At 37.8% G+C, this 72,089-nt stretch overlaps 2 protein-coding genes across 3 annotated transcripts; one reads left to right on the top strand and one right to left on the bottom strand.

Annotated features, from left to right (window-relative positions):
* Window positions 1-17,790: 17,790 nt before the first annotated feature.
* Window positions 17,791-31,553, top strand: POU1F1 (POU class 1 homeobox 1; the record flags this gene model as incomplete). 2 transcript variants are annotated; one of them, XM_084800798.1, is made up of 6 exons in its annotated part: window positions 17,791-17,932; window positions 20,733-20,804; window positions 26,475-26,699; window positions 28,575-28,739; window positions 29,877-29,937; window positions 30,760-31,553. In XM_084800798.1, 6 exons carry the CDS (start codon window positions 17,791-17,793, stop codon window positions 30,968-30,970), a joined length of 876 nt encoding a protein of 291 aa, XP_084656924.1. In that variant the 3' UTR covers window positions 30,971-31,553. The 2 variants fall into 2 exon arrangements, with proteins under 2 accessions (XP_084656924.1, XP_084656923.1); XM_084800797.1 differs by having other exon boundaries at window positions 20,655-20,804.
* Window positions 31,554-35,107: 3,554 nt separating this feature from the next.
* CHMP2B (charged multivesicular body protein 2B) lies at window positions 35,108-65,601 on the bottom strand. The gene is made up of 6 exons (XM_084801714.1): window positions 65,296-65,601; window positions 51,694-51,785; window positions 44,213-44,407; window positions 42,816-42,918; window positions 36,954-37,060; window positions 35,108-36,797 (listed from the first exon to the last, which is right to left on the bottom strand). The coding sequence occupies exons 1-6, from the start codon at window positions 65,327-65,329 to the stop codon at window positions 36,687-36,689; spliced, it is 642 nt and encodes a 213-aa protein (XP_084657840.1). The 5' UTR covers window positions 65,330-65,601; the 3' UTR covers window positions 35,108-36,686.
* Between the last annotated feature and the right edge of the window lie 6,488 nt (window positions 65,602-72,089).

Below are 72,089 nucleotides of genomic sequence, written 5' to 3'. Positions count from 1 at the left end.
CCTGGTAGTTAGGTAGGTCTCTCGAACAAAGCATGATTTTTCTTCTGCTGAACACAACTTTGTAGGTGTAATTTAAGATCTATTTTTATTTTGGTTTCTTATATCTCCTTTTCTCTTCTCCACCTCAAACCTTTCTAACACCCCAACACCAGGTAGGAGAGAAAGAAGGTTAGAGGGGAGAAGGGGCATAGTTTTCCTTAGCTATTTCCTGCTGTTTAGGGTCATTGGGTTCTTCGGGGGCAATACCGATCTCCATTTTAGGATATCTCCAACTTTTTTTTTCTTCACACTGCATCAACAGCAACAAAGAGCAGCAAGAGGGAGCGCCAGCATCTTCTTTCTTGGATCCTTGAGTCTCTCTCTGCATCTGGCACTTATTTCCATCGACAAAGACCACGCCTCTGCATGAAGTAATTCCCAGCTGACAAAGATCATGCATCCTCTCATGAAGCAATTGGCAGCTATGGACAAACTGGAGCGGCCCCATATCCCACACCTGGGAGTAAAACAAAAACATGTTTATATAATTGAGTTTACAAAGAAACCAAAACTTCCTGTACACAGATTATATCTAAATAGACAACTGTTGAATACCACCAGAGATGAATGCCACTAATGCATCCTTAGGGGGTATCTTATCAGGTTGATTTTTTGTTGTTATTGTTGTTCAAGACATACGTTTACATTTTTTGATTTTCCTATGTCAAAGGGTCCTGTTTGGTGTTAATATTCTTTTACAATGTTTTCATTTTAAATGTGTAAAATTTTATATACCTATGAGGTACAATTTGATAACTTATTATAGCCATACAATATGTCATGACTAAGAGATCATGTTCTATCTCAGTATCACATTGTTTCTTCTCTTCTAGTTTTTCATAAAAAAAATATGGTGTGTGTGTGTATGTGTGTATGTGTGTATGTGTGTGTGTGTGTGTGTGTGTGTGTGTTCATGTGCACACGCACACACATGTGGTGTTGTTGAAAATTTGAGTTGACTTACTCTTCTGTGGTACACTGGAGCATATTCTGTTTATTTATTTTATTTTTCATACAGTTAGCCACCCTTCCCATTTCTAGCCTTACTCTTGCTAGGCTAGTGCTTGAGTTCTCTGCTTTCATCAGGCCCTGTGTTTAATATTCTCAAGTAAGGATGTTCTGTTTGTATCTGCCAATCAGCTTTTTTATTTTCTTTGTCAGTAACAGTCATAAAAAATAGTCAGTTATTGTATGTACCTATCAGTCAAATTGAAAGATTGATGAAATTCCATGAAAAATAGCACTGTCAATGAGTTTGATGCTCTTTTAGTTTATTAATCAAAATGTCAGATGAGCCAAATGGAAGAATTGCTGAGAGACAAAAATGAAAGAATGAAGGCTATTAAGTATATTATGTAATGAATGTATAAATGAATAGCACACACATTCTTATATCCTAAACTCTAATAAAAACAATAAATTAAAAAGAAACAATCAAGTAACATTTTTCAACTGTTACTGTGTTACTTAATCTTTCAAGGTTATGTAAAGGTATTCACACTCACAAGTAACTGGTGAAAGAATAAATAAATGTAATATATAACAACTGTCTCCAATTCTTAGCTGATTCTAGTTTTAGAATAATTTATTTTCATTTTTAAAAAATTCAATGTTAGAAGTGTGTTTGAAAATGTAATCATAATTATGTACATTTGTATTTAGCATTGGATTCAATCAGATTAAAATCATATTAAATATTCAAGAAGTTGTTGTTAACAAAGCAACGTACCTATGTTGATATACTTTAAACACCATAAGACTGTAAAATATGAAAATATGATGATACAATTGTATGTTGACATCTTTCAGCAACCAGATTACATGCATTTCATGAATTAATTATGCATTTTAAAAGTTGTTCTTAGTGCTTTTGCCTGTTGTGGTCACTGCTTTCTTACATTGCAAAAATCCTTTTAGAAATGAGACTTTGAAATAGGAGAAGGTACCACAGGACAGGGAAGAGAAATAAAAATCAAATAACAAAGAAGTCTATGGTTTCAATTGATTGTTTCCAGCTATGAACGATCTTAAGCTTTGACCAGGTCTCTAACTTTCTAATCCTGAAAAACTTACCAAAAAAGCATGGTGTTAAGTTATAACATTAGTTAGAATCTAATGATGCAATTCTATCTTTTGTTTCTTTATCCATTATCTTCTTTTTAATCCTCAAGGTTTGCTTGCTAATAATAACATGTAACACATTGTGTACTATAAACACAGGCCCCATTATGTGATCTATGTATCACCTATCATATATATTAAATATAAAGAAAAATCAAACACTAGGAAAACTTACAAAGACAGAGAGTAGAAAAAGAACTAAACCAAAATTAAGTTTAAAGAAGTGACTAGGCATTTTAAAGTTAAAGAAAATAAGGGAAACAGGTGAATGGGACTAACTAGAATCAAGAAATGAAAACCAAGAAAAGGCAGAGAGCCAGGATGGACCCTTGAGCTCACTGGACTTTTCTAACAGAGGCTGGAGCAGGTCCTGTCCACAAGTGCTAGGGCTAACACCGAGCGAAGTCTTCTGGGCTTTCATGAGGGCATGTCAAAGCAAGACAGAGTGTGGCTCTGAGATGTTAGAAAATATAGGAGTGCCTTGTTCAAGCTTTTGTAAGCCAAGGTCCAGTAAGGCTTATTTGAAGAAAAAAGAACCCTCAGTGGGCTTTCCTAGGTTTGGTCAAGAACAGAACCCATAGGTACCTACCTCATGTTAGGAGTGGAACACACCTGGATAAGCGTAGTGACTAGAAATCATAGTCATGATTCTTCAAAAGTACAGGGCAAATAGAGTAGGAAGTGATGTGAGGAATCCTTGGTTGTAGCTTCTAAATTAAAACTCAGATTCTAAGTCCAGTTAATAAAACTGAAGAAACATACATGCTTTTCTAAAAAAAAATTAAAAGATAAAAACTTTAGATGATATTAAGACAAAAAGAAAACTCAGTCCCCACTGTAGCCACAGGTACGTCTTCATAGTAGCCAGACACTTTTTTATTTAGTTTTCATTTGTTCTATGGGTGATTTTTCATTGCCTTCTTCACAATGTGCAAGTTCTCCCAGCCCCTGAGACACAGGCAGCCTCACCAAGACTGCAAGCATGCAAATTAAATACTCTGGCCATCAAAAACTGGATACCCAGCAAAAACATACACGATTGTTTGCTTAACCTACTTGGAATTCTCTATCATCTTATGTAAATATGTATCATATTATGTAGATGCAAAAGGCACATTTATGGTGGGCCATAATTTAGTTTGCTGAGAGCCCTCTTCCAGTTTGTCCAGTTCACACCTGTTGCCCCGAACAGATTTTTATAGCACACAGTCCCTTCTAAATATTGTCTGTCCACGTTACACGTATTAAAAGAGCACCCTAATCAAAGAGGATTATTTTTGATAAAAAGAGAAATAGTGATGAACATGAAATAATGATCCATCAATGGAAAAATTACTAGCAGGGAAGTGAGCTCAGGGCAGCCATGTTGGCTTTCATAAAGGAAAATTCCCAGTATTGACTTTAGTGTCAGAAATGAAATCACTTTACGCACTGTGGTCCTACACTCGTTCTGTTTGAATGCTGAGCTCCTAATGAAAGAGCTGGCTTTCATTCTTGCCAAAAAGTGTTTATATCATGTAAAACAAATCATATTTAATTCATTTAAAGGGAAAACATATTTTGCAAAAAGTTGTTTTTCATCATACATCTTGGTTACCTCTGTGTTCTTTAATTGTATCTTCTTTGTATTTATGTCTCTGTTAATACTTATTATGTAGCTCCTTAAATTGGCTTGATTGATTTCTCTCTAAAGAGATTACATTCCCATGAAATTATTCATTTCATTTTCAGGGATAATCTTTTAGGCTTTAACACTAAATATTATTGATGAAGGTGCAGAAGGCCTTGTTCCGTGCTATGGTTACAGGAAGTGGCGGTGTGTGTAACATAACACCAGAAACAATGGTTGAAAATCAGCACATGCTCATGTCCGTCTCACGATTTTATTTTTTGGGTCAGGATCCATCAGCAGATAAAAAGACAGAGAGTAAGTAATGGGAAAACTTATTACTTCGAAGAAAAAGGCAAGTGGATTAATTGCTGTGGAGAGGGCTCCATGTCATAAGACATAGCAAGATTGTATGATATTGATTTTCTTTTTGCTTTGGAAGAAGTATTAAAAATGTTTAGCCAATTCTTCTTCACTTCTATGTCCTAGAGGACATAAGTGGATAATTGTAGCATTTGGACATTGCTTCCGTGGCAGTGGAAAAGGCAGGCGGTGTGAACAGAAAGGAAGCAGTGCTCTGCTTCACGCGGCCTGAACCCATTGTGCATCTTTTACTCTTGGTCTAGCATGGACCATGAGCTCCTTAAAATGCCTTCTCATTTTCTCACTTGGTGTTAAATGACTATCAGTCATGTCGCGAAATAAGTTTGAAGCCTCAGTGTCCATATGAAAAGTGAGGGAAAACCTCTTATTCTACTCATCCTTAGACATGGCAGTGCCTCCAAAATGATGAAATGGATCTCCCTAGCTGTAAGAGTATTCCTGAGGAATGGTTATAAAGGACCCTGAATTCAGACCAAGACCATATCTCACACATCTCTGTATTGTCCACAGACTTCAGAGCAACCTGTATGGCATATTTGTTTAGTATCTAACCTGTTTGGTTTGTTTCTTTCTTTCATGAGAAAGTGTTCCACTATGACATGCAGGCCGGCTTCCCTAGAACCTGCTCTGTATCCCAGGCTGGCCTTGAAGTCACATCCTTCCTCCCTCAACCTCCTATGTGCTGGGGTATCTAGTATAAGACAAATAACTCAAATAACTTTTGAAACAGTCTGTTTTCATTTCTTTTTCTAAAATCTCTTCTCTTGACAGATATTCCGCATGTACGATCACTTAGTTAATAGTCTCCTATGATCACACTTCTATTTTGCTCCCATTTCTTACTAATATAATATTTTTATGGAAATGCCTATATGTGGTAATTTTTGACATCTCTAAATATTTTCTTTAATTCCTAAGGAAAGAAAGTTACATTATTTGGAGACTTTCACACCAATTGATTATGATCTAAGTTGACCTATATAAAACTTAAACAGATTTATATTTCTATATAGTTAAGGGCATATTGTTTCAGTATAATAGATGATCAATCACACTATTATTTTTTAATTAATTAATTTATGTATTTACTTTATATCTCAATCATAGACCCCTCCACCCTCTCCTCCCAGTCCCACCCTCTTTCCCCTATCTCTTTTCCCCTACCCCTCAGAAAAGGGGAGCCACCCTTCTACCAATCAAGTGGCACATCAAGTGGCATCAGAACTGAGTGAATCTTCTCCCATGGTGGCCTGGCAAGGCAGCCCCACCAGGGGGAAGTGATCGAAAACCAGGGCACAGAGTCCATGTCAAAGACAGCTCCTGCACCCCTTACTAGGGGACTTACATGAAGACCAAGGTGCCATGTGGTACATATGTGTAGGGGTCCTCATACTTTTATTTTTCTTCTATCTCTTTGAGAATTAGTGAGATAGAAAATTGCTCCAGATGTTTAATGAGTGTTTATATTTTTTCTGCATACTCTATTCACTGCTTCTCCATGAAAACACTACCAAGGTCCCTTGTGTAACAGGCTGTATTTGTAAGCATGCACTTTTCAAGTGTATAGAGTAGTTGGGACATCTACACTAATTGTCCTGTTGTGCACCATCATCTCTGGTTCCCACACTCTTTCTGCCTTCCTTTCTGTGCAGTTCTTTGGTTTGATGGGGGATATTATGTGTTCCATTCTCTCTCTCTCTCTCTCTCTCTCTGTGTGTGTGTGTGTGTGTGTGTGTGTGTGTGTGTGTATTTATTCTTATCTGCTGGAGGAGGAAGCCTCTCTAATGATGATTGGATGAGGTACCTATATATGTGTGGAGCAGAGTATTGTTAGGTGTCATTTTATTGTCCCCCCCCACAACCTTTCTCAGATCAGCAGTATTTGATTTAACCCTGGGTTTCTGGTCTATATAGTCTGGTTCTTGGTCACCCAGTCAGTGTTGGGTATGAGAACCATCAGACATCGTGGGTTACTCACACAAGCTCTGTTATCGTCGTCCTAGCGCATGTTGCATGCAGGACAAACTGTAGATCAAAGGTTGTGTGGCTATGCTGGTCTTTACATTCCTATTTTGGTAGTCTGAAAAGTACCTTCCTGCATCAAAGACATCAGAACATGGGAGTGAAGGTTCCATGTTGGCACCAGCTCGGACTCTCCATGTTTACCAAGGTTTAACATGCTAACATACGTTTTAAGCCACATGTATAGTTTGTTATATATTAAGAAGTTATGCTCAAAGTTAGCGCTTAGCTGGTGGCACTATTTTGAGAGGTTTTGGAAACTTCAGTTGGAAGTGACTCACTAAAGGGAGTAAGTAGATCACCAGAGACATTCTTGGGGTCTGTATCTTGTCCTGTGCTCTTCCCTGTATCTCTTGCTGCTTCCTCTCTTCCACTAAGTGAACAACCCTGGTCACCTTGCCTCAGGTCCAAAGTACCGGAGTTGACTCATTGGAGGGTGAAAACTCTGAGATCATAAGCTGGATGTATAGATAAATGTCATAGTCAGATGTCATAATGCTATTATTAAATGAGAATTTTTTGCATCAATTTAAAAACAGTTGTACAATAAAAAGATCCTCTGGAGGAATCTCCATACCTGATCTCAAGCTGTACTATAAAGCAACAGTAATTAAAACAGCATGGTACTAGCACAGCAACAGGCTGGTTGATCAGTGGAATCGAATCGAAGACCCAGATATGAATCCACACACATATGGTCACTTGATTTTTGACAAAGAAGCCAAATCCATTCAATGGAAAAAGGATAGCATCTTCAACAAATGGTGCTGGTCTAACTGGATGTCTATGTGTAAAAAAAATGTAACTGGACCCATAAAAACAGTTGTTCCCACACTAAATGTTGCACTGAGACTGCATAAATAATTTTGGATTATGGAAGAAATACTCTAGTGCCTCATATTTGACCATGTCCCCTGGAGGGGGAGACCTGGTGGCACTCAGAGAAAGGATAGCAGACTACCAAGAAGAGACTTGATACCCTATGAGCATATACAGGGGGAGGTAATCCCCCTCAGGAACAGTCATAGGGGAGGGGAATAAGGGGAAAATGGGAGGGAGGGAAGAATGGATGGATACAAGGGATGGGATAACCATTGAGTGTAACAAGAATAAATTAATAATAAATAAATAAATAAAATATTAAAAACTATGTTATTTCAAAATATTTTTTAAAAACCATTTCACATGATGTTTTTAGGTTAAAATTTTTGCCTACTGTGACCTATAGTTTGGACAGATGACCTTTAATGGTTGCTGGACATGGCTTTGAATATGTTGATGAAATCAGTTCGTTTGCAAGATGTTTCATAGGAAAATGAAACCTTAAACTACCAACCGTGTTTGAACAGATGATGTTTTCTGCCTCGTGTGTCCATATTCATTAATTAGAAGTATGTACTCAAAGTTCAGGTCTGAATATAAATGAAATGAGTTTTCTGGATACTTACATGGTAATCTCCATTTGATCATCATTTCTCAACACTTTTATGCTGTTCTTCAATATAAAAGGAGCCATTAAAATATTAAAAAGTCCCCATGAACTCTCATGAACTTCTGTTCTGGTTACTAGTCATTTTCAAATTAGAAATCTGCAGTTGATTTTACAAACTTGCATCTTTGCCTAATTCTAGGGCTCGGTCTCTTTCTGTTTTTATAACTATTTCCCTCTGGATTATAGAGAACAAGTGCAAATCAAATATATACAGGGAAAATATTTTAAGAGGACATGGACAAGAATCTTGGTCATGTTGTACTTGCGTGTATTTTTCTTTATATCTTGTGGACCTGTCTTTATTCACTAGATTCTCCATTGACCCTTTAGACCCTTGATGTATCTAACCTTCCCAATATTTCAATTCCTTTCTCCTAATCTTTTGGCTCCTTTTTTTTTTTTTCATTTCAGCCTCTATTCTGTTGAAACCCTTGGAAATAAGTAGAGTATAAGATATACTACATGTGCTTATCAAAGGGTAGAATTATTTTTACAAAATCATGATAGTTGGACTTTATGTTCTGTAAGTAGTGTTATTTCAATCATGAATCATTTTCAACGTCTGATTCACTGATTCGGGTCTCCATCAGGAAAGTTACTGTCATAATCAGTATAGCATATGATGTATCTCAAAACAATCTTAGTTCTCAGGGTGACATAATTAAATAATTTGGGCAAGATTTAATTTCCATTTCATTATATGACTTCATAAAAACTCACTTTTAGGGAGTTGCTGTGTAGTTCAGTGGTAGAGTGACTGCCTCACAAGAACGAGGCCTTACTTAGGTTCAGTTCTAAGTATCCAGCTAAATTCATTAAACAAACATTTCACTTTTTAACGTTCATTTACCTGTAGTGTTCCCTTTTTTTTTCAGTTAATTGTATTGCATGCGTTTTTCTAGGCCAGTAAGTCATCTAACACAGGCTAACTGTCCTTATTTAAAACTCACAGTTAATCTAGGCTGAATTTTAAAATCTCAGGCAAGCACTTTGTTTACAGCCTGCATGTTCTCTGAGAACCAGGAGGAGAAGAGCGTTGGCCCTAAAGTTAGATCCTTTCTCTCATGGAACAACAATTACATTTATTTTCAAGATCAGCTTGCTCTTAGACAGGACAAATTCTACAGAACTGTCAGACAAATTCTAATTGTATTTACCTTTTACTGAATCTTTAAAATTTCACAATTGAATGCTGAGGCCCCCACTAAGAGTCATGCAATTCTCTTTGTTTTACTGAGAGCTCTAAGATCTAGACAGCAAGTAATCTCACACATGGACACACTTTCACACACACATATGTTCATGCATACAAATACACACCAATAAACATGCATAGTATTGCTAGTGTTTAAGGCATCAGGAATTATTTTCTTACATGTTGTCTTATTCTGTTCTCTCCATTTCCCTTTGCAAGGGCAAACATATCCTACTTGTTAGCATGAACTCTAACCTCAACAATATGGTTGCCTAAACAAGACCTAAAAAATGGCAACACCAGTTGGCATACAAACATGGTTGAGCGAATTCTCAGGGGTCTTATCTCCTAGAAAAAGTACAGATAATTGATATTTGCTGGGAGAGGGAATATCAACCATCCTCAGGAACAAACTATCTGACAGACTGGCCAATCCTAAGAGTGGTGTGTGTGTGTGTGTGTGTGTGTGTGTGTGTGTGTGTGTGTAACAATTGTAACTAAAGAATAAGAAGCCATGTGTTTGTAAAGGAATGAAGGGAGGGGGAAAAAAGGAGAATTATGGAAACACAGTACTCATATGCAAAATAATAAAAAAAAATAAATGAAATTAACGTGAATTAAAGCTAACCACCACTAACTTGTATACTCATTACAATTTAAGTGTTTGGAGAAATATAGACTTTCAAAACATGTATAATTCAAAACATTTGGAAGTATTTGGATATTTCCTCATTTAACATATAACAGGAATATCTACCTTTTAATAAGCAACATATCTACCTGTATTGTCACATATTTATGGGACAGACATCAGCATGTCTCTTGGAGACCACTAGAATTACATTAAATGTAGAGATCCTGGAAAGTAGTAAGATACTAAAAAGCACACAGCAGGATGAGTCCCAGAGTAGATGTTGACTAAGTCCTGAAGACTCTGACACTGAATTCAGAAAACACTGTGTCATTATTGCTAAAAATCTTGTTCTAACAGCAGGCCACTGGAAAGTGATACATGCCTTATCCCAGTGACATCACTAGCAATAATTTTGTATAACAGGATGCCTCTGGTATATTTCACTACACGTAGTTATGCTTCCACTTTTTCTTTCAACATTGACCAAATCACATAATTTTCTTCTTGTTTGAACCATACATTGACTTAATATTCAGTCATGTGCCTCTTTCTCACTGATTCGGCATAATGTGGATTTGTAAAAGTTTAAATAGTTGGATCTGTACTCCAGACACTAAGAATAAAGTCTTGCCTATAAGTAGTGACACTTCGCACGGCATTCCTCAATGGAAATAGAAAAAAAAAAAAAAGAACAGATTATACTTTAACATGATAGTAAAGATAAAACAGAATGAACAAGAAAGTTAGCAAAACCCATGAAGGTGACCAGAAAAGCTACAGAGAGAGAGTTTGAGAGTGGCCTCAATGCAGACCATGGTGTGAGCTTGTTTGCTGGCAGCCCTCTAAGGTTTTACCATGGTCTGAGCTTATGGGAAATCTTGCCTTCACTTTTATGGCAATGTCACAGCAATTATTGTATATTACGCAGAAACCTTAGAGTGTGTCTTCCACTTCTACAATAAAAAGCATTGCCTGAACTTTCTTACTTAACATTTTCCAGGCACTCTTAAAAACAAGACAAGACACTGGGGCTATCCCACAGAATCAGATGTAGCCTTTGATCTCTTTCAGAGGAAATGAAACGCCTTCCCCCTCCCCCTTTGCACCCCTGTACCTCAGCACCCTTTACAGCCCCCGTGTTAGATTTTCTCGTGTCCTGAACTAAGCCATTGCCAGATGATTCTAATTAAATAATCTCGTTTCAGTAAGCAGGAGAACACTCTGCGTCTTTCATCTTTAAAGAAGCCTAAATGGAAAGGGAGTCAGGCTCATGAAGGGGGCAGGCTAACTCGGAACAGTATCAACTCACTTGCTGCACTCTGCGTTCATGTCTTGCCACACCATATGATATCCTTGTGTTACCCAGTAAGACTACTAAGAAGATAATCACTTGTTCCTTTTATTTTCCTTAACATTATGAGTTTAGAGAATAAAAGCCTTACTCCTCATTGAAGCCAAATAGTAAATACATCACTTCTGAAGGATTTATAGACTCTAAAATGTACCTCTATGTCTCCTACATTAATGCTCGGTAGTGGAACAGAACAAAGAAGTTCCCCCAATTAAATTAACTCAGGCACGGCAGTGTGTTGTTTGGACAAGTCTGGATCAATTTAAGTGAGTGAGACAAATGATAAATCTATGCACCAGCTATAGTACAGCAGGGATATGGCCCTTGTGGGTAAGCATTACTCCTAAGTCTGTGTCTCACCTTGACATTTATTTTCTGTAAGTTACAAGCTTACCCTTTAGACAGCATTATGGGAACATTCATCTCCAGCACCATTGTGAAACCTTGACATTATCTCTTCCCTAGGCAATAAAAAAGCTTGATTTCAAGATGTGAAAGAACGTATGCAAAAATAAACCATATAATATGTATATTCATTGCTGTTTTCATAATCAGTAAACAGCCAAGAATGACATACAAGACTGATATGTGTTTAAATAATGAGCGCTTCCAATGCAACATAGTCCCCTTTCAAGCCATATGGCTGTGGAATCTTTTCCTCTAAAAACTGCATAGAGTAAAATTCATCATCTTTTCCAAAGCTATGAGTTGTGTGAATACTGCATTTTACTGCCACTTAGGCTAACTGAATACATTAATTTAGATTAAGATTCATATGCATACCAAATGGGAATCCTACGTTTTCATTACTTCTTCTTCACCATTTTTTTTTGAAATATTTAAACTACCCACAAATAATTGCTAGCATCAACACAGCATCTCATAGAACTGAACTAGTCTACATTTCTGTCTATTCCCCACAAGAAATAGTCTCCATGTTAGTCATGTGACATAGTTCCCATGAAATAGCACTCATATAGTGAGTCAGGTGCTGAAAAAGATACACAAATATGCCATACTTTACACAATTCACTTTGTAAGCTTAAGGTCAAGAGAGTGTGTAAGAGAGAGACAGAGACATAGAGAGATGGAGAGATGGAGAGAGAGAGAGAGAGAGAGAGAGAGAGAGAGAGAGAGAGAGAGTATATTTGGGTGCAGATCAATCTAGCTTCTTTAGATTTAATAAAAAATAGTAATATACTCCCTTAGAATTTAAAAGACTGTAATTCCTAACCCAGCATTACCACGTACTGGATGACTTTTGACAAGAACTCAATCTCCTGTGCCTCATTTACTCAGACGGTAGAATAACATCTACCTCACAAGATTAATGTGAAAACAAATAAGATGAAACATATTAAGACACAGATTATACGAGTATAAATTATTATTATGAAGCTTTACTGATTAGTAATTGTTGACAACTACTGAACATTGATTACAAACCAGTTTTAGATATTAACTATGATCTCATTAATAGTTGAGAAACCCTGAAAAACTGAAATCTATCTATTCTTTGTCCATCATTATATGAAAGCACTGGTAAGGCTCCAATGAACTTTGGTTCCAGAATCTAGTAATATATTAAGCGGTTTTGATAACTACAAAATCATGAGAATGCATGGGAAGATTAAATTGAATTAATCTGTAATCCCAGGAACTGTGAGAAGATTGTGATTTCAAAACCAGTTTGAGCAACAAAAAAAAAAACAAGCAAGAAAAAAAATAGACCATACAAAATTGAAACAAACATTTTAACTATATTGAACAGGGATTAATTGATTTGAATATTATTTTTTAACAGAATTATTTCTAAACTTACACTTATAAAAATGTTATCCACCTTTCAAAACTTAGTACGTTTTAATCTATCTATCTATCTATCTATCTATCTATCTATCTATCTATCTATCTACCATCTACTTGAGGCATAGGTGATCAAACCGAGGGCCTTTTTTATGCTACAGAAGGTGTGTACCATCACGTTACATCCTCAGCATTGCTAATTTAGATGACACTAGTTAAAGCTGAGCTACAACTTTTGTTATTATTTAAGTTATATAATTATTTTGGTTCCCAAAACCAAACTAGATCATAAATGAGGTCTAGAACACATGTATTGAATGTCAAGAAGTCTCAGTGAAGTACTCCAGGCTGACCTCAGACTCCTAATCCTCTTGCCTGTTGCTCCAAAATTGTTATGATTGCAGGTGGGGGCCACCATGTTGGGCTTCGAAAAGGAACATAAAATATTTATGTGTATATTTACCTTTATTTTCTCTGTATGAGTATTTTCCTGTATGAATATATGTATATAATGTGTTTGCCTCCTGCCTGAAATGATCAAAAGAGGGTGTTGAGTCCCTTGGAACTGACGTTACATGTGTTTGTTAGCTGGCACGTGGTTTCCAGGAGCTGAACTCAGCTTTCTGTATGGGTGATATGTACTCCTAAAGACTGAACCACCACCTAAACCTCCTAAGTACAGCCTCATCAAGACTCCAAAATAACAACAACAAAACTTTTGGATAACAGATGAAATAAAATACAAAAAAAAGAATGATTTAGTATATTTAAGTCTAAACGATTATTTATGACAAGATCTAGCGTAAAGTTCAAAAGACAAACAAGAAATAGAAGATTCTTAGATTGGGAAGTTTTAAAAACCGAAGGAAATTTACAGTTTTGAGAATTCAAAAACATATAAGATTAGGTTGTTTCTCTGTGGTAGATTACTTGTATAGCATGTGAGAGGCTCTAAAAAAGCAAATGTGAGTGGAAAACAAATCCAAATAGTGTTAATTTATCATTTAGCAAAATCATAGATATAAATAGTTACTATAAATCTAAAAAGATAGCGTGTTAGCCACTCAAAATGTGAATTACAGATCTCAAAGTCTATGCTTTCATCAGATCTGTCATGCATAAGTATTCATGATTTGTAAAAACCATGGAGAATGTAAGATAGCTCTCAATTGTACACTTAAGGTGCACGATCAGATGGTGTTTCTGTATCGGCTATATTCTAGAGCCAATTTTCTAGATCTTAACGCATCCTTCATTGCTTAAATGCCTGAGTGTTTCCCAAGCACACTCATCCATGCACAAATGTAGGTCTTTCTGGGCCATGAATGTGCATCTTGCCTAACTACTAGCACCGGTAAGTAAGGACACTCTCACACATGAAAATGCATAAGCAAGTAGGTGGTTCTCTTTGACTACTTGAAAACACAAGACATAGGATGGCTAATCAATGAGGCTGTTCCATTGAGTTTGACAGCAGCAAGACACAGAGGGAAGCAGATAGGAAGTTCTGAGCGGTGGCAATGACTTTCCATTTCTTCTTAAAGCTTTCCTCATGTCCTGAATTCCTTTTTAAATTAACCTCTTCATGATGTTTGAAACCAAAGTTGTGTCATCATTTGAAATTTTTGCCTATTTAAAAAAACATTAAGTGTTCATAAACATAAACGCAATAACCCACTTCTCAGGAATCCGTCATATCTATGGACATCGTCAATACTCTTGTCTACATATAATAAAAGTGTACCAGGGAAAAACATTTTGAGCAAACGCGCTGATTGCATTATTTACTATACTGAAAGGGAAAAAGCACTGCCAAAAGAAAGCCGTAAGAATAAAATTTAATTAATTAAGTTTAATTAAGATTAAATTTTAACAGCTCTATAAAAGTCAGTTTGATTCTGAGATGACTCATTGGTAAAATCCAAGAATGGCAGCACACTCTTGTATTTTCAGAAGTAAGGAGTGAGGGCAGAGACAGGAAGAGCTCAGCAGCTCGCTGGCAAACCATTCTAGCCAAGATATGAGCTCTAAGTTCAGGACTGACCACTATCCTCTACCCATGGAAAGATGGGCTTGTGGACCCACATACAGATACATGTGTTCTCTCTCTCTCTCTCTCTCTCTCTCTCTCTCTCTCTCTCTCTCTCTCTCTCTCTCTCTCTCTCTCTCTCTCTCTCTCTCTCTCTCTCTCTCTCTCTCTCTCTCTCTCTCTCTCTCTCTCTCTCTCTCTCTCTCTCTCTCTCTCTCTCTCTCTCTCTCTCTCTCTCTCTCTCTCTCTCTCTCTCTCTCTCACACACACACACACACACACACACACACACCACCAGTATTATGGAGACATTAAGACTGCCAATCACAGGAACAGAAATTTTGCTGTGAAATTATGTCTTTAAGAAATGTCAGAGAAGCTGTATCTATAAAATCTTACTAACATGTTTGTGTAACCATGACCTGAACAAGGATGACAACAATATACATGCTAACTCGGAAGGGGGAAGTTGAAGGGGCTGCTGGCAAGAAAGGAATGCAGAGAGTGGGAGACAGTCCTGAAGAGTTCATTGACTTAAATGAGAGATAGTAATGAAGATATCCGCTTCCTAGCGGGACTAAATGTTAACTGTGTCATAGTAATTTACATTTAATAAAATATGTAATGCATTTAAATTTTATTTTCCTGATGAACTATTTCTAATATTGCAACTCTGTAATTTTAGGTATCAAAATGATTACATTTCTGTTATTTGAGAGGCACAGTGTGTGATACTACTTTATTATTATTAGATTGGCCAGCTTCAACAGTTACATTCCCATGACTACATACAATGACATTAATGTGGTTAAGGCTGGTTTTTAAACCCTGCTCACTACAATATCACTTAGTGCAAATCATTCAGATATATCATTTCCCCTCAAAAGTCATTTTTAATTTCCTTAGTGTAGCCTCTTTTTAAATATACTCAACTTCTCTTGACTTTTTCACATCTGAAAACAATCAATATTATTTGAATTTTGAAAGAATACAATAAATAATTTTGATTACCAAAAGCTTTCTCCTGTTACAGAAGACTAATTGTGCTTCAAATCCAGAGTGAGAAATATGTCTTTTTTTTTTTTTGTCTTGTTTGTTTGTTTTTATTTTTAGAGACATGGTTTCTCTGTGTAACCCTGGCTGTCCTGGACTTGATTTGTAAACACGGCTGGCCTCAGTGATCTGCCTGCCTCAGCCTCCCCAGTGCTGGGATTAAAGGCATGTGCCACCACGGCCAGTGAAATATGTCATTTTTTAAAGACAGTATTTTTCAGGAAATATCTAATATTAGATACTTTAGTAAATTTCTTCTCAAGATACTAACTGGTTACTGATCAAAATGTCCAAGATACCTGAAGATGTAGTTCTTGTCAATATGAATAATAAATTTACTGTGAGGCAGTTTATTCTGTTATCTCAAAATATTCTTTAGTAAAAATATTCAGTGTAGCTCTTATTCCAGTACTGTGAACTTCTTGCTAATACTTCTAATTTCCATAGTAACCTAGTTCTCACTCTATAAATAGTACTGCATTCATTCGCTGCTGTGGCTTAGACATGGCCTCGTAGGCTGTGTCCTCAACCAAGATATTGTTTTTGGAGTTGATGGAAACTTTACCAAGTGGGGCCTGTTAGGAATACATAGTCCTTTGGGAGTGTACTTCCTGTTTGGGTGAGAGTGTTGGGCTCCATCACATGCTTGGGCCCAAGGAACATTCTGGGTAACTTCAGCCCAAGCACCCAAGTCTGATGACCACAGACTAAAACTTCTGAGTAGACATTATAAAATTGTTGTCCCTTTAGGTATATGTCACAATGACTGAAATCCAACATACCACTCATATATGGAAATCATTGAGCTAGAACATTTTGACATTGGTATTTATGCTGGAATTGTGCCGTTGTATACTTTCAGTCTCCTAAAACTTCCATGTTTGTGTATGAAGTTTGTACCCACTACTAGCGCTGTTACCTCAACATCTTTAGTACAATGGCCTAGCCGGTGCCTCGGACTAGCTCCTCAAGGGTGCATGGCACATCAATTATAGAGACCAAGGTTTGTTTGATATATCTATAGAAAAATGCCCCTGAATTCTGTCTGTAGCTAGAAAGAACTGCTCATTCTTGATGAATACGTTGAAATCATGGGAAAGATGGCATCACTTATACTTGTCTTCTCTGCATACTACTATGTATTATTAAGAATATTTCTACTGTATAGTTATAAGAAAACTTAAAACATTTCTCATATTTTTTCAAAAATATGCACTATTGAATTTAAACTCATAACTGGCAGAAGATGCTTTGTATTTCACTTCGTATGCTAGTCTAAGTGTCAACTTAAACATTTCATTTCTTTGAAACTTGTTTATGTTAGTGTGTGTGTGTGTTTGTGTTTGTGTGTCTGTTTGTGCATGATATATGTGTGTGGGCTAGCATGTCATAGCATGCATATTCACGGCAGAGGACAACTTTGGGGAGTTAGTTTTCTCTTTCACATTTAAATAGATTCCAGGCACAGAACTGAGGTCATCACACTCCTGTGTCTATAAATGTGACCACCAAACCATCTGATTGGCGGGCCCTAAATACTCCACTTCTTAAAATTATATAAGGTGTATTTCCCTAATATTAACCTACTTTGAATGCAAACAAATAGAAAAACCTCATGTTTAAAACTTTTATTATACTAAAAACCAAAAGACACCTATTTTCCCATCCATTGCCACTTTATTACTTTGAGAAAGTCTAATTCAAAGTTCTTGATTCTTCCCCAAAAGGTCTCATTTATTGAAGATGTCAAATGAAATTTATAATTGTGCCTTCCACTCAATTTGTATCCCACAATAATGTTCCTCCTAGGGTACAGATAATATTTGGGCAAAAAACACAGTTCAGCTCAACAAAGAGCACTCCTGGGAAAAAACGATTAACATGTATAAACGGATTTTCTCCCAGTATAAATACTAGCCTGCTCCCTCCTAGTGCCTCAGAGCCGTCCTGATGTATATATGCAGGTCGAGAGAAGCGAAGCGGCCCTTTGATACAGTAATATAATAAAAGTGACCTGGCAAGCAGCGGGTCTTATTTTTCTACTCTCTTGTGGGGATGAGTTGCCAATCTTTTACTTCGGCTGATACCTTTATACCTCTGAATTCTGATGCTTCTGCAACTCTGCCTCTGAGAATGCATCACAGTGCGGCTGAGTGTCTCCCTGTCTCCAACCATGCCACCAACGTGATGGCCACAGGTACTAACTTCCGCATCTGGGCCTACAGCTTCAGAATGGATGTGATGAATCTTGTTACTGAGTAATCTCTTTGTTCCATTTCCCCCTCTTTACTTTCTTTAGTTAAAAATTAAGATTATTGTAAAAGTACAGTTGCCTAAGAATTAAAAACATAAGGGAATTATTTATCTATTTATTAGTTTAACTTTACAGCCTAGAAAAAACTGTTTTCTACAAAAGCAAATAGTGAGCTAGAGTATTTTTCACTCTGAAAATGATTTTAATAGAAATGTTTATGGATAAAAGATCAAAATTAAATATTCTAAACTAGTTTAATGTTAAGTAGGTACTGCTGCTTTGTATTAAAATACATTTCATTTTTGAATTATATTTGTATTCTTTATAAACAACCTTATAAAAATAAACTGAAAAATTCCTAACACCAACTGAAGTGAGCTTTAAAGAATAAAATAATTAAATGCTTTATCAAACTGAGATTAAAATGCATACTTTTAATCTTGGAAAACAAAACAAGAGAATATTTAGAGCTGAGAGAATTTGACTTTCTCAAGACTGAGTTCTAAAAATAACTTTATAAATTTGTCTTTACTTAACATTCCTAAATAAAAGTTAAACTGGAGATCAAACATGATATCTAGGCACAGGTAAGCATACGCACTTTGCTAATACATTTGTGCTTAATGCAATAACAGTTGGTCTCAAAGTCGATTTACAGATGGCCAGAGCCTTGGACTAACTACATTTCTTCCATGAAACAACAATCTGTATTCACCTTTCACTTGTTTAAAATGTAATAGCCTACATGAAATAAAATTTTATATATGTAGAAATAAAAATTGGCTTTTTATTATGATTTAAAACAATTAAACAAATTTTTATGATAATTAGGCAGTATACAAGCATATATGAAGGTTTTTCATCTATCTTTGGCTGAATTTTAAATAATTAAGAGATTAGGTTATTTGGACTCTGGAAACATCACTTATTCTACTAACAATTTCCACAGTTTAACTTAAAAGATAACTTTGGAAGTTTACTGAATCATATTTGATAGAAAATATAACAAAATAATTTAATCCTCGAATAATCCTAAAAATGATTACATACATAATCTAAATAAATGAGGCACAACCATACTTTTAAAATAATGCATTTTTGGAATTTAGTATTAGAAAAATGATATTTTGTTTCTCTAATGGGCTATGGAAAAATATCTTATCAGTAAGAAAGTAAAATTTAAGATTAAAATCATGGTGTAGCAAAATGATCTAGCTTTAAGTTTTATTGATTTATTTAAAAAGACATAACAATGCATTTAATAAATTAGTTTACTTTTTATCTAACTTCCTAAAATAAAAAACAAATAACATGTGACTCACAAATAAAAAATAATTTGTAAAAGTCTCTTTAAATTATTTGTAAATGATTTATATTTTCTATAAAATTATAGCTATATACACATCTAATTAAGTAAATAATTAAAAATTGTGTTTTAATGAAAGCCCTTGGGTATTAAATGCGGTTAAGATTCATTTATTTTTTATATGAATACTAAAATTGTCCTATGTATACACTGCATGCTAAAATCATGTCATGTCTTTCTATATCAAAGTTATGCAGATGCTTACAATTAAATATTGGTCTATATTTAGACAAATGTATTTATTCTGTGGAAAGATCTCATGTAGTTAATCACTATATCATATGTTAATATTCTCAATTATTCCTAATTATATATTATGTTATTTGTAAAAATATTTTGTTATGTTTATTATAATGACCTCTTATAATATTAATGTATTGTATTATAACTATCTTAGTATAGTATAGTATATATGATGTGAGAGGAAAAATTAGAAAGCAAATATGTAAGGAAACTTTTTCCTGGTAGTTTTATTTTTGAAAGTCCTTGCTGTTAAAATGTTGATTTGTGTTTAAAGCTTGATATATTTTTATAGATCAAATCTTATTTCTAAATGCACACTAATTTTTGGAAGTATATTCTTATGTATGAGATTATATATATATATATATATATATATATATATATATATATATATATAAATACACAGCCTCCAAAATAAAGTAAGGTATTTTACTGACTTTATTATTAACATTTATTATTGAAACTGTTCTATCAGTTGCCTGCATACAGAAAACCCACAAGACATGGTTTCAATATCAACATAATTGCATAGCGGTTTTCATAAAACTCTGAAAACAACAGAATTTTTATGAGTGCCCTTAAACAGGAAGGTACTTATCCTGGCATTTTCTTCTTAGTAAAAGTAATTGGTAAAGAAAATAAGCAAATTGACCAGCTATGACCATTCAAGAGTCCCTTTCTGTATCCCTCTTCCAGAGACACCCTCCGTATAGTACTGTGCTGCACTGTGAGGTTCAGACTACGCCTCTGCAGCTGTGGGGCGATGTCTATACTGGATGGGATCACAAGAGTGTTACACATCCTGAGGACTTGGGGCCCAAGTTCTTTTCCCCCCTCCCTATGAGATTCTGGTAGCACAGCCCAGACCACACAATAGTCTACTTTGATGATTTAGAATCTCATCACCTGAGACAACCTTTGACTGATTTTATTTGCTCATTAAAAGACTCTGTGAGGAAAAAAAGTACGTACTGGCATATAATTTAAGAATCGTATAAATGTGTAACCTTGAAATGAGTTGAATGTGTCTTGAACCCTCATACATTTTCTTACCAGTCCCGTCTATTTTGTCTTTGATCCAAACTCCTAAATGCTTGCACGCGTATTTCTCAATGACAACTGTGGGGAACACAGCAACGGGACTTCACTATTCTGTGCCCTCCTGTCATTATGGAAACCAGCCATCCACCTATGGAGTGATGGCAGGTAAGAAAAATTATCCTTATATGTGGTGTGGAATTGGGGAAAGTGAGGTTGGATTTCCTGGACCAGAGGGAACAGTGTAACAAGAGGGAACTGTAACAAGACATTTTCGGATCTTTTGGCTCCGAACTTAGTGGTACATCTGCCAGTTGCAAAAGTGTCCCCAGGCTCCAGAGGCCCTCAGAAACCCAAGGGTGTGCCTAATACCCCTATTGTACATGGTCCTGTACTTGCATTGGCTTTGTATGATTTTGTTGTTTTTTGTCCATTTTTTCCCCTTTAATTTACTGCTATTAAACTGCTGGTTGTCACTTGTTATTGCCTTCGTGGGACTTCTGGCAACAGTACTACACTGGCTAGTAGACCCATGTGGTTATTTAAATTTAAATGAAAGTTAATTAAAATAAGAACTTACAATTCAGTTTCTCTACTGAATCAGCGTCAATTCCAGTGGCCCATACTCTCGTGTGTCTAATGGCTATCCCATCATATACCATAGTTTATAGAGCATTGCTTTTGTCACAGTATATTCTTTGTATACTGGTTCCAGAAAGATACATATACACACACAGACATATATATATATATATATATGAGATACATACTGAATGCTCATCCTGATGTTCGGAGACTTTACCAATGACTATTTCAGGCCTTGGCGGTCCTTCTGGTTTGTTTCTGAAGCTTTACTGAGGTAGGTGAAGCAGCACAGACTTCAGGAGAAGTGAGGCATACCTATTTCAAGTATAGTGCCAGTACACTGATGTCTGTGTAAAAGCATTTATCATCGCTTCCTAAAATGGGAATAGTTGCCCTATGAGTTACACTTGTGCCCAAATTCACCGCTTAATTCCAGGGCATGGCTAAAGAAAATGTATTAGTGGGCTAAAAAAAAAAAAAAAGCATGAACTACTGTTCACATATTTTTAGTTTGTTCTTAATTCTTTAGTTGTCTGTATTTGTTATTTCAGCAGAAAAATAGCTCTCATCAAGGAGAAACCAAGAAAAATAGGAGAAGTGTGGAGCAGAAAAATAGACAAGCAGTAAAAATTTTGGATAAAAGAATCAAATATGAAGGAAATGTTTTGAAATTTACTCATGTTTGTACCGAGTAAACACTTACACAAAGAGAAACACTGTTATGCTTAGAAATTCAAAGTGAAATGGAACAAGTAATTTCTAACTTCTCAGTAAAACATGACTTTTTAAAATAAAACATTGAAGAAATTAGCATTTCTTGCATTTTGTCAAGCATCATTCTAAGTAAATCAGCATCTTAACTGTTATGGTAAAATGAAGGCTGATATTCTTCCTTAAAATTATTTTATTAAACACTTTTTCATACAATACATTTTCATGATATTCTTTCCCCTTTTTAAACTCCCCACCACCTCCCTAACCACCAACTTCAAAGACTGGCGTTCTTAATAATTGTTTATAAACCTTGGCTTTTCCTGGTTTAAAAAAATTATATTCTCTTTTCATGGTGCTTTCCTCACATGTATGTCTGTGTATCATTTGCATACATTGCTCCTAGAGGCCAGAAAAGGCTTTTAGATCTCCTGTAATCAGAGTTATAGACGACAGTTGTAAGCCATCAGGTGGGGTCTGGGAATCAAATACAGGTTTTCTGGAAGAACATACAGTGCTCTTGACACCTGAGACATGTCTCCAATTTAGTTTTATTTTTCAACAATTAAGTAATATCTAAAGTTAATGCTTTTTCCCTTTGAAAATCCATCACTTATATACTGTCTAATTAATCAATATTCATAAAGAATTTCCTCATTGATGAACGGAATTTGCTGCAAATTGGTTTAAAAAAAAGAAAAAGAAAAAGAAAACGCTCAAAGAGCTGTTGGAGGTGGGAGTGGAATGCTTGCTTTAGGTTTCACAGAAACTTAAGGAGATAAACAGAAAGTAATATGTGTGGTCACATGCCGCTCTCTGCTGGAGGGAACCTCTGTCACCGTGATGGACAGGAATCCCCATGCGCCTCCAGTTTCCATATTTCCTTAAGGACATCCTTTGACTTGAGTTATCATAAAAATCAAACCAACCAACCAACCATCCAACCAACCAATCAACACACACACACACACACACACACACACACACACACACACACACACACACACACACAGACACCAGCCACAGACCAGTGGCTAATTGATGTCTGATCCTAATTCCTTTGGGTACAATCTCCCTTACACTGAATCAATGTGGCCCACAGTTATCTAGAGAGTTTATAGCTAGCCTCAGAGTCCTATAATGCAGCCTGCACTAGCAATAGGGCAACAGCCCAGGGTCCCATTAAGAGCCAGCTGAAGCTGACAGCTCTGAACACCGTCTTCTATTCTCTCTCTCTCTCTCTCTCTCTCTCTCTCTCTCTCTCTCTCTCTCTCTCTCTCTCTCGTGTGTGTGTGTGTGTGTGTGTGTGTGTGTGTGTGTGTGTGTGTGTGTGTATGTGTGTGTGTGTGTGTGTGTGTGTATCAACATTTACCAGATCCAAAGTCTGGTCTAATAACATCATGAACGAAGTTGTCTACCAAGATTTAGAGGTATCATTGTAGCCTTCAAATTAAATTATATTTTGTCACTAAAATGAAATCCCACCATGATGCACAGAGACTATATTTGAATATTTTTGAGAGGGATGACATTACAATATTATATATGCTTTATACTTTGTCAGCACGTCTTCTTCTTGACATATATTCAGCATTAGCATGCACTCCGTGGCAGATTAAATCTTAGACAATCTGAATTTTTTCTGCTTTCCTTCCCCAGGAAGCTGCACAAATTGAGTCATAAAATACAACCATTCAAAAATGAGCAAGGGAAGGTATAAAAAGAACAATGGAAATCTAGTTATGCCATTTGATTTTTCTGAAATGTCAGCCACTCCCTCAAGATCCATAGAAGCATCTTATAGGCAGGTTTGGTGTCATACACTCTATGAGGAGTAAAATAAACTAAAACAATTTTTTCAAAGGGCATGGAGTTGTTTTTTATATGGCTATTATATTGCCTGTACTCTGATCCTTTCATTTCATTATTTTGTTAAACCGACACACAGGAAAGGAAGGGCTGTAGTGATTTTTGTCAGGTATATAAGGAGGACTGGATTCCCTGTAGCTCCGTCCAGGCACCTACAATCTAAAGGGAAGGACTGGCTGCCCTATTAACTAATGAGACTGCTCTACCAGGTTCCGGTTTGCATCAACTCAACTCTGCATTCTTCTTTTGCTCTCCTTAGATAAACGTGTGGGCATTTACTTCCTCCTCTCTACAGAGTATTTGGATGCAATGCCATCCATCTACAGTACATCACAGGAGGGGAATTGCAAACGCTCTTCGCAACCTGTACTAGAACACACAAAACCAAGCAAAACCAGCAAAAAATCCGCGGCATTCTATTCCAGGATCTCTGGGGTTGGTCCGTTCTCAGCTTCTAAAGCTGAGTGGAGTTTAGGAAGCAAGTGTGGAGGCTGTTTCTCCCCGTGGGAAATAGGTACCTCAGCCTCATGGCAAGGAACGAGGACCCAGCACAGCCATGTGATGTAGCAGCTAAGCCTGCCTGAAACGGAGGGCACGTCCTTGTTTTAAAAGTACGTTTTAAGAGGAAAGGAAGAGAAAACAGTTTGTGTTTGGGAATAAAACGAGGTCATAGAAATCTCTTCGTTCTTTTTTGTTTTTCCGTTTACATTCTCATATTTTCCCTTCCCCCCTCCCTTCCTCTTTCTCTCTTCTCTGTCATCTTTCCTGCTTTCTTTCTGATTGACATGAAATGGTCAGGCATGGCCTGTAGAGGACATGGAGTACCTCGGGACAGTGATGGCCATGAGGTGCTGTATGAGGAATGGTGCCTGGATGGTTAATATTCAGACTTTACAGGATCGTTTCTTACTAAAGGATACCCTGACATTTATGGAACTGGACAGTTTCAGTTTCATAAAAGCAGCATACATTTTTTTTTTTTAGCAACAAAAATATTTTTTTCTCTTCTGGGTTGAGGATGTGGCTCAGTGGTTCACAGCAGTTACTGTTATTGCGAACAATCTCTGACTCCTCTTTCAGGGTATCCGATACCCTCTGCTGGCCTCCACAGGCAGGTATACACTCGGTACAGACGCATACATGCTAGTAAACATTCATACACAGAAAGATGTAATTAGTCTAAAAAGAAAAATAATTTATCTTAAGCTTTTATCACATCTGTGAAGTAGGTGAATTTATTTCATGCTATGTCATTTAAGCTCTTAGAACTTATATGTTTAATTTTCATTAGAAAAAATATTTATTATATTGTTTAGAGCTGAACCTTATTATTACATATTCTTATATAAATGCTACAAGCTAATAATTTGCTGACTTAAATTATTATTGTTTATTAAATAGGTTATTATTATTTGCTTTACATATTATATTATTACTGATTTCTTTAACTCATTAATGAGGTTGGGGATTATTTGTATATTTTTAATATGTTTGTGAGAATAATTATTGTATATAATCTATGAAACTTGTTTTTAAGTGTTTATTTATGTTCATGAGACTGGTCAATTATTCAGATTTTGGTTATACGTGACATTCAATACAAGCAGAAGTGTGATCTTCAGTAATAAAAATAGTAATCTGTCAATGAAGAAAAAGTGAAACAAAATATGCCAATGTTTTTCTGCTGTGTAGTCCTGACAGTTAGGACTCTGAACTGAGGCAGAATCTACTCTGCAAATGAGCACTGACTCTGTAAGTTCTTCAGACTATTCCTGGTCACTAGTACATACTGCAGTGAGGGCAAGCCAACACAGCAAACCTTTATGGGTAATTCCCTTTCATGTCTGGAATTGCACCTCCCCCAACCCTTTGTATTTTATTATAGCTTTCTTTAAATAATTGTGAAAAACGAAATTGATTCCACTCTCTTCACGAGAACTTTTTACCATACTTTAATAGAATTCCTAAACTTACCTTTTGTTTCTCTGACTCATTAAATCCACTTAACTACAATCTCATATTTTAATCTCATAAGTTTTATGTCTTTATCAGATTTAAAAACATGTTTATTTTCTAATTGACGTTGAGCATTTACTATCAAATCAATAGCCTTTATAGTACTGTAAAATTGACTTTCTCGTTATAAGAATTCTTAGGATAGCAGATACTCCAAAAACTTCTTGCCTTAATTAACACAAGTGACACTACAGGTCACTTGTTAAATTAAGAAGACAGAGATCCACATGTGCATCCTGGTTAGAGTTGAGGCTCAGACTCTCAGGAATACATATCTTTTTACAAGAAAAAATGGAATCTTACAGTCAGCTATTTTAAAGTTTTTCTTCCCTTGACATTAACTTTGGTCTTGTTCCTCTGGGGAAGGTAGAAGGTAGCCACCAACTCTGGCTCCTACTTTAGGAGACTGAACATAAGGTGACTTGTGTTAGTGAGGACTGAATCGGTGTGGCATTCATTACCAGTAACACAAGCAAATGGGGGGCTGAGGTAGCAGAATTATCTAGCTTGTGGTCAGCCTGGCCTGTATAATAAAGTTCTGCCTCAAAATGCAAACTGAGAGGTATTCTGGAGACCAGTGGGCCTTAACAGAGTGTTGCTTCTATAGAGATCTGCATAATTACCAACAGTGCCTCTTCCCTCTCTCTTTATCCACAGGCAGCTTAACCCCTTGTCTTTACAAGTTTCCTGACCACACCCTGAGCCATGGCTTTCCTCCTCTGCATCAGCCTCTCCTGGCAGAGGACCCTGGGGCCTCTGAATTTAAGCAGGAGCTCAGGCGGAAAAGTAAATTGGTCGAAGAGCCAATAGACATGGATTCCCCAGAAATCCGAGAACTCGAGCAATTTGCCAACGAATTTAAAGTGAGAAGAATTAAGTTAGGTACGCTTTTGTTAACTGTGATGGGTCAGACAACTTCATCTGCAAAGGTTACTCTAGTTACTGTGAAATATTTTATACTCTGATTGAAAGCCCAAGACATTCTCAGTTGCTCCTGTGAATTTCACTAGTCAAATTGGGAAAACTAAAACAAACACGAAAATTGTTTAATTCCTTGTAAAATCTTAACAGAATAAAAACATTGATTTTAAATTAATATTCCTTCCTCAGATTTAGCCTATCTCAAGTTTAGCTGTAAAGTACTTCCTTTATTTAATATTCTACCTGAATATTTGAATAGATTTTGCATTCATGGTTTAAAGTGATGAAATTGCATAAACAGCATTATACCATGCGCTTGTCATTTTTCTTCATCAGCGTTAGCTTCTTGTGTATTTTTCTAGAGATATCTTACATATCTAAAAGCAAGAACATATTTTCTTTTATACATACATATTTTGGAGAACTTAGAGTTTTTCAAGAGTTCACTGGGGGTGTATTTATTTACTACCACCTTATAAATAGAAATACACTAATTACTTAACTAGGTCTTTTTCATGGTTTTAATATCTTAGTAATGAAAATGATGTCACAGTTATTAATTCTATAATTATATTTTTGCATCTATATAAACATGCGAGGAGAAAATGTTGGTGCAAAACTGTGGATCAAACACTGATATATTTTGATAGATGTTGTCAAACTCTGCTGGATTTTTCCACCACAAATATCTCTTCTGTCTCCAGCACAGGGCAAATGACCAGAGTAGGAAGTAAGTACACAGTGGCTGAAGGACCCGTGTGCTCCTAGTCACTGGGACTCTTTGAATCAGAAAAGATGAAGTGGCACTGCAGTGCAGTTCCATTCAAAATGCTAAATTTCATTTTCAATTATTGTTATTTGTTCATGTTTGGTAATTATTTGTATTTCCCTTTTTCTGAACTGTCTGTTCCAAACCGCTGTTCATTTTCTACTGAAAAGTACTTTCTAAAATAGAAAACCCATAACAACTAATTGTAGTTCAAATTCATGAAAAAAAATGCATTTTTTAATGGGTTGAAATGATAGCCCTCTGAACTTCTGAATGAGGCATAGGTAATTTATAACGACATTTATTGATGTGCATTCTATGCAATCATATTATACACATAGGTATATAGCCGTAGGCCCTGAAATAATATGTACTGACTACATGCAATAAACAGCAGGAGGCGTCATTATCATACTTATTTTCAGTTCTGTTTCTATTGCTGTGCATGTTTAAAATTATATGTTGATAGCTTATTTTCCCTTATATTGCAGAAATGTTTGTGGCAATTCATATGGACCATTTTTTTTTGGTTGGGAAATAGATGTTACCAAGTAATACAGTAACTGTGTGTGGAGGTATGCTTAAAATGTGGGACCATAGCTAGCCCTCTTGAATGAAATGTTTTTCGGAAAAGTAAGCCTCAATCTTAGTTTTATTTGGTATAACAATATATTGTGGAAGTTTTTAGTCACATAAGAATATGCTTCATCAATCACTGGGCATTTTGGATACTATAACTGATGGATCAAATGTTTTGAGGATGTATCATATTCGATAATCATAAAAAGACCAAGAATTTCTAAGTCCATTATCCAGTGTTATGACATGTTCATGGTATCTCTGTTTAGTGCTACTATTATGTTTATATGTGAGCCCAAGTGATTTATTCACTAGAAGGAACATTTTTATGTACTTTACAATTCTATCCTAAACCTACATAATACTAAACTGTCAAATGATAGCAGAATTTTTAATGAGTAAGTCATGGAGTGCCAGTGTGTGTGCTGATGGCCCCACACTGATCTTCCTGGTGACTTTGGAGGTAAAGCTGTCTCACCTTTTCACAGGATACACCCAGACAAATGTGGGCGAAGCTCTGGCCGCGGTGCACGGCTCAGAATTCAGCCAAACAACCATCTGTCGCTTTGAAAACTTGCAGCTCAGTTTCAAAAATGCATGTAAACTGAAAGCCATTTTATCCAAGTGGCTGGAGGAAGCCGAGCAGGTTGGAGGTACGGAAGCAAATCTCTGCAGCAATGACTAGGGCTGGCAGAATGCATGCTGAGGTGGGAGGTTGGGGCGGGGGGCTTTACTCTCTTTGTAATGAAAAGTAAATATCTTGATGGATAAGGGGGGGGCACCTGATGCAATGCAAGTGTAGAAATAGATCTGCTGAGGAAAGCACAGCTGTATAGGGATGCTTTCTAGATAACAAAGCATTGACATAAAATTCAAACCCCTACCCAGATCTAGCCAATGGACAGGGCATTCTCCACAGTTGAGTGGAGAGTGAGGTCTGACTTTCACACGAACTCTGGTGCCCCATCTCTGACCACATCCCCTGAATGGGGAAACCTGGTGGCACTCAGAAGAAGGATAGCAGGCTACCAAGAAGAGACTTGATACCCTATGAGCATATACAGGGGGAGGAAGTCCCCGTCAGTCACAGTCATAGGGGAAGGGAGTAAGGGGAAAATGGGAGGAAGGGAGGATACAAGGGATGGGATAACCATTGAGATGTAATATAAATAAATTAATAAAATAAAATTTAAAAAACATAAAAAAATGCTGAATATGCTCTATATATACACACACACACACACACACACACACACACACACACACACACACACACACAGTACACTCACATGCACACAGAGAGGGGGGAGAAGGGAAAGAGAGCGAGAGCGAGGGAGAGAGAGACATCTCAGGTATCCAGAGCACACATTACTCTAGCAGAGGACTAGTATTTAGTTCCCAGCACCCACATCCTGCCTCTTATACCAACCAGGAGGAATCTGATGCCATCTGTCCACCATGGGTACCTATACACAACACACACACACACACACACACACACACACACACACACACACATACTTAAAAATATACAAGCACAAAATTTGGAAGCATCTTCAATGAGTGGTCTAAGAGGAGGTGAAGATAGGTTTTGGAGAAAAGTCATCTTTATGAGATTTATTTATTTTTATTTAATGCTTATGCAATATAAAATGACCGAGTTTGCAAACGTTTAAGACAGAAAGTCATAGTAATTATAGTTTGCATTATTTTATATGGAAAAGTTGAAACCAAGGAATATTAGCTTAAATTTACTATCTATTTATTATTACCTCCTTTCCACATTACAGCTTTGTACAATGAGAAAGTGGGAGCCAATGAGAGGAAAAGGAAACGGAGAACAACTATCAGGTATTCTTTCGAAATAATGAATTTACTAGAGAAAAAAAATAGCGTTCACACGGAATCAACAGTTAGGTGTCGTATAAGAGCAACATAGCATATGAGGTGAATATAAATAACTGAAGGAAAATGTTTTAAAAACAAATTCATGAGAAATGGAGATGGCATTTTTAAACATTTGATGGACAAATGTGTATTGCCTGATTCACTATTTAGACAGACATTTTGGTTACCAGTGGAATAGTTCACTGCTGTCTTCGCTCTACTCAGGCAGTGCGTTGACTAAGAAAACAATGGTGTCATCAGGATGTCATTGTCAAGGTCTAATGTGACCCCGATCTTTTCAACCAGGAAGCACAATTTAGTGATGTTTTGGTTCTGGGCGGTACCAATATGAAATAGAAAAAGGTTTTATCGCGGGTAGTTGTCAGTTACACATTCTCTGCATTATAAATAATGGGGATGACTTGGGTACTTGATGAACAGGAAGGAAGCGTTGTACTTAGGCCCACAATTCCTATTCTTTGGCAAGAACTTGGTGCCCCCTTGTGGCATAAAGTGAAATATACAGAAAGGACCTGGGTTCCCTAATTTTCGCTTAAGATTTTGGTAAGGTTATCTAGAATAAGATATGACTCTGTGTAAAAAAAAAAAAAAAAAAAAAAAGTCGGAGATCCGTCTTTCGCGAGTGCTTTTAGAATCTGTAAGTTATACTTCTTCGTGGTAATACTTAGAATGTTAGACTTCATTTTATTCTTCCAAGAACTTCACTTAGAGAAACATAATTTTATCCCAACCCTTCCCCATCACACCCCACCCCGCTCCCCCCAGTATCGCGGCTAAGGATGCTTTGGAGAGACGCTTTGGAGAGCAGAGCAAGCCTTCCTCGCAGGAGATCATGCGGATGGCTGAAGAACTGAATCTGGAGAAAGAAGTAGTAAGAGTGTGGTTTTGCAACCGAAGGCAGCGAGAAAAGCGGGTGAAAACGAGTCTCAATCAAAGTCTATTCTCAATTTCGAAGGAGCATCTTGAGTGCAGATAAGATCGTGCGTGGTAGGCATTTGTGCGGCAGTTTTCCATCCTTTTCCGTTTTCGAGCAAAATCAGAAGTTACTCACTTGGTTAGCTTCAAAAACTAGACTAAACTTCTATCAATAACTTCTGCAGTTATTTCTGTTTCACAGTTTTAAAAAAGAGCCAACGGTTTAAAGTGAAACATTGTATCTAATTGTTCTCGGAATTCACAGTGTTCACTTTAATTCTAAAACACTAACCACCAATCAGGAAGCCCTCCAGGTTCCTGCTGGTAACACACACAAAGACGGGGGAGTGGGGAGAAGCCAGGGCACATGTGGAGATTTTAGTTAAAAAATTTCTTTTCTAAGCCAATTTATTGTTTTTAATTTTTTAACCAATAAGAAAAAATTTTTATAGAATATTAACCAGGGAAGGTCCAGGTTGAGATTGTATTGACTTGACTGAGAGGTTGCTCACTGGTTAGGGGCATTCATTGCTCCTCCAAGAACTTGGGTTCCAGACTCAGCACCTGCACGGCTCGCAATTGTCTGTCACACCATTTCCAGGGGAAACCAATGGCTCTTGTAGCCTCCATGGGCATCAGGCATGCATGGGGTACACAGGCATACACGTAGGCAAAACAGCCATACACATAAAATATAAATTAATAAATCTAAAAACAAAAGTATATTGCTTTATATTGAGTATGCCACGAATCCCAATGATTTTTTTTTTTTGAGTAATGTTTGAAGTGCCACAAGTAACTGTCTTCAGTCAGAATCTATTGGCGTCTTTGAAGTTAACACTTAGGACTTGCTCCTAAGGAAGCGTTTCTAGAAAGCTCTGTAGGAATATTCAGGCATGACGTCTGTATTCTTTCACAGACATTAGCTCTCTGCTGCTCTGTTACAGAAAACACTGTAAGCTGTGCGCTAAACTCAGTGACGGAGTAGGCCCTAGTTTGTTTTAGGTACTGGGTTTAATCCTGAGCACAGCTGAAATCTAAAAACAAACAAAAAAATATGCTTTAGGGATTCCTGAGGCTTCTGTCATTACTCTGTAAGCTGCAACAGGCCCAGGCTACGTGGTTTCTTTGCTGTTATTTTTCCAGTGACTAGAAAAGTGCTTACACATAGTATGTATAAAAATGTGGTAAAGGAATGAGATGCATAGTGGACACCTGCCAACTAGTAGAAACTAAAGTATTTTTGAAATCTCATTGTAGAAACTCACCTGAGGTCCCTTAACAATGTGTCAATTTTGCTATGATTGGTTACAATATGATTCATTATTAATAAAAGTTGGAAATACTGAACTTTTCATTTCTGGGAATATAGCAATGAAGATACTCATTAAATCTCAGAAAATGAACTCTTTTGAAACTCTGCATAGAAGTGCCCTATACTGTGATGCAAATGTAGCATAGCAGCTTAGGTATTTTGAATGAACGGCCAGCAATATTCATTTAACCTATTCTATATAAGACAAGTTGAAATTAGATGAGACCTCGTTAGTTAAGAATACTTACAACAACAACAACAAATACAACAACAACAACAACAAACAATTCTTTGGGTTGGAGAGATGGTTCAGTGATTAAGAGCACGATCTGCTGCTCTTCCAGAGGTTTTGAGTTCAATTCCCAGCAACCACATGATGGCTCATAACCATCTATACTGGAATCTGACGCCCTCTTCTGGCATGTAGGTGTACATGCAGATAGAGCACTCATAAATTAAATAAGTAGATTAATCTAAAAAAAAAAAAAAGAATACTTACTAAATAAATTATACCATCCAGGTTTTTTTAAATTACCAAACAGAACTAAAGTTGGGCCTGCTGGCAACAAGCTTGCAATCCCAGATGCTCTCAAGATATCTTGGATCACAAACTCCAAATTGGCCTGGCTACAAAGTGAACTCAACCCAGTGAGATTGTATCTCAAAATAAAAAGAGAAAAAAGGCTAAGGGCATACCTCAATTTAGTACCACAGATACTATCCAAACTGAGGCACAGATGTAACATGTAATATATATTGGACAATTTAAGAATTCCAAATGACTATCTCTCATATGTAAATATCTCTTAATAATAGGTATTTAAAAACTGATTAAAACACATACTAATTTGCAAATGGCAGTATCACTGCAAACATATGCAAAAACTCACACTGCATTTTGAAACTTGTAAATAGAAGCAAAGTTCAATGCAATATAAATCTAGACTAGTTGCTTTCTTTATATTTTAAATATGGATATGGTGGTATGATTTATATGTCAAATGTATATGATTGGAACATAATTTTGTGACTATAATGTTTCAAGTGTAGACACCGTCAGCAGACTTATTTGCATTAATGCATCTTGAGACTATTTTCTAGCTATATTTAATATTTTATTAGATTTTAACCTTTAAAACAGAGAGGCTCTATGTCGCATAGAGTCCTAAACTGCAATTAAGGAAATAAATGCAATTTACTGTTACTATTCCGACTCTGGGGAATAAATACCAAAGACTGCACAGACTTTCTATTTTATGTCCTTGTGGGCTACACAAATGCCTGCCTCCAGGAATCCAGTGGGGAAATCATTAAAATGCAAAGAACTGATCATCGCTTATACCGACATTACCTAATAGAAGTGACTGAAAAACACATTCGTACAGTGTACCTTGTATCTCTAATGGTAGAAATGAGGGTTTTTTTGTGTGTGTGTGTGTGAAGTCAGGAGTTTAGGGGATGGGGGAATGTGTCTTTCAAGGTCCTGAAGGAGGACAGAGAATATGTGTCCATACTTCATAACCTTTAGGCTTCCCAACCCTTAGGCTTACTTTACCTTTTTTTTTTTTTTTTTTTTTTTTTTTTAAGGAATTAAGGTTAAAAGAACCATTTTAAGTCACCTTGTGGACTCAGCTTCAACAAAGACAAAATTGGAAAATTAACCCTTTTATGCTGCTGAGAAGCCTTTTTGTAATAAGGAGAAAATAAAAGGTCTCTTTTCAGACCCCCGACGAGCCTTGCTAAACAAAGGATATCATAAATCAGAGCAGAGTTTTAAATTAGGCACACAAAATCAGGCCAGAAATGTGGACACTGTGCTTGTGGGGAGCATGCATCCAAGAAGGAAGGCTGCTCCTATGAGCATTCAAAGGGGGATAATAAAATATGAATTACTGTGAAAGTCAAATAACATAAAGCCTAGACCTGCCAGACTCTTTCTTCCCTTTGGTTCATATAATTCAGTCTTGGGCTGCTTTAAGCCAGCCCATGCCCACCAGGCACTCCCTTCGAGCATGAAGAACACCCTGTGTAACACAGCCTGCCACACGGTCATTTTATGCAGCCTAATACCAAGTGTCATCATCATGTGTATTGGCATGTCCATGCAACATGACATTCTGTGATCCTGGAATTTCCATGACCTGAAATGGACCTCTTCTCACAGCAGAGACGCTGCTGTAGTAGTGCTCCCTGTCCGCTGGCAAGCCCATGCAGTTCTGCTATAAACGCTAAAGAAATCCTATTACCAACAAGATAGTTTCTAAAAAATCATTTGTTATGCTCAACTAATTTAAAAAATCACTATATCCTATACTTCAAGGGTCTACAGTGAACTCGTATTTTTAATAAAAGAGAGAATGAAGGTACTGTGATTGGAATGTGGCTCCCAAAACATAGACAGTCAAGCCAGAATAATTTTACCATCAATTTTGGGTCAAAAGTTTTGTGCATCTTTGTTTGACTAAAATGGAAGCAATTATTTGATACTTGTGCATTTGAAAATATGACTCTGAACTGTTCTTGAATACTGCAGGAAAAGCCTGATCAGGTCAATTTCACTGGAAACTACTACTTATTGGGTTTGCCCCACTGGCAAAAGCAGATCCAGTAACAATTATCAGTTCTTAAAACAGACTTTTCCTGCTGTGTTTAAAATTTTTAAATAGCATAGATATCTAAACTTCCTTACAGAAAAATTACAATTATTGTTTAAGCTATTAGATATATGCAAAGTTTCTAATTTTTTTCATAACAGGGTTTCTCTGTGTAGCCCTAGCTGTCCTGGACTCACATTGTAGATTAAAGATGTCGTCCACCACACCTGGCAAGTTTTCTAATCTTAACAACAGTCAAAAATAACGTAAAGAGTTAAGAAAAAATAGATAAGAGCAATAAATTTTTATTGAGGTTTTTTTTAAAGACAAAATAATCTTAAAACTCAAACTTCCCACATGTAAACAAGAAGTAAATTAGGTTAGACAGCATTACTATATACATCCAAAACATGTTTGGGTGAATACCCCATGATACAGTACAATGTTTGGACTCATTCCCGTCCAGGGATGATATAAACTGCGCACTTAGAATGGAAGCCTACTCTCTGAACGCAAAACGGTCATGGATTCGAAAGCAGATGGTGCAGCTTCTGCTCGCTGCACCTACCTGATCCACTCAGGAAGTCGGGAGTATGTGTCTGTCTCTGCGAACCGCAGTCCAAAGGTCTATCCCTCGGGATTAGCCAGGTTACACTCATCGTAATTTCTACACTGTTGTGTTGGGATGTGTCACAATCCATACTTTACAACACCATTCCTCTAAATTAACCTAACTCTAAAGTCTACTTCTAACTCTGTGGCATCTGTTCCTTTCTCTTGCTCTATGACATAGCTATCTTACATTTAAAAGTACTGCTAAAACAATGGTGCACTTTTGGCAGTAATTTCTGATAAAGTTGCAGTTTGTTTACCAAAAACATAATAATAACAACAACAACAACAAAATGCTTTTACTTTAGAAATCTAGGTCAAGTATTGTCATAGTAGTGGTACTTCATTTAGAAGAATGGCTTTAATTTAGTGGGCTTAACTTGTCTATTAATACAATTCAAAACTCAACACAGACTTAGTTATAATTCATATGGAGAAAATCTCAGTTCTTGGAAGAAAGACCAAAGTGTAGTTTCATTACTATAAAATGTTATTAATTCAGTGTCTTCTTTCTTCATTTCGCTAATTATATCCAATTTGCTTTTTACAAGCTTTACAAGACAGCTTGGGTAACTGTTCTAAGTCTCTATTTTATTTTAAAATGTAATTCTTTTTTTGCCAGCTAAAATAATTTAAAGATGTGCACAATATGTTTGTGCTATTTAAGGCAGGTGCCAAGCACATTTTGAAAGGTAATAAACTTACCAACTAGAATGTTCTCCCAAAGGGAGAAAAATGGAAGAAAAGTAAAAGCTCATGACAGTTTTTAAGACAGATGTTTAAATAGCACTCTTCCTTTAGATGGTTTAAAAACAATTTGGCAGCTGCACTGCCTGTGGTCCTAACATAACTGTCTACAAAGGACAAGTGACAGATAGAGAATTAACGATATACCTTTAATATTTTTACAAGTCTCTTTAAGTTGGTGCCTACTAGCATTTAGCAAGAATTCTGATTTCGGTGTAAAAAAGATTTAGAACACAACCCGATACTAAATAATGACACCATTTCTCTATGCCATGCAGAAAAGAACTCAGCTTGCACACATCATCAGACCTTGGTGGTTCTTGTTAAAACCCAAACTGTTCCCATTTTTGCATCACTGGCATTCTTTGGCAAAAGATACAAAATAGCCATGGGTCAGGAAGCAACTGTTCACTCATGGTCTTCATCTTTGCAAAAATGAATGTGTTTTGTAAAAGGAATCTATACTGGGCCCACTTTAGAACAAAGTGAGAATAATATGGCTTTTTGATCTAATCCACCCCTAAAGCTTTGAGTTGCCGTTCAATCTCTTCATCGGAGATGGTAGCCTTTGAAGTGGAGGCAGACGGTAAGCTTCGTGCAGCGGATGGAGCTTTGGCCATCTATATTACAGACAAAGATGGGGGAAGAGTTAGTCAGCATTTGGATGAGGACAGAGAACGCACATTCTTCTGACACACACAGAAAACCGTGCAGGTAGCATAACGAGCCGAGCAGTGGCTGAGGCCATTTTCATTATGAAGAGCAGCTGTTCTCACCTTTCCAGAGATTTCAATTCCAATTTCGTCAAGAACTTGATTCACAATGTCCTGGCTTTCTTCTTCATCATCAGAGCCATCAAAGATGTCATCAAGGGTGTCATTGACTTTCAGGGAAAAGAAAGTGAACAAAGTGATTACTTTCAAATGTGTTACAAGTTAGATTTATATTTTCAGAATATAATCAAACTATACAGACATATTTTTAATGTTTAAGGAACTACCAAATACAAAACTCAAGTTTCAACCATCAACGATTTATACTGATGAACACACTTCTGAGATAATACCATTTTAAACACATAATCCTATAATAAAACAAACCTCAGTAACATTGTGATTATGATGCAAAGGGCCCTGAGTTTAAGTTCCAGCACCAGAATAAAAAATTATTTATAAAAGTAGGATCTTGAACAAATCTATGTGACAGGTACAGATATAGGCTTATAGTTTTTAAATATGATTCTACAAATGGTATCCACTAAGCTATTAATTCTATTCATGAACAAGTTTGCAACAATCGAACTGTCTGTTACCATCGAGGAGAAAACTAACCTTCAGGTTATTTATCGTATTTCCAAGATACAGGTAAAATGTATGGCTATTTTAGTAATTTTGACCAAGCTGCACAAGCTTATTAATGCTATCACCCTCCCTTTTTCTTTCCAACCCCAAATACATATGGAAAGAGTTCTGACTAGAGAGCATCAGCTTAAGTTATAGAGGGCAGGTATTCTTGGTTTTGGGAAAAGCTAAGATTACATATTTACATTTGAATCTGTACACACACATGCCTGTGTTTGCCACGCAACACACACACAATGGAAGAACAGATGATGAATGACGACTTCTGGTGTGTTCCCAAATAGAAAACAAAACAACATATTGTTGTATATGGAATGAACATTCAATGACTTTCATCAGAAAGAGAGCACATCCTACCGGAAATGAGTAAGACGGATCTGGAGGAAAGAACTAAGACTTGTCCTGACAGAGATATACACAGAAGCAACAGAGACAAATTCAAGGTGAAGAACTTATTCTGCTTGGTTGTTAACTGAAGGGAGAATGTTGGCAAAAGCCAGAAAGGGGTGGTGGGGGGAGAGATATTAGCCTCTGATAAGAATTACCCAAAATATTCAGAGGAAATGGAATGGTAAACAAATTACTTTGATCTCCTTATAACCAAAATGCCAGGTGGGAGCCTAGTTATAGACTGAGCATCTGACATGGTAGCTACAGGGAGTTCTTAGCATGTCCTCATTCACACTCAACAGCTAACAGCCTACATTTCACGGGCGTATGAGCTATGACATGAAACAGTGGACCATCTGGGGCAAGACCATAGCACAAACACTTTAGAACTTCAGTGTTCCTTTCATCATAAGATGGTATGCAACATCACAAGACATCTTATCTAATATCCGAATCACCGATCTTATATCTGACCCAGGAGAAAAAGTTAGACTGATCTGTGACACCAGCAGGCCTCCCTGCTTCGCTGTGCACACTAGCTTTTTGTAGCCTGGTCATTTATAATGAAACTGGATATTGGTGATATTTTTTAAATTTTGCTGGCTAAATAGTAAAATGTAAATCTAGAAAGGGCTAAAAAGCTTATGATACACATGAAATGTCATAGAATATTATTTCTAAGAAATAAAAGCACAAATTAAGACAAAAATTAGAACCAAATTAGGATCTCAGTTCTTGTATTTAATACTGAGAAGCTTTAAGAGCAAGTCATTTTGACTTTGTGTGGCTCAGAATTCATACTGGCCTATCAAATCTTTCCTTAAAAACAAAAACAAAAACAACAAAACAAAACCACACACAAAATGAAAAACCCTGCTTTATTTTTTATTTTTTGTATGTGCTTTTGTTGTTGTTGCCGTTGTTATTGTTGTGACTCTGTGATCAGCAAGAACACACTGCAATGATCCCACTGGGATGCTCCAGAAGAAAGCTTCTACAGTGTGACGTCAACAGGGTGTAACCTGAATGGTAACAATAGCAAAGCAGGCGAAAGACCAGGCCAGGTCTGCGACGGTCTCTGTGAAGAAGTGTTGCAGAACAGGTGAGGGAGGGACAGAAAGTGAGCACCGCAGAAGCACAGTCAGCAAACAGGACATGTGACAATGACATAAACACATCCACAGGCCTTGTTCCAAAACCTGAATGTGGGTAAGTTTGGGCAATGGAGCACAAAAACATTGTAGAGGTAACCGACCCATATGGGATTTGACTTAAGGCTATTCCAGAAGATGGAACCCATACTCGACGTTGCTTGGGTGAGCAAGAAAAGACTGCACAGGGGCCTAGAATAAAACCAAAGACTAGTGTTCTACTAAGAGAAATTAGCGATCCCATGACTCCTAGTGATGTTCTGCTACACTCGGAAGAGCCTTGCTCAGCCAACATCAGAGAGGCTTCCTCCTGCAGCAGACGGGAACAAATAGAGACCCACAGAGAGACAATCAGTGCAGAGTGAGAGGACTTGTAGCACTAAGGCTGAAATGATGTCTCCATCAAATCCTTCCCTTTGGAGCTCAGGGAACCCTGTTTAGAATACATGGTGGAAAGAATGTAAGAGCCAGAGGACACTAAGGAAACAAGCCGCTCTAAACAAGCTCGACACACATGTGAGGTCATAGAGATTAAGGCAGCATGCACAGGTGGGCTCCAAGAGCTCAGAGGAGACGTGGACATTTACCCCATCGCTAACCCAGAAGCAGTCTCCAATTGATAACCACTTGCAAATGAAAACTTAACTTTATCCATGGTAGTCTCACTGGGGAAACAAAGTACATGCCCAGCAGTAGGTGCCAACAGAAAACAAATTCAACGGCATCTTTGGAAGTTCCTTATCTCCTAATGTCATGTCAGGGCTTTTGTCATTTTTTAAAAATTATCTTGTTTAACACACACACACACACACACACACACACACACACACACACACACACACACCTTAAAAAACCCTACAGGTCTTTTGTATATATATATATATATATATTATGGCTTCCAGTTTTGTGTTTTTATGGGATTCCTAAATGTGCAAACAAGTGGGTCTTTTTTTTTTTTTCCTCCTCTGGGGCTTTTTTCCTTTCCTATTATGATGTGTTAGCTTTGCTTCATGGTATTTTATATTTATTATGTACTCTATTATATTAATTATTATCCATTGGAAGCCCTTTGGTTTTCGAATAAGAGACAAAAAAGGGATGGATCCCAATAGGAAAGGAGGTGGGGAGGACCTGGGAGGAGTAGAAGAAAAGGAAACTATAATCAGGATATAATATAGGATACAAAAAAGTGCTTTCAATGAAAGAAAAAGAGGATGCCTATTTACACTTTGACTTTATCTGCAGTGACAATTTTGTTAATGTACACATTATAAGGGGTTTTTTTAACTAGTGTTATTTTAGATTTAAAAAGTACAGAAAATATAAGTGGCAACAGCTATGACAGACATAATGGCTTCCTGAATAAATGACATCTTACTGAAGTCCTAGCCAGGACAATCTTTCTTTAAAACTGAGTATTTTACTTTGTTGGTTCTTACATCCCCTGACAGTATAAACTACGATTTATTTATGAGACCTCAAACTTCTTCCCAACAAATTGATCCCAATATGTATTTTACCAATAATGGCATAGTGACCTGTCAGCACTCCCTGGTCAGGACTGAAACATTTATGTGTCAATATTTTGCATCATAGTATCATTTTCTGGCTGTCTGGAGACAGGGCTCTAGCAGCTTAGCTCAGCTCACCGGCCAGCATTTCAGTTTATCATCTAGAAGAGCAAACTGGATCACTATAGTGGCTTACAGCCTCCTGTTCCCCATGAGACTGTGGCCTTCCCTTCATGATGATAACATTATGAGTGTCATCAGTGATAATTCAAACCATTGTTTGTTTTCTATTTCATGCCTTACAAAAACAGAGAAAGGCTCTTTCAAACATTATCAGGAAATTTTTCTGATGACAAAAGAATTATCATCTAGATAATGATCATTATCTAACATGCTTTGATGGTTTCCAGCTATACAACAGTGGAGATCCACTTTGAAGAACTCAACTTAAATCTATAAGTTAATCTATAATCAATAAGATGTCATTTATTCAGGAAGCCACTGTGTCTATCATACCTGTTGCCATTTATATTCTTTATATTGTTCTCTTTGTTTCTAATTTATTTATTTCTGCCATGAGTTTGATTACTTCCTGATTTCCACTCCTCTTGGGTTTGTTTGCTTCCTTTTTGTCTAGAGCTTTCAGGTGAGGTGTTAAGTTACTAGTATGAGTTCTCCCCAATTTCTTTAGAAGGCTATCAACTTTCCTCTTAGCACTGCTTTCACCTGTGTCCCGTAAGTTTGGGTATGTTATGCATTCATTTCCATTGAATTTTAGGAAGTCTTTAATTTCCTTATTACATCCTTGACCCAGTAGGCAGTTGTTCACATTCCTTGAGTGTGCAGGGTTTTTGTTATTTTTATTGTTGTTAAAGACAGATTGTCAAATACACTGGAAATCTGAAGCTATTGTCACTTTGTTCTGTTGACAGTGTCTCCTGCCTTACAGAAGCTTCTCAGCCTCATGTGGTCCCCTTTGTTAATTGCTGACCCTAAGGCCTAGGCTGTTGCTGTTCTGTTCAGGAAGTTGTCTCCTGTGCCAATGTGTTCCAGGCTCTTCCCCACTTTTTCTTCTAACCAGTTTAGGGTCTCTGGTTTTATGTTGAGGTCTTTAATCCACTTGGACTTGAGTTTTGTACATGGTCACAAATATGGGTCTAATTGCATTTTTTTACACGTAGACATCCAGTTAGACAAGCACCATTTGTTGAAGATGTTATCCTTTTTCCATTGAATAGATTTGAGGCCACATTCTTTTGTTCACCATTTTCTACCATGATTTGCTTAGAAACTAAAACCTATGGTATTTTCTGACATAAAAGCATAAACAAGAGCTCACTGCCTCTCCTCTAACAGGAACTGGGCTCCACTGTGATACCACATTGAGACTTTAGAAACCACTGTTCTATACTATTCCGGAAAATTAAAAACTGCTAAGTAATGACTATGGTACAACCTTTTTCTTAACTGTTTAGAGTTTCCCCTCCCTCATGCGTCCCAAATCCTCCACACATCCCCAGTCTTGTCCAACTCTACTCCATCTTTCTCTCTTTTTAGAAAACAAACAGGCCAGTAAAAAAAGAAAATAGAACACAACAAACTAATAAACAAAGGTGAGAAATAGCTTAAGAATCATACACACACACACACACACACACACACACACACACACACACAAACAAAAAACAAATAAAAACACCAATTGGAATCTATTATATATAAGCAAAAGATCGATTAGTAAGGTGAAAATAATAATAACAAATGCCTAGACAAAGCATCATGACACAAAAACCCTCCAATATTAGCTTTGAATTGGCCTTCTACTGTCAGGCTTGGGGCCTGCCCCCAAGAACAGTTTGTATAGGCACAGACTCCATTGGAGAAAACTAACTTTTCCTCTGCAGGTGATGTGAGTTGAAGATATCTTTTTGGTTGGCTATGGGAGATAATGTCCACTTTCCCTTCTCAGTACTGGGACCGAGTCTGGCTTTGACCTGTGTAAGCCCTGTGTACGTTGTCATCATCTCTGTGTGCTACTGGAAGAGCATATTTTACACGTCCCTTCAGTTAAAATACTGAAAGAATGTTTTGTATTGGCATGAATGCCTCTCACACTGGTGTAACTTCTGTCTTAATCATCTATGCACTTGACCAGAACATGGGACTGCTGTGACATAAACTTGGGTAATTAAAAGAGGAGAACATTACATGTTTCTTAAACTTACTCATTTCTTCAGTCATTTCCATCTTCATGTTTTCCTTCTGGAAATTCTGCATTGTTTGTAGTGTTTTCTGTGGATCCATTTTTTTGTTGACTGCTTGCATTGTCTTTAAGATATAAAAAGAGCAATTTTAGCTACCTAATTATGAAAGCCTCACTACAGAGTAGGTCTAAAGGCAGCACATCAAACACAGTCTTTCCACTGACCTAGTATTACGTCTAATTAAAGAACTTGTCAATGGGACCTAACAATTGAAATATGCTTTAACAAGACCGACTCATTCTCCACTACAGCTCTGTCCTCTTAGTGAACTTTTATCTTCTTAAACGTCTGCACTGTCCCTGGCACACGACTGTTACATATACTAGTCCCTTGAATGCTCCTTTCTGTTCTAAGCAATTTACATATAGTAAAATTAAAGTTAAATGACAATTAAAACACAAGAACTTCCTGTGCTGATTCCTTCCTTTTCATCCTATTACAAATAAAGAGCAAAGTCACAGATGGATCAAAAACTTGCACAAGGTCAGACTATTCAGCCAAATGTTATCTGAGTGTGAGTACTGTACACACTACATTGCCTGTGAGCTGGCTCTTAAAGAGACTCTTAAAGCTCCATGTAGGCTAAGTCCTAGATTAGCCATTTCATCTGAGCTACTTAAGTACCTGACAAATACTTGCTGACCAAATAATACGTTCCTAAGACACTTAATTAAGAATTCCAATTCAGATACCCATACACAAAACTCATACCCAAAAACACAATAGATATCAGTTCTGAGTGTATCATTTACAGAAAACTATAAGCTCAACACTGATGCAAAGTTACCAGTCTAGCTATATGATTGTCATATGACCTTGTCCTTAAATTAGTAACTCTTTTAATTCTGTCTGCCTATAAGACTATCAGTGTCCTTGAAACAGACAATCAAAGCATTGATTATACACACACACATACACACGCATACACACACATACATATAATTATATATAAATGTAAGTTTCTAAGCTCCTGAAATACAAGTTTCCATTTATAATATTCATATTATTTACAGGTGAATCAAGAGAAAATTATTACTCAAAAGTAATCAGAATAATAATAAAGAAACCCCCAAATTTTCTGACAATTTACTGAAAAAAAATAACAAAAGCAAAATTAAAACACTATTCTAAGTCAATTCCATATAAACTTTGAAGCAACATGTGATGTGTGGGAAATAAGAATATCCATCCTTCTTGACACACCAGTAACTAAGCTAGAAGCAATTACTTGGATTTATTAATATAACTCATTTTATTAATAACTTGATACCACAAATGTACCAGCAAGTGCTTTACAATCTGCCTTGAATATCAGTATTACAAGTCCTTGATAAAAAGCTGCAGAAGCTCCCAGATACCTTTGCAGTGGTAGACATGGCACCAGCCATCTTCATCTGGGAGTTCATCACTTTTGTTTGGGTGGACATAGATGTTACTTTGGAGCTCACAGCAAAAGTTCTTGTCTTCTGTTTCCGTAGATGGACAAGCTGCTTAGCTAATACCCTGCAGGCTTCTTTATTACCAATCTTGGCCATCTTCTTAATTTCTAGTTCCTAAGAAGAGGAGCATCAAGTCAGAGAGTGTAAGTGGAGCTTGAGAGTCTCTGCCACATGTTCACATAGTACTACCTTCATCCTTAAGAATAAAGCAACTCTACAAAACAGTGTGTCCCAAGAGTCCAGGAGAGAATATAAAATGAAAATCCAAAATAGGTAAGAAAAGTTAATAATACAGATAGCTGCGTTGAAACAAATAGTTCACCTTATTCCTCAATTCAAAGGAAACTGTTGGAATGAATAAAAGCAAATCTAACTATATGCCATTGCAAAACCAAACTTAAACACAAGAGCAAAGGTGTCTTTAAAAGATGGAAAGTCACAGGGGAAGCAGGCTACCAGGATGAGACCTGATAGGCTGGGACCACATGGTTGGGGAGGAGGTTCCCTTCTGTCACAGACCTAGGGGAGGAGAATAGGGTAAAGGGGAGAGGGGAGGATGGGAAGATACAAGTGAAGGGATAACAATTGAGGTGTAATCTGAATAAATTACTTTAAAAAAAGATGGAAAGTCATTACAAAAATTACCAAAGTCTGAAAATGTAGGGTGGTTATATTAATTTCAGAGCAAGTAACCTTAAGAATAAGCAAAAGTGCTGGAAGTCAAAAGGAGCATCTCATAACAACAGAAGGACAACATAAAACCACCAGCACCTTCCTGAGTGTGTGCATATATGGTTAACTGTGTTTCACAGTATGTTAATCACCACTGCCAAGACGAAAAGGAGAAATAGTCAAATATATAATGCATCCAAGAGAGACATATCAGCCCCTCTCTTAAACATACTGCTAGGATTGTTTCAATCATAGTTGTTTTCTCTTATCCATTGTGATGTGTCAAGATCCCAATGATGCCTGAAACTGCCAAGCCAAATCATCGCTGTACTGTGTTTATACACATATACCTAAGATACACTTCTGCCTTCCCTTTAAGGAAAGGCATGCACAGCTTTCCTCTGCTATATCACAGTTCTCAGAGTTCTCTAAGAGTTCGTTGTTAACATATCAAAAGGTTTGCTTGGCCTCAAGCACTGCAGCAACTCCTCTGAGAATCAGTGGTCAGTGGGGGCAGAACAGTGTCTGTAGCATAGAACACTGGAGGAAGAAAGGGCAGATGCCCTTCTTGGGTGGGGTGGGGGTGGGTGATAGGACATTTCAGCAGGGTGCAACTTGTAGGTTACTGCGGAGGAAGAAGACATGAAGTGCAGACAGAGACAATCTAAGAGGAGTTAGAGGCATGAGTGTGGGGTGAATACAATCACATTGTAAGAAATTCTCAAACAATTCCTAAAAATGTATCATAAAAAGGATCCAAGACAGGAAATGCAGAAATAAAGCCGCCCTTTTTATGAGGATATAATCCATCGATGTAAAATTCTCATGGCACGTACAAAAGGCTACAGGAATAAATGAGCTGAAGAAGCTTATAGGATTCATGATACGCATAAAAAAAAAACTGGCTCATCTCTATGTATACCAGTCAAGAATAACCAGAAATTCATTTTTTCTTAAAACAATAGCATCCAAAGAAATACAAGGCCTATATGCTTACAAGTAAGAAAAAATGAAACATTTCAAAGATCTAATAATATCATATATAAAAACACTTATGGGCAGTGATGTTAAATCTTCCAAATAATTCAGAGATTCAGTGTGACTCCAATCAAAATCTAGTCATTTCTGCAGAGGTGACAGGTTTGTTTTAAAGTTACCATGGAAGTATAAAGGACCTGAAATAAGCGAAAGCAGCCATTCTCAATCTGGGAAGTGACTCCTTTGACAATCCTCTATCTCCAAAAATATTTATATTGCAATGCATAACAGTAACAAAATTACAGTTATGGAGTAGACTATGCAGGCTTCATCCCAGGCATGAAGGGATGGTTCAATATACGGAAATCCATCAATGTAAACCATGATATAAACAAACTGAAAAAAAATCACATTATCATTGCCTTAGATACTGAAAAATATTTGACAAAATCCAACACTCATTCATGTTAAAAGTCTTGTGGAGATCAGGGATACAAGGCACATACCTAAATATAGTAAAGGAAATAATACAGCAAGGCTATAGCCACCATCAAACTAAATGGAGAGAAACTACATCAATTCTACTGAAATCAGGAACACGACAAAGTTGTCCACTCTTTTTCTTCAATATAATACTTGACTCCTAGTTAGAGCAATAAGACAACTAAAGGAGTTCAAAGGGATTCATATTGGAAAAGAAAAAGTTAAATTATCATATTTGCACATGGTTCACACTATTCGCACATGAAGTGACCCCACCGAACTCCTACAGCTGATAAGCACCTTCAGCAAAGTGGCTGGACACAAAATCAACTCAAAAAAATCAGTAGCCCTTTTTTATACAAAAGACAAACAGGATGATAAAGAAATTAGGGAAACTACACCCTTCACAATAGCCACAAACCCCATAAAGTATCTTGGTGTAACTCTAACCAAGCAAGTGAAAGACTTGTAAGAAAAAAACTTCAAGTCTTTGAAAAAAGAAATTGAAAAAGATATCAAAACATGGAAAGATCTCCCAAGCTCATGGATCAGTAGGATTAACTTAGTAAAACTGGCCATTTTACCAAAAGCAATCTACAGATTCAATGCAATTCTGACCAAAATGCCAACACAATTCTTTACACACCTTGAAAGAAAAATTCTCAACTTATATGAAAAAAACAAAACAAAACAAAACAAAAACCCTGAATAGACAATCCTATACAATAAAAGATCTTCGCTGGGCAATGGTGGTGCACACCTTTAATCCCAGCACTCGGGATGGAGAGGCAGGTGGATCTCTATGAGTTCGAGTTATGGTCTACAAAGCGAGTCCAGGACAGCCAAGGATACACAGAGAAACTCTGTCTCAAAAAACCAAAAAACAAAAAACAAAAGACAAAAAACCAAAAAAAAACAAACAAACAAAAAAACAATCTTCTGGAGGTAGCTCCATCTCTGATGTCAAGCTGTACTATAGAGCAACAGTAAAAAACAAAAACAAAAAACTGCATGATACTGGCATAGACAGAAACAGATGGGTCAATGGAATCAAATTGAAGACCCAGAAATTAACCCACACATGTACACTTGACTTTTGACAAAGAAGCCAAAATCATACAATGGAAAATGCAAATAGCCTCTTATCGATTACCCTATACAAAACTAAGTCCAAGTGGATTAAAGGCGTCAACATAAAACTAGATACACTAAATCTGTCAGAAGAAAAAATATGAAAGAGCCTTGAGCTCATTGGAACAGGAAAAAACTTCTTGAACAGAATACCAACAGCTCATGCTCTAAGGTCAACAATTAATAAATGGGACCTCATGAAACTGAAAAGTTTCTGTAAGACAAAGGACACTATCAACAGAACAAAGCAACAGCCTACAGATTGGGAAAAGATTTTCATCAACCCCATATCCAGCAAATAGCTAATATCCAAAATATATAAAGAACTCAAGAAGTTAAACATCAGCAAACCAAATAATCCAATTTAAAAATGGTTTAAAGAACTAAACAGGGAATTCTCAACCAAGGATTATTGAATGGCCGAAAAATGCTCACATCCCTGGTCATCAGGGAAATGCAAATCAAAATGACTCTGAGATTCCATATTCCATCTGTCAGAATGGCTAAGATCAAAAACTCAAGTGACAGCACATACTGGAACAGATGTGGACAAAGGGGAATACTTCTCCATTGTTGTTGGGAGTGCAAACTTCTACAACCACTTTGGAAATCAGTCTTGTGCTTTCTCAGAAAATTGGAAATAGTTCTACCTCAAGATCCAGCCATACCACTCAAGAGCATATACCCGAAAGATGCTCCACCATACAACAAGGGCATTTGCTCAATTATGTTCATAGCAGCTTTACTCATAATAGCCAGAGTTGGAAAACAGCCTATATGTCTCTCAACCGAAGAATGGATAAAGAAACTTTGGTACATTTAGACAATGGAATACTACTCAGCTATTAAAAACAAGGAAATCTTGAAATTTGCAGACAAATGGATGGAACTAGAAATGATCTTCCTGAATGAGGTATCCCAGACCCAGAAAGACATCCATGGGATATATTCACTTATAAACAGATATTAGCCAAATAATACATGATAACCACACTAAAATACAAAGACCTAATTGTCATTCAGAAGGGCAAATAGAATAGACACTGGAAGCAGTTGAAGTGGAGAAACAGGAAATGAGCCTATCATTGAGGTCCTCTGAAATACTCCATCCAGTGGGGGGCTGGGACTCATAGGCAAATTTAGGGGTGGAGGGCAGGGAATCTTATGAAAGAGTTGGATAGAAGGACCTGGAGGGGACAGGAGGTCCACAAGGAGACCAATGGAGGCAACAAATGTGGACCAGGCTGTAGGGAGGTGGCAGGGGAGAAGCTTTGCTGCAGAGACTGATGCACCAACCAAGGACCATGCATGGTGAGGACCTGGACCCTCTGCTCAGATGTAGTCGATAGGCAGCACAGTTTCCTTGTGGGTTCCATAATATGGGGAGTAGGGGCTGCCTCTGACATGGACTCTGGTGCACACTTGTTGATCACTTCCCCCTGGCAGGGCGGCCTTGCCAGGCCACAGAGGAAGAAAAAGGATGCAGGCAGTGCAGAAGAGACAGGATAGGCTGAGGTCAGATGATAGGAGAGGAGGGCCCCCCTTTCTAAGGACTGGAGGAGGGGCAGAGGGGGGATGTGGGAGGGAGAGTGGGACTAGGAAGAGATGAAGAAGGGGGCTAAATCAGGCTGTAAAGTGAACAAATTAAAAATAAATAAAAAACAGTAATTTTATGTGTGGGATCACCACAACATGAGGAACTATATAAAAGGGTCACAGCATTAGGAAGGTTGACAAACTCTGCGCCATAAAGGATTCTGAGAAAAAAAAAAAAAAGCACCAAGGTGAATGATGAAGTTTCTCTAACTTGAAGTCTAACTATAAAACAACAGTACTGACAACAGCACTGGCCTGGCTTGAGAACAGTCCTATCAATGCAGCACAGAGTCCTGGAAGAGGCCATGGTTAAGGTCTGACTTGCTCAGATAAGGTAAGGAAAAGTGCTATACAGGTTACAGATCTCTCTATCTAGCACCACAGAAAACCCAGGCTCTCACAGCACCAAATGGCAAAAAACACTCAGCTGTTATTTTTTAAATGGTCTAGAAGAAAACAGAAGAGAAACTACTATTGAATTTTGTGAGACTAAGATTTCTTAATATGTTAAAAGCATTAGCCACAGAAGAAAACTAATTGTTTCCATCATAATAAATCACTTTTCTTCATCAAAAGACATCCAGGAAAATGAAAGACAGGTAAAATCCTGCAGAGCACACCTGCAAAGCATGTTCTTCATGAGGCTGGTACCCACGCACAAACAACTGTGGTGATCAAAAATAAGTCGGTGAGGGACAAGAGATGGCTCAGAGGTGATGAGCACTGGCTGGAGCTTGGTTCCCAGCACCCTCTGGGATCCCAGAACCCATGTGTAACTCTCCCTACAAAGTAATCCCACACTTTTCCGGCCTTGCAGATGGTGGGCTGTAACTGTAGGCACAAATGCCAATAAAGATAAAAAATAGGTCTTTAAAAATGAATTTGATTACATGTAGATACCCAGGGGTCCTGCTCAAACTATGGCACCAGCCAAGGTGCAGTAAACTTTGAACGCCTACCCAGATCTAGCCAATGGACAGGACGTTCTCCACAGTTGAGTGGAGAGTGGGGACTGTCTTTCACATGAAATCTGGTGCCCCATATTTGACCATGTCCCCTGGATAGGGAGGCCTGGTGGCACTCAGAGGAAGGATAGCAGGCTACCAAGAAGAGACTTGATACCCTATGAGCATATACAGGGGGAGGAGGTCCCCTCAGTCACAGTCATAGGGGAGGGGAGTAAGGGGAAAATGGGAGGGAGCGAGGAATGGGACGATACAAGGGATGGGATAACTATGAGATGTAATATGAATAAATTAATAAAATATATTTTAAAAAGAGTAAAACAAAAACAAAAAAACCAAACAAAAAACAAACGAATTTGATGAAGGGGTATGAGTAAAGTCAGGCATCTTAGCAAAGAATACCTGTAAATGGAAACGAAGCTCATTCAAACAGAAGCTCAGCCTCACATGATTGGGGCCTACAATTCAAGATCACAATCTACTAACCCAGCACAGAATGGTTCAAATTACGGTCTGCACTCCAGCTATGTGCAACAGCTGCAATTCTCAGCCATTGCAAAGAGAAATAGCACAGACACTGAAAAATGTTTTGTACTTTCTTATATAAGGTTAAACATGTATCTTGCTTCCAGTAATTAAGCAGAAGAAATTAAAATGTACAAAAATGCAGTTGAATATGTATAGTAGCTTCACTTAATGGGAAATCTGGAAATACCCATTAGTCTACTTAGGGAGCAAACAGACGAATTAGGAAACACGCATACCCATCATATATGCAGCAGAAATGATTAACCTCTAAGTAACTGTGCTGAGAGAAACCAGAGAGGAGTATGTTTGTGATTACACCTTTATACAATTTTAGAAACACAGATAAATCTAGGGCACACCAGTATTATTCTCACTGAGTAAGAGTGACAGTGAGGATGGCTCGGATGAATTTTATTTGGGAACGATGGCTGTGTTTATTACTTTTTCTAGAGGAACAATTTCAGGGAACACACTTATATCAAAGTATCAATGGTATACTCTAAATATGTAGAATTTATGGCATGTCTCTTACTACTCAGTAAAACTGCTCTAAGAGCAGGAGTAACATGGGTTTTAAAATACAGCGTAAAGAGAATTTTAAGATGAGTCATATCTATCTAATTAAAAACAAACTGTCATAGGACAATCATCTTTAAAGACCATGTAAGACACCTATGAGCTATGATGTTATTTATCACTCTCTTGTTTCCAATGACTATTCTTATTTTTACTGTCAATCAAGAAGGTAGATCTGTTTTAATAAATATTTATTCCTAGATTATTCATAATTTTCCCTAAATGGAATAATTTGTTCTGTATGAACAGAAAACTGAATTCTGATAAAGTCAACAAATGACACAATAAAAAGTAGAAAATTCAGCAAAGGTGAAGTGTTGTGTCTTACTTAAGTAAACCACTTACCTCTTGTTAACTGCTTTTCTGAGTTGGGTAATTATTCATATAGAGGTACTGAATTATTCATTTTATTGAGTTAAGTAATTTCCAAATTTATTCTCAAGTCCTCTTGAAACCCAATGTTCTACTCACCAGCTGCTTTTCTTGCTTCTCCAAGGCTGCTCGGTCCCGAATTATAGCCCTCTGTGTGCCCCGCAACTCTCGGTTCTGTTCCTTTATTACGTCTAGGAAAAGCACAAAAGAAACTTGAATTTATGACTATACAAGTTTCCTCAATACCACTTAAAATACTGGACTAAGGGAATGTATGATTTACGAATGTATGTCGGGAATGTCTGACTAAGAAACTATGATTTACTACATGTTAGTTTTTCTTTCAATTTAATATACTATAAACTAATCAAATATTAAAACATCTATTATAACCATAGATTATATAAAGAATAGAAAGCTCTGTACAAATATGTAGTGCTTTTGAAGTTTTACTCACTATAAATTACATATGAATAAAATTTATCTTAGAAAATTATTAAACAATTGCAAATGACAAACGTAACAACCTCCTCAAACCCCAAAACACACAGGTACCATTTCACCTCTCTACTTCAGCACTATCTAAATGTCAGAAAGGAGCACACATGTGATGTTTTATTGAATTTTTTTATAGTTAAATCATCAGTTTTTCCAAAGATGCAGATGCATATTTTAACTACAGCTTACAGAATAGAAAACACATAAAGACTTAAAAAGAGCACTCTTGAGCTATAAATATGGCAGAGGATTGATATCCAGAATTCATAAGGAATTCTTAAAACCTCAATAGCAAATAAACAAATAAAAAAAACTTAACAACAGACAGAAGTAGATATTTCTTGAAACAATGTATACAAGTGACCAATAAGTAAATGAAAACAAATCTCAACACACTAGTTACCAGGGGGACACAAATATAAGACAAAGGTAAACTTTCACTGAGGGGGGCTATTGAGAAAAGGGTTAGGGCCAGTGAGGATGTGGAGATGGGTGCTGACACACTGCTGGTGGAAAGGTACACCAGTACAGAAATGGAAAACGGAGCTGAAATTCCAAGAAACTTAAAAATTTAGCTACCGAATGACTTAACAATTCATTTCTGGTTATATATCCAAAGTAAATGACACCAGTATAAGAGACACATCAGCACTCACATTTTTAAATACAATACTCTTCACAGTAGTCAGTAGAAGTAACCTAAGTCTCCATTACCTGATCATGTAGAAAGAAAATGGGTATGTACTCCGAATGGAATATTATTTACATGAATAAAACTCTGTCATTCGTGAAGACCAGGATAGAGCTGGAGTCGTTTGGACCTGAAGATCATGAAGTAAAACAAGATGGGTACAGAAAGAAAGCTTCTGCCTAAGTGCACTGGCCTGTAGAATCTAAGATGTTTCCACAGAGGCTGACTAGATGGTGGTTTCCAAAGGCTGGGGAGTGAGGAGGGCTGCAAGAGGTGGAGAGTATGTTTATTATTGTTTGAGTGGAAAAGTCCCCTGAAGGAGAGTTGTCACCAGCTAGTGGCACTACTTTAGGAGGTTGTGGAATCTTGATGAGGCGGGGTCTGGATAGTGCAGTGGTTCTCAACCTACAGATCGATACCCCTTTGGGGGATGCACATCAGATATCCTGCATATCAGATATTTACAGTATGATTAGTAACAGTAGCAAAATTACAGTTATGAAGCAGCAACAAACTAATTTTATGGGTGGGGAGTCACCACAACACGAGGAACTGTATTAAAGGGTCACAACATTAGCAAGGTTGAGAATCAGTTGGCTAGAAAAAGAATGCTCGGGGGGGGGGGGGGGTGTTTCAAGTTACATAGTTCAGCATGGTTCTGCATGAGCTCAGTACTTGCTAACTACCAACGAGATGTGACCAGCCACTTTACACCCCTGCTACTGCAGTGCCAAGGCGCCCCTTCACCACCCCTTTCGTGCCACAGAGTGAGCTGAATAAATCCATTTTAAGCTGCTTCTTTCAGGTATTTGATGCTTTAATGATACAGGTTCTAAGTTAAATTAGACGAGAAGAAGAAGTTCTGGTGGGCCACTGTACTGCTGATAACAGTCATGTACTGCACTTTCAAAAGGCTAAAAGAATGAAATATGAAGGCTGTGACCATCTGAGTAGTTAACTAGTTAACTAGACTTAAACATTATATAAGGTATGTATGTATTGATATGACACTGCAGAGGAATCTCTTGTGTTTGCATGGAAGCATCAATTGTTAATAAAAAACTGAGGGCCTGTTGCCTGAGGCAGGAAGTTAGAAGGTGGGAATTCTGAAGAGAGAAACGCTGGGACTTAGTCAGAGGTGGGATTTACCCCAGGATTCTGAAGAAGGTGGACTGAGCAGAGGTAAGCAGCCATGTGGCAGAACTTCAAATACAATAAATGGGGTGTTAGTTATGAGCAAGCCAGGGAGCATGCCTAGCTATACTGGCCTAGGCTTCTGTAAATATATTTGAGCCTGGTTGGTGCTGGCGTATGGGAAGAAAACATGCATTTGTATGACACCCCATTTAAGATGTACACTTTTTATTTATATACCAGTTAAGAATTTTAATAAGAAATCAACAATGTTCCTTTATTGACAGCCAAAGGGTGGGGTGTGGATACCAACCCCCTCCTCAACCTTTGACTTGATTCCTAACTTCATTCCTAGAACTTGGGTGTGGCAGGTCCTATCAAGTGAAGCATAAAGGCTCATCAGGGAAGAAAGTCCACACTTCCCAACTGGTGAACAGACTGCTGTGCTCCCAGGATGGTAGAGTACCCAGAGCAGCCACAGAAATCCTGTGGCCCTGAGAGTCTCTTCCCTGTGATATTCTTCAGGATAGAATAATCACTGTGGACAAGGAGGGCACTCTCCTGAGCTCTGAGAGCTGTGCTAGTGAACAAGCCGCACTGAGGATGGGCTGTAGAGCGTCGGTCAGAAACAGGTGAGGCCACCAAGAGTGGAGCAGCCTCTGGCTTGTGCGTGCTCTCACGCTAGATAACTAGGACCCACACTAACATGCTGAGCCCGATGCTCACTCGCTTTCTAGGAATTAGACTTCAGGCTAGATAAGGTCATGTTAGATAAGAAGAAAAGTATTATAATGAAACCAAACAGTTTAATGAAAGATAATTCAATTTTATTTTAATTTTATGTAACTGTGCGTAGATTAGCTGACACTGTATATCATAAAAGGGGAAAAAATAAAGAAAATTAACTACTGCATATTCCACAGCCTCAGAGTTGTTAATAGACCTATTAATATTTAAACAGTTCTAGGCTATAAACTCAGAGCATCTAATGTTACATACTAAAACATAATCATAACACTTTAAAACATATTATGGTAAGTAGGAAAAGACAGTAAAATGTCTTTTCATATGAGGCAACAGGAGCAGTCTATAAAACAAACAAATTACCCAGCCATTTTCCTTATGCAATCCGTATGTGAAATCCACATTTAATGGTTTGGCCTTCTGGATAGTTCAGAATAAATAACATGAAAAGGTTGAGATACTTTTAATGTTTTAAAGGTCAACTTTATTTTTCACTTGATTTACTTCCTATTGCTTGAATTTCATCCTTAGATTTAAGCTCTTTAAGAACAGAGAAAACATATGATAACATAAAAATCCTGAGAAGTCCCAGGCTAAACTTTAGGGGTGAGAGAGGAAAAGATGGGATAGGTGAAGCATCAACAGTAAGGAAACGTGCTTCCCTTCCAGGAAAGCGTTAGAATTGGTAAAATTCTCTCTCTCTCTCTCTCTCTCTCTCTCTCTCTCTCTCTCTCTCTCTCTGTCTCTCTCTGTGTGTGTGTGTGTGTGTGTGTGTGTGTGTGTGTGTGTGTGTGTGCAAGTTCGCATGTGTAACCAAAGTCACCCTTGGTGGTTCTTTCTCAGGAGCCATCTACCCTGTCTTTAGAGCAGGGATTCGCCCTGCCCTGCCCTAGGGATCTCTGAAAGAGCTGAGCATCCATGAAGGCTGGCCAGTGAGCCCCAGGAATCTATTTGACTGACAACTTCCTCTCCAACTCTGTCTTTACAAGTGCTGCCAGCATGGCTGACTTTTAGGTGAGTTCTGGAGGTTAAACTTTGGTCTTCATGCTTGTAAGAGACACTCAGCCCTGTGTGTGTTAAAGCATGAAATGTTAGTGTTAATCTCTCGACAGCTTCTGCCCTATTTGTGGTCCCAACCGCTTCACAGGCAACAATTACTTCTTACACAATGCACTATCTTGGAACTTTCCCCAACTCAACACTGTCCAGTCCAGGACCTGTGTAAATAGCCATGATTTCCTTACTTTGATTTTTCAGCTTAGAATACATTAGCTCTAGGCCTGTGAACAGTTTCCAGCTGCTATCCGGAAGTTATAGAATCCTGTGTCAGGATGTGGTCCTTTTTAAAAAGGTGAATACCTATAAAAGCTCAATAGCAATTTTATTTCATATTCCTCAGGCTCAAAGAGTTTTTTGTTTGTTTGTTTGGTTGCTTGGTTGTTTTCAGCATATATTGTATACTTATTTTTCTGTACTGTCACAGTACTATCTTAATATATGATACCTAGAAGTGACCTTATGACATACAAATATCATGATATATAAAGGGATATGGCTATCAAGCATATTTAACTTAAAATAAAATCTATTTGTTATTAGTAAAGTCTGAACTATGACAGGTATCTTTGTGCATGGAAACATGGATCATGGAAATAAGGAGCCATCCCCTCAATGTTGGGCTTGCGATAGCAGCTGCTCCTTGTGAGCAATGTCTGCAAGGTGAAATACCCTCCCCTTCCCTTGACTCGGTTACTCCTCTTCCCTCCGCCTCTTGCAAAGATGGCACCCTAGTCTTTTTCTGGCATTCTCATTTCTAAAGAAAAACCACGTACACAGTGATAAGATCTGCAATTATCACTCTTCTGAGTTCTGCAGAACCCAGCGCCTTCAGGTAATATAGGATATAACCCCTCTTTATGCTATGCTCTGATCCTGTGTATCAGCTAAGTTTTAACCACACACACACACACACACAAAAACAAACAAACAAACAAAAAAAAACAAAAAAACAAAAACAAAAACCAGTGTGTCTATTCAAACAAAATACCAAAAGTCAATATTGCTTGTACTATTCTTGCTACGGATTCAAAAGCAAACTCTGGATGAAGAAGAACCCACTCAGCATGTTGCCTCCCTGCTAATTGTCTTTCCCCTATAAGCCCCCATTCTCCAAGACTGAATTTTGATAACTACTAGCTCCCCCCCCCCACCCCCATCTATCTTCTCAGGCCTTGCTGACTCTTCCCTGGGTAGCCTTTTGAATGCAAGCATCAGATGCATGTAGAACGCTATTTTCAACTTTCACCATGGCAATGGTAGAAACAAGTGCAGGTCCCTGATGACAGGAAGAAACACAATATTTCCTTCTCATATACCCCTTGCTTCTTTCTTTAGGCAACAGGGTATACCCTGAAGTGTGTGTGTCTGTGTGTGTGTGTGTGTGTGTGTGTGTGTGTGTGTGTGTGTGTGTGTGTGTGTGTGTACATCTATTCAGACACCTTAGAAGAGATGTACTTCACAATGAGTGGCATTTGCAAACTGTGAAAATGTCCAAAATGTTTGTAAGTGGTCAGGACGCCACCTAACCCTGTCTCCCAGCCAATGTCCAGCATGATACTATCACCCAGGTCAGCTCCATGTTGGTATTAAATGCCAATATTAAGCTTGTCAGGATCTGATCCTAATAAAATACCAGTACCTAAACTGGGGTGGCAAGATCACAGCCTTAAGTTTTGAGACTTTGAAAGATATAAACTGAAAACATCTTTTTTACTTCTTAGGATACAAACCACTTGAGTCTATATGTTTGCCAAAATAAGGCTAAAAAATATAAATTTAAAATAAGAGTTTCTTACTATACTTTTCTACTGAGATTTGAAGCCAAGTCCTAACTTGACTTAGCTCATTTCCAGTATTCTGATCATTTGCATATAATTTGCACATTTGAGTACAAAACCAGAGAGTGATAATAAACTATAAATAGAATCACATTAATTCATTACTAGTAGCCTTTGATGTACCTTGGGGGAGGAGAGCTGTGTTTCAGGCCTAAGAGCAGCTCAGGACCTACTGTCAAGAGAGCCTATCCCATCACTCCCAGAGTCTACCTGGTTCCTAGCAGCCATGCTGCTCTGTCACACAGCGTGCTGTGAGGTACTCAAGCATTATGGGGACTTCAATCTGAAAACAGAATTTTATACTTTCACATGCATTTCTTTAGGAGAAATCATTTTTATTTCAGCTATTTTCCTGCTTATCTGTTCTCTTAACTAAATGCCACATGACTGACACCAAAACTTCAACTCTCTGAGCTGGAAGCTGGGTAGGTGGTTAAGAGCCTTTGCTGCTCTTGTAGAGGATGTGCGTTCCATTACTAAGACCACAACTGTCTGAAACTCTAGCCCCAGGAAATCCAATGCTCTCTTCTGACCTCTGTGGGGACAAAGCACGCACATGGTGCACATACACGCAGGTAACATACACATAAAATAATAAAATAAATCTTTTAAAAACATGAAATATCCCTCCACTCTAAATTATTGGAAGACACTATTTTAGAGTTTCCCTGTAAACTGCAGGGACTATCATCAGTGACAAGGGTGGGCAAAACGGCAGTGGTACTAGTACTGTCCAAACCCCAGTAATCTCTGTGACTATAAGAAAAGCTCTGAATATTGAGTTCTGCTAAACACAGATGGGAGAAGTCACCAAGCAATACAGTGAATATGAGTCATGGATATGCAGACATACAATCTTCTAGAGTCAGTGACAGAAAGATACCTTGAGATGTGGTATAAACTCAAAAACAAAGAAAAAGAAGTACTGCAGTCAGGTCATAGAAAGATCTAAAGGCCAGACTACCTCAAGCAGAAGAGAGTACAAGTGAGGAAGAACCAGAATTTCATGTGCAAGCAAATAAGACTGATTTCTTAGGCTTCATAAAGAGTACAAAACAACAGCTTAGCTTCTCACTCTTCTGTTTCTCTCTCTCTGGAAGCACCCTTACCCCCTTTCTCCCCCCGCCCATGCTCATTTAATAAACTCCTCTACAACATAAAAAACAAACAAACAAACAAACAAACAAAAAAAACAACAGCTTAGGGGGCAGTGTCCATTTAATCACATTCGAAGACATAGTACAGCAAAAGCAAAGGCAAAAATGACTGTAAGATTCAGGACAGGAAAGACAATGCCAATAGCATTTCTGTGGCCAAGGGAGATAAGCAACTCAGGTAACAGGTTGGAGCAATGACAAACAGAGGGAACGAGTATGATCCAAGCACATTACAGGAATGCATAAGTTTCATAATGAAATCAATTATTATTCACAAGGTAAATTAATTTTTTAAAAAGCCACCAGCTTCAACTGAATCAGTAGGACTAGTTTAGAAAGGAAAGTTAGAATACTAAAGACAAAATAGGAATGAGAGTACCATGGCAGCATAAGAGGCAAATTTGTATTCCATCTACCATGGTGTCAAAAGTCATGAAAGCCTGAGGAATTCAATCCAGCAAAGTTTTAAAACGACAGCTTCTTTAAGAGCTAAGGAGAGTTTCTTGGATGGGCATATGCCAGCAAGTCTAGTCTCATTTGCTCTTGTCATGAAGTGGGTAGGAAGAGGAAATAAGATAGAAGACATTGTTCTAGAGTTATCTGCTCTGAAAATGCAGAGAACTTCTGTTAAGAAAGGTAAGAAACATCAAAGGCTAGTACCTGCCAATGCTGACCTAAAATCAGTTAAGAAAAACTATAAGACTAGAGTAGTGTACCCTTGAATCCCACATTTAATTAGTTGTTTTTCTTTGTTTTGTTAAGAATATGGAGTAAGTAGAGTATAAAATGTGCGATCCAAAATATTCAGGATAATAATCATTAAGAAGACACTCAGCATTCCATGCAAGACCTAAAAACTGTAAATGCCACAATACTGTTGTCTTCTATCCTAGAAAAAAAAGATATTTTGTTCAAAGAGATTCAGTTGTTAATAGTTCATAAATGTGGGACTACAACAGACTTCTTGACAGATTTATTCCAACTTAGTGAAAACCCACCATCTGTGGAAACCAGCATGTATGGACGGCAACCAGCATGTATGAAAGCCAACTAGCATGTATGGATGTCAACCAGCACATATGGAAGTCAACCAGCATGTATGGAAGTCAACCAGCATGTATGGATGTCAACCAGCATGTACGGATGTCTACCAACATGTATGGATGATCCAAGAAGGCAACAGCCAAGAAGCTCTGCTCCTTCCCTATAGAACATTTTAGAATGCACTGCAGGCTCTCAAGGAGTGGCACTGATATATGAAATACACATCATCAGGCTCTGGGGCTAGGGCACACATCATCTCACTGGTAATTGCTACCATTTTAAGGCTGCAGTAATACGGCTGAAGAATCTGAAACCAAAATGAAAGGCAGGAAAGACTTAGAACAAGCCCTCTTTGGTAGTACAAAAGAATTTTAGTTCCACTGAAGGGTGGCAGGGATGCAGATGACAGCTGTAGGAACCGAAGTCATGTGGTACTTCTGCAGCTTGAGGGAGTATCCAGGAGGGCTAACTGAAGGATAAATCTGGAGAAAAAGAAAAGATTTCTAGGTTCATGGGAGTCCTAAGTAAAACTATTTTGGGGTGAGAAAGGCTGATTTTCAGTATACCAATGAACAGTAGAACATAAGTGAACGATCATAAGACAAAAATAAGAGCACGTCAGAACAAGGGAAGGCAGGACTCCAGCAAGATCCTAGGGCTGGGTAACAGCGATTCCTCTAAGTGAGCTCTGAGGGGCAGCAGAGTAGGACTTGAGCTGCCACAGCACAACCACAGCATCAGTTTTGCAGATAAAGGATGTAAAGGGCTGAGAATCCGCAAGAAATTAAAGCAGAATGTTGATTGCTGAAGGGCAAGACAAGCAGGATCAGAATTAGAACAGGGAGCTGCAGGCACACAGAACGTGTCAAACATTTAACGGGCAAAAGGGGAAGAGGTGGTAATTAGTGACTCCATAATTAGGTGAAGGCAGGAAGTAAAATAAGCAAGAACCACACTGAAAGAAGCAGCCAGGAAGGAGTGGATTTTAAGAGAGTTAAATTCCCTTCAGGATCTCAGATTTTGGCTGTTTTTTAAAAAGTATATGCAGATAGTCACCAAATTATTAGATATTCTGGTTTAAAGAAAAATAGAAAAACAGATTTTAGGTTATAACTACATGTAAGTTATAATTAAAATGAAAAGCAGATGATGTAGAGAGATTGTACAATGGTAGCCCAAGACAGACCAAAGAAAAATCCTAACATATGAGGAATAGTTTTTAAAAAGACAACAAGCAAACCAAACACAAAACCCAGTCCAGACTGCTGGAGCTGGAAAGATGGCTCTACAGTAAAAGACTCAAGTTCAGTTCCCAGTACCCATGCTGCACAGTGCCTACAATTCCAGCTCCAAACTACCTAGTGCCCTCTTCTGGTTTCAGCAGATACGTGCAAACTAGTGACATTTACACATACTGAATAAAAGTTTTTGTTGGTTTATTTCTCCCCCATCACCTCTGTCTCTCTCTGTCTGTCTGTCTGTCTGTCTGTCTGTCTCTCCCTCGCTCTCTCCCTCCCTACTTCCCTCCCTCCCCTTTCTTCTTTTCTTTCGTCTTTCTTTCTTTCTTTCTTTCTTTCTTTCTTTCTTTCTTTCTTTCTTTCTTTCTTTCTTATCAGGCCCTAAAAGCCAAAAGAAGTAATTTTGAGGAAGAAATTATAATGATCAAACGTTAAGCATGGGCCTTAGGGATAATCATTAATGAATGGCTCTTAGATGTGGTGACCTACAACGGTCTTAGCAAGAGTTATGCCATGTCATGAGAGACAACACAAGCTATTGGGAATGCAGTGGGGAGGCATGCCTGAGAAGTAAACTGAGGTGATGCATCAGTTCTTCAAGGGGCTTATGTGATGGCCAGCAGATTCTGCAGAAACGCTAAGTACAGGGACCTTTAACAGGTGTCATACACCTTTAATCCCAGCACTTGGGAGGCAGAGGAAGACGGATTGCTGTGAGTTTGAGGCCAGCCTGATCTACTGTCCAGGACAGTCAAGGCTACACAGAGAAACCCTGTCTCAAAACAACAACAACCACAACAACCACAACAACAACAACAACAACAAAAGAAGAGTGACATTATTTCAAATATGGAATTTAAACTTTCAGCATTAATTCAAAGATTTATAGGAGAAGTGAAAAACAGATGGACAATTTCAGGAAAGTATTAAGATTACCCAATTAAACTGTGTGTGTGTGCATGTGATTAACCTCTTTAAAAAACCAAACAAAAAAACAACAACAAAAACAAAACAAAACAAAACAAAACAACAACAAAAACCCATAGCAATGATTATACTTACAAGGATGAGACCCAAAATGGCAAACCTTCTTCTGTTACTCAGTCCATTCCCTCTGCACACAACTGCTCCATCAATACAAAGGTGATAATAGCAGTGCTACTGCCACAGATTTCTTGAGACTTGAGTAAGCACAACAGACACAATTCCTAGCTCAGTACTGATTTATAGAAAGACCCCAAATTGACAGGTGGTGATGGTCCACACCTTTACTCCCAGCACTAGGGAGGTAGAAGCAGGTGGCCAAGTTCAAAGCCAGCTTGGTCTACAGAGTGAGTTCCAGGACAAACAAAACTACACAGAGAAACCCTGTGTTGAAAAACAAAGCAAAACAGAACAAAACCAAATTACATAAAACTTAAAGGTGTCTTTACTGAAGGCCACAGGTAAAAATTACAGTGTTTAAACAACACAAACAGTGACTGTTTTAGCTGCGCATGGTGACAAATGCCTGTCATTCTCCTCCCAACTAGGAAAGCTGAGGTAGTGCACTCATGAGGAAAAGCATTGTCAGACCCTCTCTCAAGCAAACAAAACATAAAACAGAATGCCACTTTTTTCCCCCATTTCTGGGGTCAAACCCACTGTCTTGTTTACCTATTAACCCTATTCTTAGCTCCACCCCTGTCCTCAGACCTTTTCTTGTTCAAAGGCCAGATTAGTTATGACAAGTCCTAATGGAATGCTATGCTGGCTAAACAAGTTCATAATTCTCTTCAAAAAACAGAATATTATTTGTCTACACAGAAGAAAAAAAAAGCACTAAAGACGAACAGATGATAAAAAGTATATGTTCATACAATACAACTCAGAAAGGGAAATCACATGCTCAATTGTAATTTCAAATCAGAAGGAATCCTTCTCTTTAGTGGCTTTGAAATACACCTCTCATTAAATTCTGTAACAAAGTGTACACTGTAGAGACTTGTTCATCTTTGTGTCAAAATGAATTAAACATAACTCTGAGTAGTAAGATGTTGTAATGTTGTCTCTATTTTAATTTACATGTGCAGTAGTCTTTAATGATATAGTATATAATTCTTCCAGCCAATCCAGAGACAAAAAGATTTCAATTATTCCCCACATCCACAAGCAGTTACTTACTTCCCTTATATATCAGAATTTCATTACTGTTAGGACAGATAAAACGTCAATCTACAGTAAAAGATCTTATGATCGATAGCATGCCCGAGGAACTAAGAAAAATGCATAAAAATACATTAATTTCATTACACACTGTCTCATTACTGAGAGGAGTGCTTACCTATTGTACAAAACAAGAGCCCTTTCCTTTAACTTTACAAGGGAGAAAAACATCAGTAAAGCTCTACAGGACAATGATGAAAATGCAGATCCACAATTAAAGGATGAATAAATGATTTGAATTAATACGATAATTTAAGAAAATGTCAAGTCTGCAAATTGGTAGATGGACTAAATGCACACGGGGTCCAAGTTGACACTCAGAAATGTCACATGTAAGAGTTTTAACTTAGTGGAATAGCACTTAGCAAAAACAATTCTGTTCAGAAAAGAAAATAGTAACTCCTGTTATTAGGACTAAGCTAACTGCAAAAGGATGTGAAGTCATACACCTTCCCTGAACATCTCCATTGTCTCTTCTTCCCATAATGTAAGTCACTATGTAGCTAAAAAATACCAGAAAGCACAAAGATGAGGTTTGTCTTTAAAAATATTTAGCAGAAATTAAGCAATTAAAACTGGAGTACTTGGATTTTACTGTTAAAAATTGTTCAAATTTGTGGCAACAAGGTGAGAAAGGAACCCACTTTTTCTGTGCTTGGTAAATTCTTACTGCCGCTATATATGATCAGAGTAAAGATGTATATATTAAAGACTGTTACAATATAAAACTTAAGCAACAAGGAGAGGACCCCAAGATGGAGTAGAATAGAGCATCACAATAGTGGTACTGAAGCACCTTCCCCCCAAAATCCAAAGTGTCATGCTAATGATTAAAAAATAATCTCAGGAAATCACCAAAACAAAACCAAAACCAAAACCAAAAAACCATTTCATGTAATTGTGTTATAGCACACAGCAAGTTAGAACCTATTCTAGATGCTGAAAATGGTTTTTCTCAATCAGTAAAAAGCCAATATAGTGAAGAAGAAGAAAAAACAAATCAGTCACTCAACAGAAGACAAAACTACATCGTGCTGTTTTATAAATTAGAGATAAAATGACATGTTGTGTTGACATGAAGGGTCTTGTAGCAGGGTAGAGATGGTGTCTTTGTTATCCTCACCCCAAATCTGGCACTGGAACAGTGAACACAAAGAAATGAAGGAGTTACCCCAACTCAGGGCTGAGCTCTGGGTTTGTGCCAATCACAGTCTAGCTGCCACTGCTCCTTTTGTGGCTGGGTTAGACCCTTACAAAGGCGTGATTATTTGGTGGAATCAGTAACAACCTGGACTCCACAGCAATGAAAAGCACATTTTAACTAACCTGGTGTGAATTTAATACCTGGGGCAGCCACGTATAACATACACACCACATCACTGCCTGGGAACTTGTACAATTCCAGCACATTCACTTTTTCCCTCCCTCACAAGATGGCACTGAGCCACCTGAAACAATATAAGTGTTTTTAAAAAATGAGAACTTCTACGCAAATTACACAGCCCTCATTTTAGTTGGAAAATAAAAAGATAATCATAAAGGAAAAAAAATCTGCACTATGAAAACTATGCCCGGACCCTTCCCTTGGACTTATGGGACTCTGCTGGCGTGTTTCTCATCTGCAATGCTGAGGGGTTTGTACAGACAGCCTGGCTCCAAGTTCACTTCCTAAGTGGACTCCACTGCTACCTCCTGCCCTGTCCTCCACTAATGAGGACACGTCCCTTTCTGATGTCAGGAAGTGGTTTGTCTCCACTGAGGGAGCAACTAACAAGCAGGAAAAACCAACAAGAAATTCGTCAAGTCGCCAAGTCTAAGGATACCCGAGGGCCAGCAGTGCTCTGCCTCCTAAGAATGCTCAGAATCCCTCTGAAGAGGCAAAGAAAAAAAGAAAAAGAAAAAAGAAAAAAAGGTGGGTGGGGTGAGTACAATCAGGAGGACAAACCGGCCAGGTGAGGCTATGGAGTCTGAGTGACACAGCCATGGTCACCTGTGGGGCAGCCGATCCGGGGCCCACCTCCGGGGACAGCACCCGAGCCTTGGCCGGAGCACCCCCAAGACCCCGGGGTGGATGAGCCCGGCCCTGAACTCACCGTCCACTGTCTTCTTCTTGAAGAGGGACGCCATGGTCAGCGGCCGCGGCCGGGCGGCCCAGCTCGGCCCGGTTCGGTCCGGCCCGGCTCCGCGGAAAGGACAGGGAGAAAGACGGAGCCCCGGGGAGGTTCGCAGTGGCTGAAGGAGGAGGACAGGGTCTCCCGGAACGACCTGCAACGGGAGTGGCTCCGAGAGGTTCGGGAGAACGCGTCCTGGGCGCTCAGGTGACCGGGAACTAAGACACTTTTTGGAGAAGTCACTTCGAGGCGGCGCCTGCGCATTCTGCGAGCACGCCTGCGCACTGCGCGTCTGAAGCCGCAGCGCTGCCCTCACTTCAAAGGCTGCCCTCTCTTCACGACTCAGGTTCCGGACCCGCGGAGACACCGGCTGGCTGGCGGGGCTAGCGGTACCTGACTATGCAGGGTGCTCGGTTGGTTTCTGTGCTGACCTCGGACACATGTGAACCTGCCCCTTTCTTTCCTCCTTGTTCCAGGCAGCTGGAATTTGGGAACCTGGGGAGGTGTGGAGGACTGCGGACCTGTGATTAATTGACTGATGACCTACTGTCAGTAGGACTTCCCACGCACAGGGAGCTGCTTCAGAGTGCCCTGCTGGCACGGTCCCTGGAGCTCTTCCCGGAGAGCCCTGATGTCATCTCCTTCCTGCTCTGCCTCCTGCCGGACCCTCTTCATTTGCCATCAGGTTCCAGGTGCCTCCACCAGCCAGCCTCTGTCTCTGGGGATCTGGGGTCTGGAGATTGTTTGATCAAGAAAGGAGTGACAAGCAAGTTTCTTAATGCCACGCTATTGTTTAATGCTCCTGGCCAGAAACAAGGGTGAAAAGCTACTTATATTCTTGCTTAAACGTTGCCGACTCTTTCTAGATGCCTTATAAATGCTCAAGAAAAAATATGAACACACACACACACACACACACACACACACACACACACACACACAATTTGGCTATACAGTGAATCTAGTACATTGTAATGGAGCACTAGATTGATATTCGATACCAAAAGTCTCCATACCATGTAAAAAGAAGAGCACAGTTATTTATTTGTTTGTTTGTTTGTTTGTTTATATGGAAACAAGGTTTCTCTGTATAGCCCTGGCTATCCTGGATTCGCTTTTGTAAACCAGGCTGATCTTGAACTCCTGCCTCTGCTGGGATTAAAGGAGTGAGCCACAACGCTCGGTTTATTTAAAATCTTAAGTGTGCAAAATAAGTAAGGAAAACATAATCTTGTGTGGGAATACGTGTACATCTCTCCGATTAATTATTTTCCCTATTTACAGTCACAATTTTGTTTTGAACATATTTCCCAGCAACACAGGCTTCCATGAGATTAAAAACCAGTACAGCGCCAGGTGATAGTGCATTTAATCCCAGCACTCTGAAGGCAGAGGCAGGAGGATATTCGTTAGTTCTAGGACAGGACAGCCAGCCTTCTCTACATACAGAGTTCCAGAATAGTTCCACGGAAAAGCACAGTTTTGAAATAACAACAAAAGCAAACAAGAAAAACACAAAACAAAAAACCAAAATACCTGAACCTGGAGATGTTGACCATGGTTCAATTATTAGTACCTCATGGTAGTAGTGGTAATAGCATGTTTTCTTAGATGTGCCAATCGATGTAAAGGACACCCTAAAACGTTAAGACTATTCATTTTGGGACCTATGAAATGTGTCTCAAGAATGTTCAAGCTTTGGAGACCATTAGATTTACTTTCTGCTTTTCTTTTTTTACCTCATAGGATATCAAAACCCTCTTAGAAACTGATAAGCCTGCTGCTGCTGCTGCTGTTAGTAAAATTTAGCCAAGAGTTTGTTAAGAAAACTTTCTGGGACCACCAGATTATCTTCCTCCAGTTACTTAGTCATTTTTACATTGTGAAGTAAACAAAACTGGAAATTTAATGGGTGAGAGATACTGTATCCAGGTCTTGGCCTTTTCTCATGGAAAACGCCACAGGGGGAAAAAAAAGCTTGCTCTAGCTGCCCATAGTAATGAATGCCATAGAGCTGTGCTTGAATGCATGAGAGGCAATACGAGGCCGCCAGGATGGGAATCACACTCCTCCCTGCTGCAGTCACCCTAGTTTTATTACTCCTAAGCGATCCCCCCCACTGACCCAATTGTAACAGTTGGGAAAATGCCAAGTACTTAGCAGCAACCATATGGAAGACCCTCCAAAAGTGCACAGCGGGAGCTAAAGACAGGATTTCCTCATTACAATAAAGATAAAATAGAAATATGTACCACCGAAGCTAAGCACTCTAAAAAAGCGTGCTGCTTCTACAGTTTGAAACAGGCTGTGATCCCATTGATACGTTTCGGTCTGGTTGGCATCCATCCAATTTAGTTGATGTCCAAACTCAACCCATACATAGTGTGCATATGACTCCTTATATAAAAAGCAAGGTATATTTAAATACAGCTGAGGTTTGGGACACTAGCAAGCTTTAAATTGAAACAAGATTTATTTATTTTAATCACCATTGTCATCTACAAATCTGTTAAATCAACAGACACATATATAAACATAATATAATACTGTTCTTTAAGAAGCAGTGAATTAATATCCTATTGTGATATCTTTATGCTTTAGCATTGTTCCTGCAAGGTGCTCAGACAGTGAAAAGTTTCTGCCTTGCCATGTGGATTTCCCGGGATAAAGAACAAATATGTGCCATGTAGACTTTAATTTGTGTCCCTGCAAGTTTTCATCTCCTCTCACTCACTGGGGAAGGTCAGCTTTGACTCAGCATAAGAAAGGAAGTCATAAAACCACACCTATTGGGAAGTGAAATGAATGCTGTGTACTACACTGACTTCCTTGCCGTTTCCCCATATAAGAAATAGATGACTGTAGACTGGTTTCCTTTAAATAGTCAAATAGCTCATGATGATATTACTAAAGTGCCATTAAAATATGAAGTAGTAAGTTTTAGCCCAGGTAAAAATCTTTCACATGCTACAAATAATACTGTTAGAGCTCAAGAACAGCCTCACACTGACCACTCTAACACCAGACTCAGATGGATGGAAGCTTATTAAACACTGAACAAAGACTGACCAGTTAGAGAGACAATCTAGATTCAGGAGTCAGACTGTGACCATGACCTGTTTTTAAGGCAGGCCTTCCAGGTAGGAAGCAACGGGAGGGCACTAGTGTATCCTTTTAACTAGCTAAACACAAGCAGAATTGATTTTGTTCCAAGTACATTGTATCTAGGTAGCTAGACAAAGCTGATTGGCTAGGACATAGGCTTTGGGCACTTTTCTGGTTCCCCACTGTTCCAGGAGAAAGGAACATAGCAGGGTATTGGGATTTTGTTTAAGTTGAACTTAATATCATTAATTTAAGCAGAACATTCAACAAGTATTGAATTATAAGAAAAAGGCTCTGCAAGTTCTCAGGCGGGTAGAGCCTTAAGACCTGAACTTAATTTCACCTTATAGTCAAAATGGCTTCTGTTATATATTCACTCATGCTAAATGTGATTTTTAATTTAACTTTCACTTTTAAGTGTACTTATCTGTCATAATCTTTAATGAGACAAACAGTTCCAATGCTATAAGGTACATTATATTTATGAAATATTTAGATTCGATCAGTTCTAGAAGCCACAAATAGTGAGTTGAGTGTATCCCTCTACCTTTCTCATGTTTCCTCAAGAGTAGTCTGTTGTCTTTGAAATCCACTGCTCTGTAACCAAAGGTCAAAGGTTTGTGACATGCTGCTGTGATAAAACATCACGGCCAAGGCCACTTATGGAAGAAATAGTTTGATTCGGCTTGTGATTCTAGAAGGATAAGAGTCTATGATGGCAGAGCAGGAAACTGAGAGGTCACATTTTCAAACCTCAAGCATGAAGCAAAGAGGGCAAACTGGAAATGGTGAGTCTTCAAGCTATAAGAGCCTGCCTCCAGTGACTCACTTCCTCCCACAAGGCCAAAGCCTCCCACACAGTGCCACCCACTGGGGAACAAGTGCTCAAAATGTGAGTCAGTAGGTGTGAGCAGGTAGGGACTCATTCAATCACCAGACCTTCTCTTTGTCAGCTACTCCCTCCCTGAATTTTCTTCATGAATAATAAAAAAAAAAAATCTACTTCTATTGTTCTCTGATCTGGTATCTTTTTAGTCCTTGATTTTAGTTTTCTTTGGTTCAAAGGAAAAGTCTTATCAGACCCAGTAACTTCTATAATTTTCTAATTAGACTACACAGACACAGACACAGACACAGACACAGACACAGACACACACACACACACACACACACACACAGAGAGAGAGAGAGAGAGAGAGAGAGAGAGAGAGAGAGAGGGAGACAGAGAGACAGAGAGAGAGAGAAGAATGGCATTTGCATATTGCATAATGTTTTACTATTTTAATTTCAAAATGACATGTTAGCATATTTCTACATTATATATTTAACTTTAAATCTTTTTCTATTGAAATGCAATTAATATTATCTATCTATATAAGCAGCCCAAGGCTAGAGATCTTGGTTCAGTTAATAATTAATTATTGCTTAACTGTAGTTAAGAATTTAGTGTGGACATTCCATCTTTTTTTATTTCAGTTCCATTTAGATTTAAATTTAGACATAATAAAATATGCTTTTTGTAAATGTTACTGATTGCCTCATATAATATTTTGTTTTAATTTTAATTTAATTTTAATGCCATAATACAGAATAATTTGTGCATAAGCAAAACTAGCAATTACATAGCCAGTTATATATCATTAAAATTCATTTTTAGAAATAAAAGCCTTGGACAGAAATAGTCAGGATTGATTATTTATTTATTTATTTATTTATTTATTTACTTATTTATGGCTGTGTGTATTCATATGTGTCCCTGCCATCGAGAGCATCTGGAAGTCAGAGGATAACTTTGGGGTTCACTTCTCTCCTTCTACCCTGTGAGTCCTGGGGATCAAACTCAGGTCCTCAGACTGGACCACAAGCACCTTTTATCTAATAAGACATGTAGCAGATCCTAGTCATTTTTAAGGTTAAAAACATGACTGTTTATTGTATTACCCAAAACACCCAGTCATAAAGGAGTGCAATGCTTGGTTTCAGGAAGGGTTGAATGAAAAAGAAAGGGGGAAGGAAAGTGAGTGAGGAAAGGAGGAGGGCAGGGGAGGGGGGAAAGAAGGAATTAAAATAAACAAAAACAAACAAACAAACAAGCAAACAAAACTGCAGTGTGCATTACCTTCCTTCTCCCACTGCCCCTCACTATACCACCCACACTGGGCTGGCTTCATCTCCACTTCTCCAAATACAGAAGAAGAAGGTAACACTTATTCTGTCTAAAGAACGACACGTGCAGAGGATCATCCTAAGCCAAACTAACGTTTTCATATACTTTATAATGTGTGCTGTATTTTTCTGCTTCTTAGTATTTTAAAATTTAGATGATTTTCACCCCATAAGTTCTGCATCCATGTTTTCAATCGTTCCAGAAATTGACCTCACTTCTCTCTTTGTTGCAGCCTTGCTCTAAAAAAATTATACACCATAAAAAATGAGTCAGGCTATTGAGACGCTTAGTCAATGAAAAGCTAAATGAGTGCCCTAAATGTGTGTGGCTGCACATCGTTGGTTTTATAGTCTAAAAGAATTCATGTGTCACTTGGCATATGTAACAACATGATCCTTCCTGAAAAATACACTAAACTTTGCCCTGAATTTCCTGGTGTTAATAGGAGTTGCACATGAGTAAATCAAAACAATATTTGTGCCCCCTGGCACAACAGCGTATGTATATATTTGCTCTTCAGTTCAGGAAGGGCTCTAGAATACAGAATCACAATCACATGAAATAGAAACACACACTTAAACATGGGGGTAATGGGGCTAGGTCTTCAATAAGCTAAAAGTGTAGTTGCTATCTCACTAATTTCAATGAGTAGAAATTAAGAGACACTCTCCATGTTAGAGCTTGCTAAATTAGTAAATATAAATAATTTACTAAACAAAAGGCACTGCATTTAGAGCACAAATAACATGATGATTTTTAAATTTTACCTAAACTACCTATACATTATTTCTCTCTTCAGTGTTTTATTGAGTCCCTTTATGGAGGACTTTTTGGAAGCCTTTATGAAAGATCTACTATATGAACTGTCTTGTACTAGTTATATATTCAAAGGAACCTGAAAATAAAGTTAGACAAGAATTCTGTTCAAATGGTGTTACACTAAAGGTCAATTAAGCCATTAAGAAGTGAAATCCAGGATTTTTTTTTAAATGAAAGCCTACTCATTTGTAAGCTAATTTTTCTTTTTTAATATATTCTGTTAATTTATTCATATTACATCTCAAATGTTATCCTATCCCTTGTATCCTCCCATTCCTCCCTCCCTCCCATTTTCCACATACTCCCCTCCCCTATGATTGTATGTGAGGGGGACCTCTTCCCCCTGTATATGCTTGAATCCAGGATTTGATTACAAAGGATGACATATAATCATACAAATTAGGATTAGTAACAAATTTGCTATTTAATTAAATTCATGAATATACATTTTATTTGGATATCTTTCCAAAATTGGAAATATGAACAATTTATTATATAAATATATTTTAATATCTAAAATGTCTTCTCTTAAATTTGTTTCTGTTATATACAAATAATGTTTCAAAAGCGCAAATGTGCTTAATGTAAATACTTCAAAGAATTTTCATTTCATACCTTAAAAATGAAACTCTGGGCATTATTTCTATATTCAAATTTTAAGTTGATCATTTAATAAAGACTTGAT

This window comes from Acomys minous, assembly GCF_964271855.1.
Source record: "Acomys minous genome assembly, chromosome: 11".
NCBI lineage: Eukaryota > Metazoa > Chordata > Mammalia > Rodentia > Muridae > Acomys > Acomys minous.
This window is presented reverse-complemented; position numbering and strand designations above follow the sequence as displayed.

Excerpts from the sequence above, each read along its gene's own strand:
- CHMP2B (XM_084801714.1), bottom strand. The coding sequence starts at position 65,329 with ATGGCGTCCCTCTTCAAGAAGAAGACAGTGGACG. Across the intron at positions 51,786-65,295 it reads CAAGAAGAAGACAGTGGACG|ACGTAATAAAGGAACAGAAC; the intron begins GTGAGTTCAGGG and ends TGCTTTTCCTAG. Across the intron at positions 42,919-44,212 it reads CCATGTCTACCACTGCAAAG|ACAATGCAAGCAGTCAACAA; the intron begins GTATCTGGGAGC and ends TATATCTTAAAG.